At 35.5% G+C, this 60,948-nt stretch overlaps 1 protein-coding gene across 1 annotated transcript; it reads right to left on the bottom strand.

Moving 5' to 3' along the window:
* Positions 1-254: 254 nt before the first annotated feature.
* Positions 255-51,512, bottom strand: LOC120636952 (calcium/calmodulin-dependent 3',5'-cyclic nucleotide phosphodiesterase 1). The gene is made up of 14 exons (XM_039908530.1): positions 51,509-51,512; positions 50,972-51,058; positions 46,208-46,361; positions 29,432-29,545; positions 23,064-23,174; positions 22,101-22,145; positions 19,804-20,053; positions 14,990-15,106; positions 8,821-8,961; positions 6,112-6,281; positions 4,384-4,609; positions 3,525-3,801; positions 2,881-2,973; positions 255-578 (listed from the first exon to the last, which is right to left on the bottom strand). Exons 1-14 carry the CDS (start codon positions 51,510-51,512, stop codon positions 511-513), a joined length of 1,857 nt encoding a protein of 618 aa, XP_039764464.1. The 3' UTR covers positions 255-510.
* Positions 51,513-60,948: the final 9,436 nt, after the last annotated feature.

Below are 60,948 nucleotides of genomic sequence, written 5' to 3'. Positions count from 1 at the left end.
TTTGAGTATCGAAATACAGCAACGTCAAAGCAAACTGCACCTAATATTACTTGTTTTAGAGTAACAAACTCTGTATTTCAGATTTAACAGAATATTTCTAAATTCCATTTTATTTGACGTTGCCGAGTTTCGTGCTGTGTGGTGACGTCAGATCAAAATACATTTGTCACCATCTATTTTATTTTTTTATTCCTTTTTACTGCTATTGGGAGAACCCTTTAGTCCAGCAGTGGACTGTTACAGGTTATTGAGACTATCGAGCATATAGTCGAAACCTACCTACTACACTACACTTTGTCTACTTTATGACACCTATAAACTAATAGATACCTAGGTACTTTGATGAGACGCATGTAGAAAGAAAAAACATTCTTTCGGCCTCAATTTGTGCAAACAACACAATGCCAGCGTTAAGCGACTACGACATTGAATTGCTTAGCTTTTCTTTAAAAACGACTGAAACATGTTGTAACAACTAGTCTTCACGCTATTTACAAATGTGGCTAAATATTATTCTTCTGTTGGAGGTGAGGTACCGTTCGTGTCCTCCTCTTCCAATCTGGCCCTCGCTTCGGCGTCTGAAATTAGAAAAAAAGACATTATCATCGATATTAGGGAAATGCGGTTTATTGGGCTTAATGATTAATTAATATCTACTTCCGATGGTAGAGTCACTATATATATGTCAGAGATTAAAATTAAAGTGATTGTTTAGAACGCCATCTGTTATAAAATAGTTGTACTACACAAAATTGTGAAGCGCCGTCTATGAGCGAAGGTAAGTAATGTTTGTTCTAGTTTATTCCATCGCTCAATTGACTTCGACATTCAAATTAAATCACTCAATTGTCTTGGACATTCGAGGTCAATCGTTCGGTTGAGTTCGACATTCAAACCTGGGTGGGGTCGGTGTGGCGGGGGTTGACGATTCGTTTAGAGTAGGGCTGGTGCCCGGTGGAAAGTGATTGTTGAGAGCTTAGTGGAGCATGGTCTCTAGTCACACCGCCGCTTCAAACCCATCGTTCGCTACATAGTGCTATTTACCTAGTTATTTACAAATTGTTTAAAAGTGATATCTGTAGGAACTACAGTGTGTTAATTATTATGCTAAGTGTAAATATTGTTTACAATAAATCATGTGATTAGCTTCTCGCGTTTATTTGCCCGAGTACCCACAAGTATGCAATCGGATCAAGAAGAAGAACTCGCCCACGATAATGAGGTGCCACCTCGGCCTCCGTTATGTATGTACTCTTAGTGCAGCGGCGTGCACTTCATACATGCACAAAAGCACTGCCTAACCTAAAATTTATAAATATTATAAGACAGGATTTTTGCCGTTTTATGCAATTTTCTTGATGTGTGCTTAGATACCCTGGTAAGAAACCCAGTGCACGCCACTGTCTCCGTGGCAAGGTTTAGTAAAAGTCGGGATTTTTAATAATAATATAGTTGACGGCCGACTGGCGCAGTGGGCAGCGACCCTGCTTTCTGAGTACAAGGCCATGGGTTCGATTCCCACAACTGGAAAATGTTTGTGCAATGACCATGAATGATATTCAGTGTCTGGGTGTTGATATGTATATTATAAGTATTTATGTATATTATTCATTAAAATATTCATCATTCATCTTAGTACCCATAACACAAGCTACGCTTACTTGGGGTTAGATGGATGTGCGTTTTGTCGCAGTATATTTATACTAACAATAATAATTCTTTATTTGGTAATTACCCATCTAGATTCTACACTTTTATATAACAGAATAATATATTATGTTTAATAAAACAGAGCTGTTCATTGCTGTACTGGGATCGAAAGATTATCGTATATGTATTGAAATCGATATAGTGGGTTGGACTTCGATTTCACTTTCGGGAGGCCGAGTTCGAATCCAAGCACGCGCTTCTAACTTTCTTAAGCAATTAAGATATCACTAGCTTCAACGGTGAAGGAAAACATCGTGAGGAAACCTGCATACATAATGTTCTAAAAGGTGTGTGGAGTTAACCGGACCAGGCCAACGTGGTGGAGTTCGGCCTTAACCCCTTCTTCAAAAATTTCAAAAAATTCAAAATTCAAAATTCATTTATTTCAAGTAGGCCTAATATAAGCACTTTTGAAACGTCAAGTATGCATGTTTGTGTGTCTCTACCACCGGTTCGGAAAGCAGATTCTACCGAGAAGAGCCGGCAAGAAACTCAGTAGTTGCTCTTTTCCAACATCAACATTTACAATCATTTTGCTATCTTGCGGGCGATGAGAGCGAGGCTGGCTGCTTCCATTCTACCTTGTCATTGAGGAATTCATCAAATGTATAGTAACCTCGCTGTACTAGATGCGTTTTTACACATTTTTTAAATGTATGCATTGGTAGGTCAAGAATTTCCTTAGGAATCATGTTGTAAAAGCGTATACTCAACCCCACAAAGGAGTTCTGCACCTTTCGCAGACGATATGCAGATATCACTAATTTATGACCGTTTCTGGTAAGTCGATTGTTAATTTTAGCTTTTGATTTATAAAGAGTAATATTTTGCCTCACAAAGACTATATTATTATAAATGTATTGCGAAGCTACTGTAAGAATACCTATTTCTTTAAATTTTTCACGAAGCGATTCGCGTGATCCAAGTTCTTGTGGGAGACCCGTGCCCTGTATGATGACGATTACTATTTCTTCAGGACTGTGTCCATCTCTTTTTTGGCGATGTGACCGAAGTACTCGAGAACCCTCGGAAGACAGAACGTTGATAGTCTTTAGTAATTGTAAGCTGTCTCAATATCGATGCGTTAGTCCTATGTGCCGTCCACGGGATTCGATGCATTCTCTTTGGGCGCCACGGAAAAGGTCAAAAGCTAGATTTATATAAAGTTACCTTTTGTAGCTTGCTCCTTCCATATCTTCTTGTTATCCATCAGGCAAGCCACCCAGGGTTTCTTAATTTTGAATTTCTTGTGCGTTTCTGCACCTGGAAAATGCAAACGAGTCGCTTGAAATATAAAAGTTCACGTTCTATGACTACCGTATGGTGTCAAACCCTGTGTCTCGGATAGCACATTAAGCCGTCGGTCCCGGCTATTATCACTAACATGTAATAAAGATCGTTGGGAAAATTTAACGAAAAGTATACAATTTGGCGGCCTTATCGCTACAAAGCTCGATCTCTTCCAGGCAACCAAAGGCGTAAAACACAGCTCAAGAAGAGAGGTAGGTGGTGCATATAAATAAACATAAATATTTGCATATACACCCATATATACATAAATACTATATAGATATATATATGTAGACATGCAAGGGAGGCCTTATTGCTGCAATCCACAGGCAACCTTTGTTTGAAGACAAAAGTATAATAAGTGGAGACGGAAATCGATGGTTTTCCACTTACCATCAGGTGAGCCATCTGTTTGTTACTTTAACTATAGACACACCTTACGTCAAAAGAAACAGCAACATACAGTATCTGTTTACGAGCTACTATGCCAAAGACACACAGATGTACAAGTTAAGAACAGTTACCTGTGCCCTCTTCATTAATGGGTTCTTGACCAGAAGTGCTTGTAGAATTCTTCGAGCTAGAGTGCAATGGTCCCAGTATACACTCCAGCATATCAGCGCAAACCCCCATGCTAGGTTCCACGATGAAATCTATGAAGCCGATCTGAGATTCCGCCACCAAGGTATTATTTCTGTCACAGAGTGGACTGAACGGTAGTCCTAGCTCTCTTTCTTTGTCGCCTTGGAGGAAGAATTCATCTAGCAAACTCATTGTCCACCTGTGATGGAGGTCCCATCTCTGAAATGTGGAGAACTCTGGTTAAAGTAGCTTTGAAAAGAGCAGAGCCTGGAACCAGGCATTTCATCTAAATTTTTTGACTTGTCGTGTCAAAAATATAATATCCATACTTCTATAGGTACTAATAATATAAATGCGAAAGTGTTTTTGTTTGTTCGTTTATTCATTACCAATGTTCAGCTAAACTACTGCAACGATCTTCATAAAATTTGCCACGAACATTGTTACTTTTTTTTCCGGAAAGCACCTGAAAAACGTTTCCACTATATAACCAAAATGCCTTTGTTACTGCTCACCAATATTTTTTTTGTGTTTTGCATACCTAGATAGGTAAAGCTTGGTATGGATACAAACATGGTATATTTATAATCCCGGGAAAACAAATGGTTTACGCGGAAATTAGGTTGTGAGGTATAAAAATATACAAGCGGACTTTCCCGGAAAAGTGTGTCACACAGTACAGTCATTAAAGCACAGTTATTTTTGTATAAATATATTATAATGGTTTGTTAGGTTATTATTATTTTATAAGAATATACCTCACGAGTTCACAGCCGCAACTTTTTAAGTTGTAAAGCTTACCTTAGCTGGATGAGAGATATCACAGCAATGCAGCACCAAAGACACGGCTTTTGACTTGTCAACACCTGGCTCTGCTAGTGACAGCAGTGATCTCATGTTCTTCAGCTGCTGGAAGTGGAAGGACATGTCCGTAGCCAACACCATGTCAATGACAAGGGTTCGAAATTCACGGAACTCATCGCGGGAGAGGTTCTGGAGTATATTGCAGTCTTCATCACGAATTAATCTGCAATTTTTATCACAGGAATAAGTAAATATTTTGCTTAAACTTTATATTGCTACTGGGAAAGGTATGGTTTTGAAATTATGGAAAAAGTATCATTAGTACTTATTGTAAAGAAATTTCAAAAAAGGCTTTTGTTAACAGTAATAATTGACGGACGCATCTGAACTTCGTTGGCAGTATATTGCATAATATGAAAATAAAATCATCCAGAGACGAAGCCCGTTTCAAAAATATATTATCATCACTCAAAGAAAACGTCTACTAGTAGGAACCTACAATAACATTTGGTCCCGTCGCAATACAGCTTGCTGAAAGTGTACTCTGTTTGCTTATAAATATTGTACGAAGATATTCTTTATTAATAACGCGAGAGAGATGTTATGATATTTCGAAAGGGCGTGAGAAATTCTGAGGGGATATATAATTAAAGGTTAATCTTGTAAGTTAGGTGCTCATAGCTTTATTTGGTTCTGGTGTGTTACATGAATGTGATAAATTAAATCGCAAGTTGGTTTATTATTTTATAACAGTTTAGTTCGAGGTTATATTAAACCCTTTGTCCCATGATTATCATATTATTAACGTCTCAAGCTGTGCCAACCAAAGCAGAATCACCAATAGCCTATAACACTCCACTGCTGCTCTAAAAGAAAACGAAAGAGTGGATGGTAGTAGTAGCACAAAGGACGCTGCCACTCGTTATACTAAATTAGAATACCAGTCATAAAGGAGGAACAAGATTTCCCTTTGAAACACCATACTCATCCTATTGACGCTCTGGTTTAAGTATATCTATTTCGTGTTATTTTTATGTACCTCTTTATTGTATTTTTAGTACCCAATATAAGTGCTAAAAACTTTGCTGAATCAAGTAGTCAGTAGCCGGTAGTTGGTATTATTTTAACCTATAAAATTCTTCAATATATTTCAGTAACTTTTTGTGACCTTGAAACATGAAAAGGATCAAAAAATTTGAATAAACGAGTTTATTCGAGCAATCGTCGTTCCCGGCGTGTGAGATGTCGAAACGTCTCTTGGGAAATTATTTTGCAACGCGTTATAAAAGATATACTGGATATACACCGAGGCTTTGTTGAGTTCCGAATTCCGATTGGATCAAATTTTTTTCGGGAGATTTTCTCATTCTTCACATTCATTTATTTCAAGTAAGCTTATTTAATAGCCAATTTAACAGTTTTCTTCTAGTGACTACGACCGAACTACGGTGAAGGCAGATCGTTAGTAAATTTTTATTAGGTTTTGGTTATGTTTTTGAGGCCAAAACTTTGTTATATGTTGGGGTTTTCTATCTGATAGTCCAAAGTTCGAAAGCGTAGAGCACTTTTGTGGCTCGTAGAGCAGTTTATTGTCACACGGCACAGAATGCCAAATGTCGGCACACTCGCAGATTTCTTAGCCATCTGTCAATCCTATCTACAGTATTAAAATAACATGGCCTCTATATTGCCTATTGTATATACATAAGAATGATGCAGACTTACCGAAAGGCAGCGCTTATATGATGATTCTCGAGCACTGCTCTATCGTTGTAGAGCAGAGCGGTGTCGGAGCCTGACATCACGTGGAAGTTGTTGGTGGTGCCTGTATGCTCGAAGTCATGTACCACGGCTGCTACTAGTGTTGCGAATATTTCGAGATCGGAGAGCCAGTTCTGGAAATTAGAATTGCTGCTTAGTTAGGATATTATAAGTAAATAACTGTTATGTCATGATAGCCCAGTAGTTTGACCTTGGCTTTCTTTTCGATGAAGGGATTTCATTCCCCACCGAATTTTTTGGACTTTTGTGCGTTCTGGGCAGTTAGTAAATAATACTTGCTTTAACGGTGAAGGCAAACATTGTGAGAAAACTTGCATGCCTGAGAGTTTCTACAATGTACTTAATGGCGTGTGAAGTCTTGTTATCCACACTTGGCCAACGTTTTGGACGAAGGCCTAATAAATCCTTCATATTCTGAGTAGGCGAGCGTTGAGATGATAAAGATTTTATCATCTTTAAGTTGAATGGGAAGTTTGGTTTATATTTGAAAACACTAGTGTCCGTACAAATAAACGTGGCATGGCTATTGAAATCATATCAAACGGGTCCCTAACCAGTTCCACGTGGTACGAGAACGCTCAAACGCTTGGCAGCACGTCTATGTCAGTAGAGTGGTAACTATTCACGACCCAAGGCTCTCATCAGACTAGATTAGAGAAATTTCTGGAATTATAACTTCCCTATTTAGACCTGCCTGGGTTCGAATTCAGGACCCACTACCTCCCCCCCTACTACAGCCCCTTTTTTAATATGAATACTATTTTACATATACAAATATTCATACCAAATTCTACTGTTTTGTAATTGCATAAGTAAGATGCAAATTGCATGTTACTTAGGTAGACTATAATAAACACGAAATATTTTTCAGGACACTAAGACATTTAAGGTAAATGTCTTTAAAGTCGATCTCTTCGGAAGTATCAATAATGGATGAATGCTAAACATGTCATGCCAGTTTATACGAACGTTGGATCATAAATTGTAAGAATTTAATACGCGTAGAGGGTACGCTTTTGATGACCTACATGGTGCAGCGGTAGGTTTTGATGTAAGGTCAGTCCATAACTTTTATTTCTTACCTATTCTTTAGATGCAGTTTTAAATACAAATTCAGATTTCGCTATGGTATAAAAAAAACTTTGATATTGACGTCTTCAGCTAAAGACAGGAAGTGTCAAAAGCAGCAAAAAAACAGAAAACTTTTTGGAAATGCTCTTCATTATTACCGACCCATACTTAACACTTTTTTTTTTCGACATAGGAATAAAACCGAGGACGTCGCTATCCGGAGTTGAACATGACGATCATTAAACCAAAGAGTTAGATTGTGGCACGAGTTTTATTCCCGCCCTTTAGTGGTAATAACAGAGGCCAGTGGGTTTAATAAACGGCATACCTATTCTCAGCCGTTAACAGATTTTTTTATTCCAGGACAACTTAGTCCTCGACTGAAAAACCATTGGTGGCTAGATGAGATAGGATGGATGCAGAAAGAAGAAAATATAAATTCCTAAATTGCCTCCGCCGATTATCCAGCCTTACCTACCCACGAATTTAAATTCAAATTCAAAATTTACTTTTCTTTTTCTTGTAGGCCTATCACAGGCACTTGTTCATTCAAATATGTTTAAATACTTAAAACTTAAACCTAAAGCTACGAGGGTTCCAAACGCGTTCTGGTCTAAGAAGATCCCACAACATACTTATCCGGGTATTTTTTTTATCACCATCTTACAGTCAATAAATATTAAGCTATGTTATGCTTTTTTATCACTTAAGTAATCCTTAATAATATAATAGATCATGGCGCTCTCAACTGTGCTAGGTTGACAAAAAAATGGTCAAGTAAAAGAGAACTGTTAGTATTAGACAAATTCTGTATTACTTTTAATAATGATATCATAAAAGATTTTGTTGAAAGTCAGACGAACAAATTGGTACTTCGTGCTCGCTTTGCACTGACGAGATCTCATTTAAATAAACTATACAAAGTCTCATCGTGGCCAATGTTTTATATTTGCATTGCAAGTTTTCTTAGGTCATTCACCATCCCACAATACCTATTTCGATAATAATTAAAATTGGCTGAACAAAGAAGTTACGTGCAAAGAAATACAAAATAAAAATAAAATAAATTGCGAGTTTTTAATTTATGCAATTATTTACTTTTTAAATTTTAAAGGAAAACCTCGTGAAGAAACCTGAAAGTTTAAGAGTTCTCCATAATGTTATCAAAGCGAAACCGCACTTGGTGGACTAAGGCTTACACCCTTCTTCAGAGACACCCCCTTAGTCGTTTTTGTTATCACCATCTCACATTGTCATTTAAAACAATTAAGCAACCTGGTTAGAGCAATAATTTACACCCATGCATTTTTATCGTTGACGTAGTCCTTAATATAGATAATATAAATATCTATTAATAGATATTTTTTTTGTTATCGAGAAACTTTTACAGCATAAAGCAGTGAACCATTTAATCAGATATATAGTCAAACATAACTGTAATTATCATTTTCGCTGCGAAGAACTACACAGATTACCAAAATGTCAACGTAATTTAGCAGCACTGAGCACTTTAAGGGAATAAATAGGTCAGATCTACTCCTTACGCAGTCAAAAGAAGTAATGAGAAAGAATAGCCCTTACCATGAGTCCAGTTTGGCACAGCATGTAATGTACGGTTTGCGCCACGTCTGCCGCGTGAAGGTTATTATGGTAGGGGTTGTGGAACTTGCAGTAGCCCTCTTCTATTCGACTCAGAAAGTTCTCGAGGATCGTAGACGGCACCTGTGAACGAATGTTATTGCACTTTCAAATTGAATTGAGAACTTACGGGCTAGGGGGTTAGTATTACAAGTTTTTGCGGCTTTTGTGTTGTACACTTGAATAGATTTTTATACTTAGTACCACTTATTATTTCAAAAGCATATTTGTAATTACTTTTTATCACATCATAATAATATATCTTCATAATCGATCTTCATTTTAAACAGGCGTCTTTTCTCATAATGATTAGTTTGTGTGTTTGAGTGTGTATGTGTGTGCGTGTGTGTGTGTGTGTGTGTGTGTGTGTTTGTGTGTGTGTGTGTGTGTGTGTGTGTAAAAAATCGATCCAAAATGGCAGATTACATATTTACATATTTCAAAACTACCTCAATATGGCTATCAAATGAAGCGCTACTAAACATTATGACTAATTTAAAAAACAAGACGGCCGCCACCACAAAATGGCGAATCATTATATATTTTTTTTCACATATCCCTCAATGTGGGTATCAAATGTCTTGACTAGTAGAATAATGTACACTATATTGAAAGCTAGGCGCTGTTTAGGTTTTATAAATATAAAATTTCTATATCATCTGTCCAACACTGCACGCGTTCTGGATCACGACCCCAGCCAGCACTTTTGGGATCCCAACGTCTATACTGCCCACTACTCTATCTCGTTTATCTATGTCCAAAACTCTGGTTTTAGAAGAATCAATCAATCGGATTTCCTAGTTACTGATGGTTTGCTCATGCATGTAGCGATACTCTGAGCATAGCTCTCTACATAGCCCACTATATGACTGAGCTTTCTTATGAGGCCCTTAGATAGCGACTTTGACTGATAATATCATTTATTTCACACTTTCTATTCATACAATGTGAGTATATTAGTAACATAATATATAGTAACATATATAGTAACACTAAGGTAGTATTGATTAGTTTAAATCCCTACTCATCCCTCTTAACTTATCTATATATAAGTATAAAAGAGAAGGTATGTTCCGTGGCTCCGAAATGGCTGGACCGCTTTCAATGAAACTTTCAGGGAATCTCCGGATTGACCTGGCGAGAAATCCTGTAAAGTTTGGTGACGATCGGAGCACTCCTATTTTTGAACTGTCAAACTGTCAGATACAGCTTTTATTTACTATGATGATATTCTATTGTTGGGTGTACATGGGTGTAGATAATGATCTTCACCCGCTCGAGAGGAGAATAGAAGAGAATGAATGCGGAGAGAAATAAATGATTTAATATATTATGAGTCTTAAATTAAAAATTTAATGATGTAAGTTTATTGTTTAGATAAAATAAAGCAAAATCTAGCCCGGCGAAGCAGGCTGGGTATACTCGCGCACCGGCGGTTTCGTACCTTGGAAGAAAACGAAAGGTAGTTATTTAGTTAACTATAATTGGTAAGGGGTTATCACTGCGATGGTTGTTACTGCGTATTTTATGACAACTTTGTACTGTGATTTCTTTATTTGTATTTATGTCAGACAAAAGTTAGTGAGCATAAGATTTTACTATATATAGTATCTACCCCCTTTTATAAGCCTTGTTTGTATGTTTTGTTTAGCAATACATATATATTGATTTAATTTAATGTATTTTGGTTAATAGGTAGCTGCTATAGCTTATTATTATGAAGTATTTATTCATAATTTACTTTCAGTAAAACAGAAATGATTCGAAAGAAAGAGTAGCCTTCCATAAGTAATTTACACAACTTTTCAGTTTTTCTGAAAATGGCCTAAATTCAGAGCCTACGAGGTTTTACACGGATTAGGTAACTTTAGTAATTTTTCTTGCTAAGGCGGTTACCGATGCTAATAAGAAATGTCATGGTAGGTATACATTCTTGCTACAAGTCTTGATAGGTACGGAATGAAAATATTTTGTAGAAATAAATTTTTCCTTAGGTAATTTGGTAATAATTTACAATTATTTTTCTTTAAATCACTAAAAGTTAGCCATTGACTGCAAACTCACCTAATGGTTAGTGATCATGAAGTCTAAGGTGATATTAAACACATACAATCCACTACGGTTTCTAAAAGGCTAAATTATTTGGCGCGTCTTTGACTAGCGGTACTAGCCATAACCAAACAGGCTAGACCAGACAAAATACAGAAATAATAAATTCCCAAAATCCCTGCTAAGGATTGAAACCGGGACCTACGGCTTAAAAATCGCCACGCTCTCCACTGGGCCACTGAGGTTGTTAAAAAAATCTTTCTGAGACGCAGCTTTTTTACTGGTTATAGGATAGAACGGTCTTATTTCTCTTCGTAATTTTTAAGAAAATTCGCTTTATTTTCCTCGCGAATTTCTTAAACTTCGTTAAAGCTATAAAAATAACGTATCTTTCACGCGCAGAATATCCGAGAGACTGAGATAATAAGAAAAGGACGAGTTTTATCGATCGTAGAACCGATCGTTGTTGTCTTTAGGATATAAATATAGGGTCTCTAAGTTGCATCACATTTTTATATTAAGTGACTTCACGTATATTTGACGGCCGACTGGCGCAGTGGGCAGTGACCCTTTCTGAGTCCAAGGCCGTGGGTTTGATTCCCAAAACTGGAAAATATTTATGTGATGAACATAAATGATTTTCAGTGTCTGGGTGTTTATCTGTATATTATAAGTATTTATGTATATTATCTATAGAAATATTCATCAGTCATCTTAGTACCCATAACACAGGCTACGCTTACTTTGGGGCTAGATGGCGATGTGTGTATTGTCTTTGTATACATATAGTAGTAGTATATATATATATAAGTCAACCGTAAAAGATAGACATATGCTGTCGTGGACTTTTTTTAGAACTTTTAAAGGGGAGCAACTTTGTCATACATGATTTTATCGAAACTTTAACCTTTAAAAAGCGGAAGCTCTCAATAGGAGAAAAAAACCCCCGATTTGGATTATTCTTCATTGTTGCTATGCTTCTATCAGTCTGAACGTGACGATGTTTTTTTTTTTTTATTTATCAAACAAAACAATAACAATAAAATCGTTAGTATAAAAGCACCGAAAAAACCGCAGAGGTTTGTCCTCGGTGCCTATCTGCAACAATTACCTAAGGTGTTAATTAAAAGAATAAAACCAGCTGTGGGAAAAACATACTGCTACATTGTAGAACGATAGGAAATAAGTAAGCCTGTAAATTTTAATAGGAGTAAGTACCAAAATAAATGAATATACAAAAGAGTCAGCCAACTAACTTGACTAAAAAGTATTCTTTGAGTTTACGCTTAATGTTTTTAATTTACATTTTGGATCAAGGTTGAAGTTAGTTCGTTCATTAATCGCGGAACCAAAAAGGCGGTCGTTCGCGCACCGTATGTATTGTTAGCCTCCCTCGATATGTGGACTATACAATACTTAAATATTTTTCCAAATCGGACGAGAAGTTCCTGAGATAACCGCGTTTAAGTAAACAAACATACAATATCTACAGCTTTATATATCAGTATAAGATTTACAGCATAAACATCCACACTGCGTCAATGAGTTTTCGGGTTTTACTGATCCTTTTCTCATTTTAGATATAATAACCGGAATAGTAGCGATGATAGCGCAGTGGGGTAGGAGCTCGACGTCGTGGTGGACTACGGCCTTAACCCCTTCTCGTTGTGGGAGGAGACCCGTGCTCCGTAGTGGGCCGGTAATGGGTTGATGTGATATTTTTTTAAATTAATACGCGGTAGTATTTAATACACCTTAATTCTGAGAACCCCTAATAGAAAAAAAAGTGGTAAGAACTCATATATCGTAGCTTTCGTCGTTTACGACAGTTGGTAATTAATCATACAGTGAGATTTCAGTAAACAAACTCGAAAACTCTCGAGACGCCCGTTAAAAGATTTCCTCAACAAAATTTTAAAAGTTTTAACGTAATCACACTTAGTTATTCAATTCGACTCAACTTGGAAGAGAGACAGCGAAAAGTTGTAAGCGAAAGTTTTCCATAGATTGTTTAAATTTCTTTATTTGTGTAGCTTGAATATGATATCGTTGAAGTATTTAATAGTCCTTAAATTATTCGAGTAGAGAAGTTTAAGTTGTTTGAATATTTTAGTATGGACCCCAGCTAACTACTGTCCATTTTTTTTCTAATAGGTACTATTTTTATCAGTAGCTGCCATCTATACAAATAAGTAATAGATATAATATGGTACATAATCTTTAAAGCAAGATAAAATTTAAATTATAATAAATGATATTGATTTTATATAAATAGAATAAAACGTACGAATTGACTCGTGATATTTTTAAAAATCTAGATCAACAAAGTCAATCTATTTGGTATTTTCAGGTGTTTTTTTCGTTTTGGTGTAAGTCTTTCTCTCAACGCTTCTAGGCTTTTAAGGTTATTCTAGACTCACGAAAAATAATACTATAGAGTCAATTTGTACATTAATTTTAGTTTTAAACAAGCGATGATGGCAAATAGTTTATCAGTCAGTTCAGAAGACTGCAATTTTGTCTAGTACAATTTTAGTGTTCAGACCTCTTCCGCCATTTTTTTTAATGCTTCAATATTTTTGTATTGCTCAAATGTGTTGCTCTTAGATTTTATTTCCTTATTTGTGGCTAATCTTTAGAACCTATGAACTGGTTTTAATTGATCTTTCACAGATAGGTTTAGCATTAGATAGATATACCTGAAGAGATAATCCTAGAACTTATCGGATTGCCCTCAAATTAGATATAAACAAAAGGTGGTTTAGACATTACCTTTACGTAGATCTAATTTTAACTTCTATAAAAAACGTTTAAAGTATTAAATAATTTTATGTGTGTATATTTGTGTGTGTGAGTGTTGTGTGTAAAAGTTTTTGTTTTATTTCTATTTCTCTAACGTTTATATCTAACTTTAACGAAACACGAGATTGTAAAAGGGTTTACCGCGTTTTATTTAACGAGCTAATTACATATCCTATTGTATAAACTAACTGCATAGCAAAATGTAATGAAAGTTTAACATACGGATACAAGAGGTAGCTAACGTGCAACTGCTGTTAATGTAATTTCAAAATACGCCGTACTGATTTATGTCAGTGTTTTGTCATGTTGGCGTTTACAAGCTCCGCCCTATACAGATGTATGTGGCTCAGGAAGATTATTACATGAAGTAACGGTCGAAATTTGACCATCACTAATTTAAATTATAAGTTTAGTCATACTTAAGGTCTTATTGCCAAATAAACTTCTTTAAAAACAGATTTCGCCAAGGCTACAGTGTCAATTTTCTTTTTACAAACAATAATACAAACTAGCGAACTAGGTAAACGTGCGTATATATGTATCAAATATTTTGTGTTTGTGCAATATTTTTTTATGGATTTAATGTACATAATGCGTTATTTAACAATAATATTAGTATTCTTCACTCCTTCTCTATACAAGTGTGGGAAATTTCATACTTTTCGAAGAGTTGCTCGGTTTTAGACGATGGGTTTCAAAATACCATCAGGTTGGCCCTCTGCTTTCTTTCTTCGTCAATTATTACTATAGAAAAATACTAATTTAATGCGTAGGTGTGTCTTTTGCTCCGATGTTGATGACATTTGGCATAAATTGAGATATTTCATTCAGTCTTCAAAGTACGCTAAAATACAATTTATAGAAAAAGATCTGTTTACAACATTATAAGATTTCATAACCGATAAAATAACTTGGGAATAGATAAAGAAATATAACAGTAATAATCAGTTTTATGTTAGAACGAGAGATGATGGAATACACTCTAATATCAGTATTTGAACGTTTAAAACAAACTTGTTACAGAGAGGTCTTAATGACAATGTTGCTTGGAAGCTCCGTTCTCATCTCCCGCAAGATAAAAGATGATTATAAAATATTAATGTTGGAAAAGAGCAACTATTGAGTGTCTTGTCGGCTCTTCTCGGGGCCTTCCAAACCAGACGTAGAGCCACTACAAACAGACAGACTTGAAGTTTCAAAAGTGCTTATAAGGTAGGCCTACTTGAAAAAAATCTTTTTTTTAAATTAATTATTTACCAACCTTAAATTTGTGTATCATTCCATATCTGTTGAGGAGTTCGTATCCCAAATATTTGACTGGCTGCCCTGCCGCTGCCTCGTGCAAAGCAAACACGTCGAATGACCATTCGTCTAATGTCTGCAAGAAAATAATTTCAATTACATAATTGAATAATATAAGTAACTTCGAGGTTAGGAAAGATCTTTCCTAATTAATAATTTAAGTTAACTGAATAAAGTTAAGTATAGAGCATGAGCCCGCAATGTTTTAACGTATCTCACGACAGGCATGGCATAGGCGTAAGTCTTGCGATCTTTGCTGTCAAATGACACTTTGGCATGAAAATATAACGCCTGTCGTGAGATACGTTGTCACCCTGCCGTACTTGTAAGACCTGAGTGCAAATCGCTGCGTCATGAGGCCATTGGAACCGTGTAAGTTAATAACATACAAGTCAAGTAACTACAAGTTAAACTTTAATACTTGATTGTCTTACGTCCCTGGGTAATTTGGCTGACTACGACTTTGTGGGTCTTGGCAAACGTTTGGGACGTAATTGCCTTACATGGTTATACTGTGGGATTGTTTAGCTCGGGACTTCTATTATATTTTGGCGTCCATCTAGTATATCTCTAGTGAATTTATATGTAGTATGTAGTAGTAGTTGTATGTAAATACATTTTTATTGTTTTATTTTGTATAATGATTAATTGATGGACCAAGCTGATAGCTCGATGACGTAGAGTAGTAGTACACTGAGCACATTTATAATATTTTAAAACTCACTTCATGTTGGGTTGTGTGACTGGGCATTTGTTTTTATAATAGCTAGCAAAAGCTAAAGATCGTACCAGTACGCTAAATAGCTTGGCGGTAACCAGGCCAGTTAACCATATCGGTACGATCGACTATCGTACCGATATGGTTAGGTTAGGCCGTATATAAACTGATTGGAAGTGTGGGTTCAATAAGCTACATCATTTTACACTCAGTTGCAGAAAATATATACTACTGAACGATTGCATTGAAAAAAAGGTGAGATTTTAAAATTAATGAAACGTTGACACAGATTTTGCATCTCAATTTAAAGGTGAATCAAACTTGGCCGAGGACATTACTTAATTTATTTTCAGACAATATGAACACAATATTGTTCATGATCAAAATGTATAAAATGTGTTCGTTATATAAACTTTAGGCCAGTGGGTAGGACTTCGACTTCACAGTTCGAATGAACTCGGCCCGCCGAAAGTAAAGTCCTGACGCACGCACCTCTAACTTATCTAAGTTATGTGCGTTTTAGGCAATTCACTTGCTTCAACGCTGAAGGAAAAAATCGTGAGGAAACCTGCATGCCTGAGAGTTCCACATAATGTTCTCCAGCAATTCGCACTGGGCCAGCGTGTTGGACAACGACCTTAACACCTTGTCATTGCCCTGTAGTGACCTGGTAATGGGTTGATATGATGAATTATGATTGTATAAACTTTAATGTCCATTTCGTAATATCAATACCTAAGAAGATTGAAACCTATTCCAAAAATATTGCAGAAAGACGTTTTACAAAAATAGCTTACATAGAGAATGAACTGATTTCATATTATTGGAATAAATAAAAATTTTAAAACGAAATTCCAGTGAATTATGAAATCAATTATTGTGTTTGGACTTTTACATATTATATTATTGCATAATATTAATTGAAGCGTACGTTAAAAATAAATGAGCTCGTGTATAACTTACAGTGTAAAATATTAAATTTAAACTTGTTATAATTGAGCATAATTGCGTGTAGAAAATGTACCCATACATTTCAGAAAATATTGCATACAATGTTTATTAACCTTTACAAAAATACTTCGTTTGAAACAATTCCCAGTTGTCCAATATACAGTTTCGTTTCTCTTACTCTAGAATATTGTAGAACTTGCAATATCCTAAGTTTGAAATGAAGACTAATGTAAGGTCTTAAGGGAGAGGGTAAAGCTTGAGTTATGTAGGTCCCTAAGTTAATTGAATTCTCAAGTTGTTCCATTGCTTGCTTCAAACAAACAGATGTATTAAAAAACAAATTGTTAGATATCTCATGGAAGCCTCTTGAGGTGTTTTCGTCTGCAACATGCATGAAACATATACAACGTGTAAATGAAAACAGAAATAATACTTCACAGGCTTCAGAGGTACATTATGTACTGTTTGTGAGACTTATCTTTGAAACCGAATACCTACCAGATTTTGAGTAAACCACTGCCATAGTTTTTACTGAAATAAAACAAATACAGCCCTAACATCGCATGCAAGATTAAAATCTTGTGACTCCTGTCACTTTATTAGGCACGAGTCGCGTAGCGTAGGTACTATACGGGTGTCGGTCTTTTATCTAAAATAGGGTTGTCATAAGGAAACACTTTTGAATTTATATTTTTACAGGGTGTTTCCTTAAATGAAATATACTTATGCATCTTTCAATATTAGATGGTAATTTTGTTACACGTTGTTGTTTTTTATATATTTTATTTTATCGATCAACTTATAGTAAGACCATTAACGACAACTAGGTAACTCAGCTCATCTTAAACAACATAGGTGACTAGGCAAAATGATATTTTTTTTTAAATATTTATTTGTTAAACGTCTGGGTACATCTGCAAAGGCATACGCCATCCGTGGAATATGGAAAAGCTGAAGCCACTCGTGACTTTCATATCTATTTACAGTTTTAGTCCGACGACTGAACGTTTCCTTAGTACCCTTCTAAGGATACATTTTTACTTTATGTATCATGTTATTTTTTATAGCTATATGCTTTTATTTGTGCCTTACTGTCTAGGACAAACAATTAAAAAAAAAATTAAGCGAGCTATATACTGTATGTTATTTTATATATTATAAACTCTGTAATATTTTTGGCATTAAACAGAGGTGTAGTTTTTCGAAACGATTCGCTTCCTCGTTTCTACCCAATACAAAGATCTGGAACGCTCTCCCGGTTTCTTTCCTTTCCGTAACATATAATAATGTAGGTTCCTTCAAATTTTAAGTGAATCAGCATCATCTAGGCAAGTATGCTAACTGAGCCTTCTAAATAAATCCTTTTTAAAATTTCTTATTTCTTATCTTGCAAAGAAATTTCTTATTTTATTCGAACGGGAATAAGAAATGGAAAATTCCCGTTGACGTGAGGAATGTTAAAATTATCCCTAAGCGATTTTTTAAATATTTTTATACTGAATGTAAAATTTAGCGCACGTATCGAGCCAGTTAACTAGATGGGAAGTTCTCTAGAACTTTCCATCGAGATCGCAATTTACAATTCATCGCACGCTTGTTGTTAGTACAAAACGTGGAGGATATCTGGGACGAATTACCCAAATAGGTAAACCTAGTTTAGTGGGTTTCAAAGCGACAATAATAGGGATAATATCTTACAGCCGATTTGATTAACCGTTTTTCCAACTTCAAAAGAATATTACTAAAATCTATAACAATAATACTTAGTTGATTTAAATTTAAAAAGAAGATTTCCATTATTTTTGTTGATGATCTTTATTTAATGCAAAGTTTATTAGATATATTTAAAATCTCTCGTCATTATCTTAAACCCAGAACAGCTTGTTACAGGGTACGGGTCTCCCCTCAGAATTGGAGTTTAGGCCGTACACCAAACTGGCCAAGTGCGTATTGAAAGAGTTACCAACCTTTTTTAAAAATAATTAGGAGAACTCACAGGTTTCCTCGTGACGTTTTCGTCACCGTTAAAGCAAGTTTAAGTTTTAGAATTTAACTGACTTAGTCATGATATTTAAAACGCACTTAAATTCTAAAACTTAAAGGGGTTAAAATCAGTCTTGGCTGTCGCTGTATTTTTAAACTCTATTCATGTTGAAATCTATATATTTAACAAATGTAAACAAGCGAATATTAAGGTATACTACATAAGCTAAGATACTAAGTGAGTTAATTTATTGTAGCAACTTGAAATCTTGAAAAAAACCACTATTAATAATTATCCAATATTTGTTATCTAGCCTTACCTAACTAACTTAAGAATATCATTGGCACTAAGTTTTTCTTTTTGGGACACATTATGTATCGCTTCGGATTTCATAATAGCTGACTTATAAAATTCGCCCACTCAGTATTTATGCATTAGTTCAGTTAATTTTTCGCAAAAATCATATAATGCTAATTTGGCTTAGATTAGCAGTATCTAATTGGAGCACGCCATGTAAGACGTTTTATTCGATGGCTTTATAATACGCTTTCAAGATATATTAATTTCCAACTCCATTAGCGAATATTGAGTCCCTACTGTGTAATTTGTACGTCTGTGAGACGCATAATAGTCCATAGTAATTGGTCGTTGCAGTTGAGTAGTACATGAATAGAAATGCTTCCAGATCAATAATGCTTTGACAGTAATTCATTATTGTATACCTCAAAGCGTTCAGCCTTATCAGCTATTAATACCAAATTAATTATAACCGAGCGAATTGTATTAGTAATATGCGACGATCTAAGTTGGTTAATAATGTGCTATGTATACTACATCTAACTGGATGTCGTTCGTAATAAAGTTTCGATTTTAAGTTCAGGCGGGTGTGAATGACAAAGGTGTTATACGCATTATTCCTGTCTGACAACTTAATTGGATCTTTAACTGAGCGAAAGTGCATTGAGGAGGTGCGATGTTACACTCACTAGTCATGAGTACTAACAGAGTTAAATGCATGCATGACTTTTTTGCCTATGAATATATAGCAAGTTTGGGGTGGTTTAACTCTAAGTGCACGATTTTATTGCTGTGAAAATTTAATTTAATATATTCCACTTACTTTGAGAACTCTGACCACATCTTGAGGAAATTGCATAAGCGCAGTATTAGTGACCCTCCTGTAGATCCTATCCACAAATATCCCAGCCCTGATCGCATGAGCCACTGATCTGAACTTTGGTTTCTCATCCGACTTCCGTTTTGCTGTCGCCAACTGCCTTGTGAAGGTCGACGCCAACCATTCCCGTACTTCTGGAGGCACTGCGTCTGGTTGTACTTCTGATAACTCGTCGTCCTCATCTGCCAGTCTCCTGTACACACAATGACCTGGATTAGTATTATTTACTTCACAAACTTCAAAGCCCGACGTTTTAAGCAGACCGTACAAACTAAGTCTATTAGCGTTCTATGGTTTTGACCCATAAAGTTTCCTTAAGATGTTTAAGACACAAATTTAAAGCAAAGCGATCCTAAATTAATATAGACATCCGAATGCTATTTCTTTTGTTAGACTAAATTAGTTATCTCAGCAATGATTTGGATAGGCGTAGCATTACGGCATTTTGAATAATTTCCAGTTTATTTATTGAATATTACGTTACACTCGTATTACGTGTACACTCTGAAATCTTGAAAGGAGACTGATGATGATGAAGCTTTAAATATGTTTGCATTATTTACAATAAAATGTGAATAATGCAATTGTGTTAAGTGCCGTGCGTCTTATACATTATACAGGTCTATAATTGGGTCGACAGTGACAAATTGCGGATATTAAACCGAACTAGTATACAATCTATCACTAGAATTGAATTGAACTAATCGAAAAACTTTCGCTACCTACTAAAAGTAATTTTTAATTTCTTATATTAACTTCTAAAACTATTTGTGTACGGTAATCTCGAAACTAATTCACTCTGAAAATTAAACTTAAATAAACTAATTAAGATGAAGTTCGACGTGTTCTCTGAAAACTGGATAAAATTAGTTTACACTGGTTTCTGAAAGTCCCAACTACTTAGTAACAAAGTAACCAAGTCGTTATTGAACATTTATCGAAGGAACTAGATAACTTAAAGTTCAATTTCAACTGTAGTTGAGACTTAGCAAAACAATCTGTTACACTTGATTTGGCTCACATAGCTACTTCTTTGTGGACGGTTTCTCTTGATGTTCGTGAGTATTTCGCTCAGAATACGTCGTCAGTCTTCTTCTCATTAATAATTTTCTTGATCTTTGTAGAATGAAGACGAAATAAGGAAACTTCAAATATTAAGTTCATGCTCCTTAATATTTGCTAAAGGATTTAAGGTTTCTAGAGATCGTAACATGCAGCGTGCTTGGAAATTGTTTTAACATTGCTTTCCATTTGCTTCTGGCATTCTTAAATATTTTTTATTTAACATAAAATTGATAAATATCTATCTCAAGAATCAATTTTCGGTCTAAATATTGTAATAAAAGCAAACGTAGAACAAAAGAAGCCTACGCCTTACAGATACAATATCATTGTGTTTGTTTTATCACAAATTTTAGATTGCAACGCTGAGCAGAAGCTGACAAATGTTCGCCTTTTTGCAGCTCGAATTTCTGTTTGCATTAATATACTGAAAGCTGCAAGCGAAATGTTTTGTTCAAATTTATCGTGTGTCAACGTCTAAATCAGCGGAATGTTAAACGAGTTTTGAATAAATACAAGCATAATATTTAAAGTATTGAATTTTGTATTTACGTTGTTAGATACTAAAATATTAACAGACATTGGTCTACGCTTTTATATTTATATATTTTTACATTTTGATACGTAAATAAAAACTCTAAGATTCTCAAAAATATTGGCACCTCTAAATTAAAACTAATCATGGTCCTCACAAATCTAAATCTTTATAACTAGTATGATGGTACACTAAATGGAAATCAACGTGAAAATGAAATGAGACACGAATCACATAAAGCAGTTTCAGTTAGGTGAATCAAGGTTAATTACAAGGGCATCTTATTACCACTTGAATATTTAAACTCTTAAAAAACTAAGAGTTAAACTGTTTACGAATTGAACGCACATACTAACGTAACCATAGTTAACTCCGCTATTTAAATCAAAAGTTTTGATATTTTAGTATAAAACTAGATAGATTTTAAAAAAGAAAAAAAATCCAAGAATTGCATTGGAGATAGACATTGTAGACAGTGAAAAAGTGGTTGATAGCCATTTTGCAAAATGTAAGTTTAGCGGTAATTGTTTTAGCTATGAAAAAACAAACAAAGTACCAGCTAAAGTGCACAAGTACCGTAAATAGCACAAAAGTATAATTCAAGTGGTAATATTTTTTTAAATACGTGGTAACATCGACACACCTAAACACCAGGGTCGGCGCAGATTGCTGTCGCGCCACGGCCGGTCTAAAATAAAACACCACGTCATTGTCCACACTCAGGGAATAAAGGAATTGGGTTCAACTAACGTTTACAATCATTCCACTATCACTGATAGTGTGAACGTTGCCTCATTTAATATGAAAAGTAATCGTGATTGATGAAGGTTCAAACAATTCTGTTGCACCATTAAACGAAGCAACGTTAAACAAGGAAAACAAAGTATTGTTATATCAAATTGGTATGCATATATAAGATAACCATAAAAACACAAGAAATAGTCATAATAATAAGGTTATAAGTTTTACAATAGTTTATATCGCGATAAATAAAAAGATTGTAATCAACTGTATATATTCCTAAATAAATAAAAGCAAAAAGTATGAACATTATTTAATATAAAAGATATTAAAATAAGTACAGAAACTGTGAGAAACATATGAATATATAATTTGAATAGAAGGTACAAAAAGGTATTAAAATATGAGAAGATAAAATAATGGTAAATAAGCCGGCAAAGGGACGCTTATTTCATGCATATGAACATACAAAGGGTTAATTGAAGTAGTGTAGGTACAGACATATCACACAGGTTCCAGGACGTCGTAAAGGGGACTAAATTTCAGACTAAGAATCTCTATACTACGAGAACAAGTGAAGCATAACCGAAATCAGCACATTCATATTTGATTTGCCCTCATTCTCCAATGAGTTAACTGAAACAAAACAGGGTAAATACCAGTATGGAGAAAGCAATATAGTATATATTTATAATCTCCAGACTGGTGTGAAGTTCATAACAGGTGATCTAAACTAACAGGAGGACAGGAAACTGAAGTTGTTTACTGAAGCGTCAAACAGAACAGAAAGACCTAATCGCACAGAGTGGGCGGAAGGGAGGCGCGACTACTTGGCCATTGCCGGCGTTGTTGTAACGGTATTAACTTTGCTTCGTTTGGTTTCTCTACTGAACATCTCGCCCAGCATGGAGTGCGTAGACGCCTCATGTGAAGTGTCGCTGGCTGCACACGTGGCTGCTCGGCATCTCTCCTATCCCTGTACACAGACTGGTATGGAAGAGCTAGACAAGAATTGCGGGCACACAAGTATTCAAAAACTTAAACTCCTCATGATCCTGCGTCATCAACTATTTTGTTATAAAAATAATAGTTTCTTTTCTGCGGATGTGTTTAAATTTTTGACAGCCCATTTTCTGTCTATCTTTTTCGCTTAGTCTGTGTCCCTGTATCACAAATTATAACCCTCAAATGGCGGCGTCACTTGATTCTATTAATAACATAATGACAAGAGCATTTTGCCTTATTTTCCAATAAACAAATGAAATCAAAAGATGAAATGAAAGTTCAAAGATGGAAAACCTTTTTAAATATTCAATGGCGGAGCATTTTGTGTAAGCCTTTCAAGTGGCTCGAACAAAAGAAAAAAAAATAGGATTAACTACGATTTATGGAGCCTTTTATCTGTTAGTTTTATGAGATTTAATAGTAGCGTTTGAATAAAATAAAAACCCTTTGGCTATTTTTTTAATACTGAAAATGTCAAATTTATAAAGTAAATAATTAAAGTCATGTTTAGATGATGGATAGAAACTGGAAACAAAAAATATAAAATGAAGCAGACAAAACCAAATTAAAAGTCAAATGAAAGTCTTTCAATGACTTCAACCATTTATACTTTTGTTCAAAACATTTATAATTTTATTAAAAATTTCACACTAGATGATATTCTGTATGGCTACTTTCGTAACGACAACTTTGAATATGAGAAAACTGTGAGGGAAAGCGTAGAAAACCTTCTTTCATTAAATCCTAATGAATGCTCTCAACTCTCGAGCTATTTTAGCTCTAAGTTAATTTAATTTTAGTAGCGGAATTTTCATATTTTAATACAAAGCCAAAGTTAATCCGGATCAACTTTCTTGTGCTTTGACATAATATTTTACCGAGGTCTTTGTAAGTTTAATTTTCAATTTAATATGACCGGTTAAAAGTGAAACCTTATACACTTAGGCAATGCATGTGTGATCTCTTTGACTGGGTAGTATCATACTACTTGCAGGCACTTGGTCGCGTTAAAAAATTATTGTTCGTAAGATTTTTTATAATGAAGTTACTCAACATGTCCTACTGGAGTTCATCAACATTTTACAAAAGCCTTTTCTCTTATAGTTCCTCCTCCTTCAGCTTCAGATATACTCCTCATGTCTGAGGGCCGTCACTACCTCCATCCTTTTCTTTTCCTCCATCTTTTTACTCCATCAAGTTTCCTTTTCACGATGGTACGCCATCTAATCCAATCTCCTGCTAGTTGGCATCGTAGATGGTGGTACTGGTCAGACCAATCTCAATGCGGCCTTGCAATCTATTGCATTCCACTTTGCCATTACAAGTTTTTCGAAATTGTCTTCGTCTTTTCATGCAGTGTCTCCGAAGTACATTAGAATGAACTTAAGACTGATGGTAGAGAGCCTTTTTTAGATTTTTAGCTTGGCAAGTACATATGTACTTATAGTTAAGAGAGGTTTGGACGCTACGCACTGCTTCAATCCGGGTTGCTTTGCTTTAACGATATTGAAACCTTTTTTTAGTGATAATAACCATGGGCAACGATGGTACTCTCCGAGGCACGGGGGTCAACTACGTCAATTTATAAATAGCTTTAGCCCAGACACTAAGAATTACTTCACAGAATAATTTCAGGCTCGATTCAGGAACCTTCTCAGCCTCGAATCTATGATTTGTTCGAATCGGGCAGAAATTAATAGTGGCGCCCTTCTTTCGCTTGGAAAACCCTCGCTTTTAAAAACCCTTTGATATATTAGGTCTCTTTTTTTATTTGTTTGAGCAAATTTTTTATTCTTAGTCACTGGCACCCCCTGATACTTCCGCTCGCGGCGGGTTCCCCCGTTTGGCCCACCGTCGATCTGGTGCTGACCCTCCCACGTCTTCTGATGCTACTCCGACAACATGTTTACTTGGCCACTTAGCTTCACTTCAAGCCTCACTGTTCATGTTAAGTAATGCATTTAAATTTATAGGTACACTTTAGCTTTTGGAAAGTAAATGGCTTTTCAAGTATACTCAAAGTCAAAGCCAAAGTCAAATATTTCTTTTTCAAATAGGCACATAGATGGCACTTTTGATGCGTACATTACATGTGAAATATGACATAGGAGTGAGTTGATGGCGATAACTAAATTCGTCAACTTAAAACTAAAGCTACGAGGGTTCCAAACGCGCCCTGGTCTAAGAAGAAGCTCACAACAAACATAGCCGGTTGTTATTTTTTTTGTTATCACCAACTCACGTTGTCTTCTAAAACTATTAAAAAAGTATTGAACTATTGGTTAGAGCAACGATTTACACCCAAGCATTTTTATCGTTGACGTAGTCCTTAATACTATAATAGGACTACTCTATAAGCTTACGTTTAATACAACTTTTTCAGAGACATCTCCAAGATATCAACTGGTAGTTGTAGTGGTTGTAAAATCGTATACAATTTCCTTAAATGAATTTCGTATTATATGTAGTCTAGTATATTGCAGTGCAAGTTTATTTTTGCTTCTAATGTTCAAATCATTGCAGTTACATTTTCTCTTAAATTAAAACTAAAAACTTTAGTGCTATATGACACTAAGCTCTCAAAAATTAAGCCGATTCGATAAAAGCTTAAATACAAGGCTAATAAATGTCAGGTCTTAAAGTAAATCCATCTGAGTCACAATGCTTTTTGAAGAAAAGAAAATTATTTCTTTACTATCTGTGGTTTTAGTTTAACCTTTTCAATTGCAACGTACATTTTGTATTTGTATGCTTGAGTCGGAATCTGTGGTGAGAATTAAGGATTAAGCATAACTCAGATCCTAAACTACCAAGGCCTTGTTTGTGTCGTCATCGTCTTTATATTTATTTCCCACCGCTAGGCTTCTCTCGGATTTAGAGCAAAGACCCACCACGCTTCTTCGCTGCTCGGACGCAAGTTGGCTTGCTTGAGGCCCATTATATTCCACATCTAATCTAGTATCAGCCAATAAGAAAGCGTTGCGACTGCCACATGGATAGGTATGATTATTCTACATCAATAAATTGAGTTGAGTAAACATTTGAGATAAAATCGTTATTTTATAAACTCGAAGCATCACTGGCTCGTCCTTGGCCACTGTAAGTTAGAAGTCGGAAGTTGGAATGCATTTGCATTTGAATTCGCTTTGCATACATTCCGCTCTCATGCAGATAGGTACACTTCAGCATTGAGGAAGGTAAATGTTTATTAAGCTTAATATTATGATCAAAACTTTAGTGGATAAATTATGTTATTGCATGCTAACAGATTCACAATATCTAGGCTTGGCGAAATTGTTAGATCCTGTTAGGTAATGCCATTTCACCCATTCACAATGTTCTCTGCAGTAAAGTACGGTACTTCTTTATGTACAAAGTAAACCATACAAAATACTTTTTTAACTAAGTAAGTTCGCCTAAAGTTTACAAATCTATTTTAATAACTACGGTTATTGATGGAAGGTAAATGTAATGAGGTTGATAAAATCGGTAAGTTTGTTATTCTATTGAATAAATGAATGTTATCTAAAAGTATACATTTAAAAAATCCAAATTTATAGTATAAAAATGAAAGGGAACCAATTAGGTTAGTAAGCTTTTACGCCTCAACTTAACTGAACATTATAAAATTTTGTTTATACGATGTGTCGAGGGTTTCTGGCAGAAATCTCTTTAGATGTCTCTAAAGAGCCCCAGTTCTCTTTGTGCTGTTTTTTTTTCATGTTAATTTTAATATTTGGTACTAAATAGATAAATTGTCACAATCAGGGCTCCCCTCTCTCTGATTTAGACCTACAACGCTGCTTCGATGCGGGTTAGTATACTTGGTTGCCCATTATATTCTACAACTGGTCTAGTGTCAGCCAATCAAAAAACGTTCTCATTATCACATCGATTGGTACACATTCTACAACAATCCACCTACTTGTAGTAATAAATTAAAAGCTTCGACCAACATCTTAAGAAGCTTTAGCTTGGTTGTTGGATCAAGGGTCGGATACAGAAGGCAGTAGTCTTTGAAACTGCGCGTATTGTGAGGAGGTTCATCACTCTGGAGCCCTGACCGCTGTGCCGGTTCCTTGGGCATTCAAAAGCCCCGCAAGCGGAGGGTGGATGTTTTTTTTTTAATAAATTTTTAATAGTGTTTTTAATTTTATTTTAAGCATTGTTAAGAATTAAAAAACAAAAAAAAAATGAAAAAGAATCTCAGATATAAACATTATTTTCCATAGATTCACTTGAAGCTCCACTGGCTTGTGTTTGGCACCCACTGTAAGTTAGAAGTCGGAAGTTAGAATGCATTTGCGTTTGAATTCCCTTTGCATACATTCCGCTTGCATGCAGATTACAGATACGTAAACTTTAGCATTGGGGAAGGTAAATGTTTACTCAGCCTAACATGCTGAAAACGTTTGGGTTTGTATGCTATTTGATTGCCGCTTTAAATTAAACAGAATATCTTAATTTGGCGAAATTGTAAGGTTGCAAAGTAACGGTATCTCACCAACTCACAATGCGGAAAAGTAGGGCACTTATTTACGTACAAAATAAACCATACAAAATACTTTCTTAAGTGCATATTTGTCTAAAGTATACTAACCTATTTGATTAACTACGTGTGTTGATGGTAGGTTAATGTAGTAGGTGGGTTAAATCAGTACTTTTTTTTTTTCAAAGAATGTTATCTAAAAGCATACATTGTTGAGTAGAGTAGTTTAGAGAACGGAGAGTAACATGAGCTATTTTTGGTCATACAAAAACATCTAATTCCCATAAGGTTTAATGGTGGTTGGTGGTTGGTTAATTAAAAGAAACCTGAAAAATCGTCCTTCATTCGAGTCTTAACAAAGTAACCAAACGACTATATTTTTGGCATAGAAATAGTTGAAAGGACGCAGAATAAAAGAGACACAGGCGTCCTGAAATAGTGCACTGTTCTGTATTCATGATCCGTGTCCTATTCCTCCTGATTTTTTTTTCAAATTACCATACGAGCGAAGCTGTGGGTAAAAGCTAGTTTATAGAATGAAAGAGAAAGTGAGCCTGTTAGTTTGTTAAGCTTTTACGCCTGAACTACTTAACTGAACATTATAATATTTGTGTTGTTGAATTGTCAGAATGTTTGAACAATGTAAATAAATAGACATAATGAATCTAGAATAAAAATACTGATCCCAAAGGATGGAGAAATAACTTTTAGAAAAAGATAACCCTACTTGTTTGATATAATCTTACTACATTAAATGAGCGAAGCCGCGTACAAAAGCTGGTAAAAAATAGATAAGGGTCTATATTCCAATAGCCAATTGTTGAATGAATGAAAAAAGTTGTTTAAGTAATCTGTAAAATGTATTTCTCGAACTCTAAATAAATTGACCAATAGAAATACAATCATAGAAATTAATTGGATTCAGCTATATAAAAAAAACAACAGAAATTCTATTAACTGTGAAAAATATAATAAGAAATGAAAGAAAAGAACGATAAATACGGTTGAATATTCGATTTCATTTTCAGAAGTAAGTACCTACTGTTTATTTAAAAAATGCTCCGACATTGAGACACAATGGAAGATAAAGAACGTGGAATAAGCGATAGCCTTTACAAAAGAGCTTGCTGGGAAATAAATCAATGGCGGTCCAAAACATTTCTACGAGTAATAATAGCCTACGAATATTATCCCCGTTCCGACGGCAAATCTGAAACATAAAAATAATGAAATTTCGCTCGATAATAAACTGTATATGCAGCATTTACGATATCTTACGCGTAACGAAATACTTCATAAGTACGCCCACAGAGCACAATAAAGTAAAATTTAAAATTATTTTTAATTAAAGTTTCACTAAGGTTCGTAAATGTTGCAATCGAAATTATATTTCGTGTACGCTTCAAAAAGTTTGATTATATAGTCTGGACTTCCGCAATTAAAAGTTTGTATTCAGCGAATTTTATAGGTATATTTAGTTCATCATCGGTAGTTTAAATATTTATTTGAATTTGAAAGCGTATGCAGACATACGCTTTCGATGCTCATTTTGTATTAACTGCAAATAGTATAAATGGATTGAAGCAAAAAAGGAATGTAATGATACAATCCCGCTTTTTATTTTGCATTTTCAATTGCGCAGTTTTAAAAACATTTTTGATGCGTACTTTATAGCAATGAAGTTACTTTGTTTTAATTTTTAGTGTTTGAATAACGTTCGTAAAGCAATAGATACATACTTGGTTTCATCGATGTATACAGCTTCAAGTACTTTGGCTGCATATTGAAGGTTCTTTTGTAGTGTCTCCGCTGGAATTTCACCTCTGTTTAATTGTCTAAGGAGATAGCGTAATCTGTGAACAAGGAAAAAGAAAAAAATTAGTATCAAACCTTTTAACACGTGGTTAACTTTGCGAGACCCGCAATCAGTGTAATAGGTTTGTTTTATAAATCGTGGCTGTATTCGTTTCATCATGATTCCAGATTCAACTTCAAGGAATATGTAAGTGTTTAGAAAGTAAAATCTAGTTGTTCATTGTATTCGAGAGATTGTTGTACTTTTGTGGAAAGTTTCCAGAGCATGACATTTTAAGTGTTACAAATGCTTATTTTATTTGTTTATTTATTGAATTAAACTCTCTATTTGTACACCACAACACAGTTAGGAAAATAAAGGACGCATAGAAAGAAACACAAAGACTGGAGTAGAATAAAAAAGGCGACCTTATCGCTTAAAAGCGATGTCTGCCAGCAACCTTGGGATTAGGACAACAAGAGCGAGAGCAAATACATCTTCTACTTCTACTTATAATTATACTCATTACCTTAAGGTTTCGACGGGAATATCTGAGTGAGCCAAAGCGAAGCGTTGTCAAGTGCAACCATTTATTTGTATTTACTGATACGTTTAGAGGAAGTCACAAAATATGGTTTCTGCGCTGTATTCAACGGGCCTTTTACGTGACTTAATAAAATCTCTGTTTTAATTCACAGCTGTGTAACTACCTCAAATATTTAAACGAAATACATTTTGCGTCAAGCACGATAAAAAAGTACCACCTCCCTACCCACATAAAATCTGTTTGAGCACCGATTATATTACTCGGATTCCTCCCTTTATTCCGCTCTTGTTATAATATCCTCAGTATTAAAATTTTCAGGATTACTTTCGGGTATTTTTTTGGTAAGGATTTTTATTTTTTGCTTATTATCCGTGTCCGTTGAAGCGAAGATGAGAAAATAAATCACTTTATTGGGACAATTTGTTTATTTTCCAGAAAAGAGAAGCACAAAGAATACAGTATAGACATTATTTATTTTGTCGTTCTGTATTTTTTTTTAAACGGATCTAATATATTATTATAGTATCTGTATATATATTATTAAAGTATCTGTCTTGTGGTAATGGCGAACCTTGATGTTTCAACAGTGCTCGAAACAAATGAGTGAGTATTATTGAGTTTGAATTTGACTTAAGATCAAAAACACTCGCGAGGGGCCTTCGGGGCGACTAACAGAATTAAACGGAGAGCAGGTAGCAGCGTCCTCTTGCTACTACTACCATGTGCTGTGATCAACAATACGTCGGCCTATCGTAAGAGACAGCAGTGGACTGTTATAGGCTTCATGATTGCATCTATTTGTTATTGGTTGTTAAAGTGTCACGGAGGTGTGCGAAAGCGTTCCTGGTGGCCCAGCGACCAGGCGACTGGTTGGAATACTGTGTTTTAGTCAGCACGAGTCTGACATCGATGAGAATTTTCCAACGAAAAAAAGGAAGGCATGCAAAAGATAGCTTATTTTGCTCTCTGAGGCTAGGTAATGGATACCACAAAATTCCTACCTCCGAGCTGGTATTGAGATTTTTGGTCAGTCGTAGTGCATTATCGTATTTAATTTATTGCAGGCCCAATAAGGGGCACGGGTCTCCACTCAGAATTAGGGTTTAGGTCAGAGTTCACGGCAAAGTTAGGATTGGTAGACTTCACAGAACTCTTTTGTGTACATAATGAAGAATTCACAGGTAAGCAGGTTTCCTCACCATGTTTTGTTTTGCCGTTAAAGACAGTGTTCTTGAAATGCTTAAAACGCACATATCCTTAAAAAGAGGTGAATGCCGAGGATCAAATTTGGCACCCCTTAAAGATATGCCAGTCATAAGGACTAGGCTGTCACCGCCTTAATAAAATTAGGTGGACTATTGTATGCCTTTGGTTATTTACCATTGAATGTGTACTCCAATAAAGCCTTAGCAATAATGGCCCTCGTAAACCGAGAGGCAATAAAAAAGGAAGTAGGTTGTTACCTACATATTATAATGGCACTACGAGCGATGGTTACATTCCTACTCTCCATTATTACATATTTTATACACTATGATAAAAGTGTACATATAAGTAATTTTTTTCTTAATACGCGTGCAATGAATTTTATTAAATACTATTAGAATAATTGGTTTAGTTAAAACATCACAACTGCTCTATTTAGTTTATGTACTTTTCCTCTACTTCGACGAGTTTATCGAAGCGGATACGTATACCAAGATTCTCAGCCATCATGGCCTCTGACAATGATCTGATTGGTCGCTCACATTCGAGTAGCATAGTACTATTACAAATGCCACAGTACCATTCATTTGTTGGAACGTTTGTCACGCTGTAACATTTTAATAGGTTGATCTAGATTGGTGCATTGGTGTTATCCAAAATAGGTAATAAACAAACAAACAGACACACTTTTGCACTTGTAGAGTTTTCGTAGTCGAGGTCTCGTTATGCAAGGGTAGCCAAGTTTTGAGGAATTTACTCAGCTTTTAAGATACAGTTCCTGACATGACTTGTTTACTTTCACTATTGGAAAACGAGGCAATTAAAACCGAATTAGTTACTTCCCCGGACTAACTCTGTCACAAAAAGATCTACTACAACTGAAATTTAATACGTAGTTTTTATTAGATTTGTTCTTATCCAGAGTTAGGTACACTTCATTGCACACAAATTCATTAAAAACAATACACAGTGAAATCATATTTTGACAAAGATTGCTATGCAAAGGCGGTCTTATTACTATTTTTATAGAGTTCTTATATTGTATGTTATTTTGTATAGTATTGTATGTGTTTCTATTGCTGTTGCCTAAATCCATAAATAATAACAATCAAAATAATAATAGTCAAATACAATATGGCGGGTTAGTAACCAGTTATATTTAATATGAAAAGTTAAATTTAATATTTGTCACTAGGTAGGTGTAAACAATCTTCAAGTTTTGAATATTGTAAGTAAAAATCACAAAATTAAAAAAAATTAAGCATCAGTTTAGTCACTCCATTCCATTTAGCAGTTGACAGTAATTATTTTACCTCTAATTTTCCTAACGTTTACCATACAATGGGGAAAAGAGAAAACTTTGAGAGCTAACAACATTCCGCGGGTGGGAATTAGTATTTTTAGATTTATTTGGCGGCTGTATCAGTAATAATGTTTCATCAAACTATATTATTCACGTTCATTTCTGGTATAGATTTCGGTGCAGAAAAATTAATCAGACTGCATCAACAGTATCGGACGATATTATAACAATGCTATGATTTAAATGTTTTAAATTGAACTTGCTCAGGATATCCACCGCAGAATTGGCAACTTCTATTGAACGTTCAAAAAGTGGCGAGTAGAAGAAAAAAAATTAACAAGTGTAAATTAGTATAAATTATCTGTGGGCAATATTAAAAAATGTATTAATTTCACAATACACTAGTGTTGGCAGCCTAGTCGGTTTTTACTTTTGCGTTTTCATTTTGGGAGAGCCCAATTCGACACCCAACATCTAACTTTTCAGAGCTATGAGTTTTTTTTTCAAACAATTAAATAAATAAATCTATGAATGAATGAATGAAAACACTTTTATTGTACACCAAAGAAAAAAGTAGTACGTAAACAAGAGACAAGAAGAGAGGACAATTTGGTGGCCTTATCGCTACATAGCGATTTCTTCCAGGCAACCAAAGGCGTAAAAGGAAAAAACATAGAAAAGAGAGTAGATGGTGCAATCAATAAGATCTGATGATTTTTTTCTGACGGAAGTAACGCTTACGTTAGACGTCTGAGTAGTTTCCGCTATTTAAAAATAATAATTTGGATTGGTCGTTAATATATGTCATATACTAAACGCTTCTCGACTTATATTATTAATTTTCTGACGATTGCGACCTTCTATAATATTCTACGACAAGGTTTCTACTCTCAATTATTCTATTTACCAAATGAAAATATTTATAAAATGTGACAGTGATATTAATGAATTTTAAATATAATATAAAATGAAATAGTGAATATTAAATGAAATGGCGGAGCCCCAGGAATATTTTACTCTTTCATCAATAAGTAATAATAAAAGTTTTACTTCTATCGCGCGACTACAGTTTACACGCACACACTTTTTTTCTGTAGAGTACAGTGGTACTGTGTTGGAAAACGCCGTCACACAACTCTCGTCTCGTCTTTTATTTTTTATTTATTTATATTCGTACTAGTGGACCCGCGCGACTTCGTCCGCGAATGAGCCGACTTCAAAAAATAGTCGTATGTTGTCGCGGACTGTTTTATAGAACTTCAAAGAAACAACAATTCCGACAATTCCAATATACTTACTACATAGGTACTTCCAAAATAATATATTCGTATCTGTATAACATACGCAAATAAAATGCACGTTACTCAAAGCACAATACACACGCTTATTAAATTCGAAAAAGAAATAACTTCTTATTTATGGAAAAAACGGGAAAACTTCATTAAAATCTACAGGACTCATAAAAAACGACTCAAAGTGTAGTGACACTCTGCAACTGTTTGTATCAATCTAAATTGCAGTTTGAAATCGAGTTGAGATAAAAAAAAATGGCGGCGCTTTGATTTGAAAAGTGCGAACGGTCCTGCAAAAACGAATAAATAAAGCCAGGGTGACATTGGATTGCCCTTTGTAAGAGGTTTTAGTTTCCATATTGCACTGCCAGAGAAATTTTTCGATTCATTGCAATTGCAAATGTATTGAACTAATGACCACTTTATCATTCTCGGCCTATTAATGTCCCGTGCTCGCCGAGGCTTGGAAGTTGACAACGCCTATTAGCTTACTCCGGGATGGGAATCCGATTCTTTGGATATAAAACCTTGTATCTAAATCCCTTATCGTTTGAGTCCGAATTATGTAGGTTAAACAACTACTAAAAGCATATGCAGTTTAAATATTGGATAGAAGCAGGCGTAACTTTGCGGAAATCCATGATATATTATGAAAAATTTGTTTGCTTTACTCCGCGAAAAACAGGAGAATCTGTATGGTGTAATTTATAATTTCTTCAATACCAAACAGATCTTCGGCAATGTACCCTCAACTGGTATATTGCCGAACATCTGTTTGGTGTCTCCACACCAAGGATAAGGATTAAAGAAATTATAAATTACACCATACAGGTAATCCTGCTTTTCGTGGAGTATAGCAAATTTTCAAGTTTAATTTTCATAATATGCTATTCAGAATAAAAGTTCCTACTAAAAGTAAAAATCTGTGCATAAACTAGCTGTGCTTCATGGGTTTTTTATAGTAATAATTGTCAGACCTTGGACCAGCTAATGGTTTTTTGATCGCTGCCTCGGACAGATTCTGGAAGAAGGTTGTCAAAATAATGCTCCAATTTCAAACAATTTTCTATTTTGCTGCAGCACTACCCGCACTTTTATTTAAAACTATGAATCTTAACCGCGATCATTTATTGCGCTCATTTTTGTCATACGGTATACCTAAGAAGCGGTGATAGCCTAGTCATAAAGGCTTCGGTTTCACTTTCGGGGTGCGAAGTTCAAAACCCCGCACCCACCTAAATTTTTTTTACGTTATGTGCGTTTTAAGTAATTAAAGTATCACTTGCTTCAACGGTTAAGGAAAACATGCATGCCTGAGAGTTCTCCATAATGTTCTCAAAGGCGTATGGAGTCCATCAATCTGCACTGGGCTAGCGTGGTAAACTACGGCCTAAACCCTTTTCATTGTAGGAAAAACCCGTGCCCTGTAGTCGACCGGTAATGGTTTGATATGAAAAAACGTACAGAAGAAACGAATAAATGAAGCCCGGATGTAATTGAAGCGATCTTTGTTAGATATTTTAGTTCTCACGCTGCTGGAATACTGCCGGCAAAAAATTTTACTTAAAAATCGGAAAGAAGTCCACCTGAATATTTGATGACGCATTCTTGTGATTTCTTTGAAAATAATATTTTTGGAACACAGAAAGCCTTGACGGAGGGACTTTCACTAAATACTTACTCATCTTTCCGACGTAAGTAATGATAAGATAAAAAAGTCTATGACTCGTCTCAAGTATTCAAAAGCACTTATGTCTTAAAACTAGAGTTAGTGCTTTAACAGTAAAAGATTCTTTGTAGCGCTTGGAATAAGAGTGTAAAGTATTCACGAGTATCAGCGATAATTATTTAAAGCCCGTGCGCTGTTCCAGAAACAATGTTCATTATGGGTGATAATTCTGAGGAACTTAGCTAACAATGTTGGTATCATGGCGGTATCGCTTGTTAGCGGAAAATGCAAATACTCTAAGAATATTATAGGGGAACATTAGGCCTGACAAAAGGTCTCTATAGAGCGCCTTGTTGTACAGGGCAAGGTGAAAGGCACTAGATGGCACGCGGAATGTCACCTATGCGATTGATCAGTCAAGTTAAATCCGCTATGAGCGGCTCTTTGCATTAATGCACCAGGGCGTCAGCCATACGTAGGTAGCCAAAAAAGCGCAAAAGTTAACGGATGCGTTGCATAGACTTATGCAACGCATCCGTTAACTTACAAAGGGTGGTCCCAGAGCAAGCCAAAGAAGAGTTCTGGCATCAGCGGCTCACTCCGTCATCCTTAACGCTGCGCCAATTTTTGAGGGTGCAATGTAGATATAACTTTACCGAAAAAAACTTGAAGCGATCCAGAGACGAATGGCGATAGGTATCTGTGGAGCAATCTCCACAGATGCTGTGCTTGTGATTGCAGGCTTATTCCCATAGATAAAATGGTAAGAAAACGTGCCCAGTTGTACAGGGATAGAGAATTGACGCCACGAGAAGTATGGGGCAATGTCCTTACGGAATGGGATAAAGAGTGGTCTGGAGCGGGAAAAGGTACGTGGACGAGGGAGTTAATTGGGGACCTTAAGAAATGGCGTAAGAAAAAGCACGGAGTGGTGGACATATGGATCACTCAGGCGCTCAGTAGCCACGGGGTGTTCAACACCTACCTATTCGCAATTGGGAAAGCTCCAAGACAGGAATTCAACTTTTGTGGAGAGGAAGACACCTAAAGACATGCGATTTTTGAATGTCCTGTTTGCACAGACTTGAGATCTGAAGCACAGAGAGCGAGCAGTAATGTAGACTCCCAGAGTCTGATAGCGCGCGTGCTCTCCAGTGAAAAGGAATGGCAAAAATATGCACGAATGCTAAGAAGCATTATGGTGAGGAGAGAGGAACGAGCAAGAGAGAAAACGCTTGAATAAGGTCGGAATGCAGTAATGCCCAGCGGTTCCATGCAGACCTGGCAGAGATGCCAGCAGAAATCCGAAGGGATTTTTTTCCTCCTCTATTAAAAAAAAAAGGGTGTCAGCCACTAGGGAGAAGTTCCGAAACCTCGCTAAGTAAGGCTCCAAACAGCATCACTTTATTATGATCATGAAAACCCTGACAAAAGTGTAACGACAAAGAAGATTAAGCATGGGAGTTCTCTATACTGTCGTCAAGGACGTGTAAAGTCTACCAATCGATGTTTTTATTATTATCTTGTTTACAACGGCTTTACAAACATATCTGTCTGACAGGTAGGTGGTCGCTTATTGTATTCAGAACAAATACTGATAGTTTTTGGCTAACTTCTGTTCAGCTGGACAATACCTTATTACCTCTGTGGTAATAAGGTATGGCGCTCTTTTAATGCTAAGCACAAATGAGTCGGTATCATTAAGTTTAATAACTCTGTCTATCTGCAGTATTATTGTAATTCTGCGGATAAGCTTGGTTATATTTATATGTTGATTTATGCAAACAAAAGAAGAAAAAAGAAGAAACACTTTATGGCACGTAAAACATACAGGAAAAAAACAGTAAGGAGTATACAGTGTAGACATGCAAAGGCGGCCTTATTGCTAGAAGCAATCTCTTACAGGCGCCAACAGTGATAGACATACATAAATGCCAAGATGTAAAGATGCAAATACATAGATAATTTAAATAAAGATACGTTATATGAAATATATATAATATACTAGCTCTTACCCGCGACTTCGTCTGCGTTTGATTTTTTAAAGTATTCAGTATCGCTAAGCCTTAAATGAGTATAGTAGTATATATATAAAACATGTGACTGTAAATTAATTATAGACAAATAATTTGCAATAAAATAAAATTACGACTATAATTAAAGATCTATGCTGTCCTATCTCTTAAGTTGGACCAGATTGCTCATGGTGTGCCAATTTAATTTAAAATCGGTTAAGTAGTTTAGGAGTCCATCGCGGACAAACATCGTGACAGGAGATTTATATATATTAAGATATAAATATATAACAAACATAATGAATATAAGTAGATTAGATTAGATTATTATGAGATTAAGATTATTAATACATAATTTAAATAGAGAAAAGAAATATAAAGAATCTACTTCAAATTCTATCACAAAAAAGAGAGGTAGTAGTCCTTCAGACGACTCTTAAATATCGGAAGGGAACTACTTCCACGGATTTCAGCAGGCAGATCGTTCCAGAGCATAATTGCCTTAAAAAGGTGTACTTTTTACGGATGCTCCACGAAAATTCCTTCACCTTAATTTTACAAACACTTTTAAAATAGAGTTGGGCACTATTTTACAGTTTTATTAAGGTTCACTCCTGTTCAGTCGCTAGCATCTGTAATTCTGTGACAATCGTTCTGTCATGTAGAAGTTCTGCATGATAAATCGTGTAATCGCGTCCGTGTGAAAATATATTCTGCAGTAAAATATTCATATATCCTTTTCAACACATTGGCGAAAAAACGGAACTTTTTGCATGCTTGTCTAACTAGCAAAATATTTGGATGTTAGTTTGTGAAGGTCAATCATTGCAACAGAATTTTAAAACAGTTATTCCCGATTGAGCTACATACAGGTGTGGTTTGGATAACAATTAATGGTAGCTGGACCATATAAATCATTGGATAGCTAAGCGGCATTATCGTCTTAATCCGTTGGATATGGTGAACTCCCGAAATAGGGGTCTAATTTTGTTTTACGCACTCTCACGATATGGGTACCAAATTAATATTATTTAGAGATAACATCGCGCTAGTATCCAGTTATTTTTTTTATTTGTCAAGTCCAAATTATTTCAAAACATTACTGGCGTCCTAGTTAACAGAAACATATACAAAATCCAATGCAAAGTTCATTAAATTTATTATGTTAATTTTTAAATCGTTGAGGAGTTGAATCAAAATCCTTATGAGGTTATTAGTATGCGAGGGCTTGCCAAGTTTAAAATGATTTACTTCTTTCACTCCCTCGCCATTCAAACACCTTGGGACCACAACGCCCAGCGGTTCTCCTAACTACGAGTATGTACCCCACCGACTCTCTGAGCTATTTCAGTAACTCCGTCGGTAACTATGGATCTTTTATTCCTGGTTTGATCACCTAGAGATATTCCAAGCATTTTTCTCTCCACTGAGTGACCTTGAGCCTTCTTATGAGACCCATAGTTAGCGACCATGTATGGATGAACAATGAGATTGTTTACATGGCTATAGCAGATTTGTGCATAAACATACGGTACAGACACCACTTAGTTCCATTTGTCATAGTGCAAAACCCTAACAATAGATATTCGAAACATTTCTGAGTATTTACCCTACCAATGTTTGTAAAGCGATTTCTGCCGTGCTCTACGAACCAGAACAACTGTCGTGTTTCGATTTTTTATTGTTATACGCATATGGGATTTTTTTTATGTCCCTAATGGATAGTGCTCTTGGAATTTCATTTAGAACTCCCTTTTGGAATTTGAATGGTTTTATTTTTTATTTTTTTATTTTATATTCCATTAAAGTGTCAAAGTTTATTCACAACTGAACATTTTACTTTAATGACCAGCGCAATTATTTTTGTAATTGTCGGTTGTAAGAAATATTTTAATTACCATTTAGACGTCACATAAACGTAAATTGGGTTTTTTTGGTATATACAGTAAAAGTTCTTATATTCCCAATTACTATAGTGCTTTTTGATCAAAAAAGTATAAAATACTTCTTTGATCAAAAAGCTAATTTACCTCTTACTAAGGTGAGGTAAATTCAAAATAGTTTTAAGGTAGTGTTGATACTATAATTTGTAATAGTAGCTCATTGTAATATTAGCGAATATATCGCCTCTGTAGGATGTGTCTAAAAGAACTATATTAACACTAATATGGCAGTGTTTTTTTTATTATTTAAAACGTTACAATAAATATTTTTAATTTAACTAATTACGAAAGAATGTTGCACTATGTCACTGAGGAGCATTTAGAAAGTTTTCAACGTGGGTTTTTTGAAAACTTTTATTACTGAGTTGTAGCTATTGAACACATTTGGGCCACGGTTATAGTCGTACGTCGCAAAAAAGTAGTTGTGTGTACATAATCGTTACGGATAGGCATCGCTTGAAAACCAATTACTTAACAATCATCTTCGATCCGTAGTCTCATCACGTTAAGTGGGCTATGTACATGATATGTCTACTTCACTAATTACGCTAGCAAACAGAGACGTGTATCATAACATAAAAAAAAATAACGAGTAAGAGTAACGAGTCTCATGAATCTCAGATTCAAACTTCTGAATCTTGACAGATTTGATTTGATTTTAGAGATTACACACTGTACTAACAAGCCTAAAAATTTTTTGAATATAATCCTCTATTTCCATGGGATCCCTTCTATAAATCTTGATTGAGTGTTAATTGGAAAAACCCTTTGCAACAATAGAAGAATGGAAGAAATTTTGAAATAACATAAAAAATACATATAGTCGTACATATAACCTCTTATTGAAGTCTATATAAATAAAAATGTTATGTTGGTTTGTGTACGCTTCAAAAACTCAAAAAGTTCTGCACCGATCAAGCTGAAATTTTAGCATGATATATAATAAAAATAACGCATCAAGGATTGTTTTTATCTATTTTTCTCAACCATTCAATTTCAATGTGCCACAGCGAAGCGTGGCAGGGTACAGCTAGTTGTTTATAAATGTATAAAAAGCATCCGCCATTTTGTCGACCTCCCTGACGTAACAGTGAGCGCTTTGAATTTAAGTAGGAGGTTGGGAATTCATTATTTTTGAATTTTCTATGAGCTGGTCAGGCTTTGGCTGTGGCTAGATACCACCCTTCCGACAAAGACGAGCCGCTAAGCGATTTAGTGGTCCGGTGCGATGTCGTGTAGAAACCGATTAGGGGGTATGACTACTATACTCCCTAACAGGTTGGCCCGCTACCATCTTAGACTGCAACATCACTTACCACCAGGTGAGATTGCAGTCAAGGGCTAACTTGTAGTGGAATGAAAAAAACTTTTTTTTTAAAACGCTTTCGGCACAGCTTAGTCGTTTTAGAATGGAATGTTGTTTGTTAATAAAAATTAAATATAATATGTATGAGTTTGGGGGTTTTTATGTTTAGTCTTTGTTATAAATAAAGCTTAAATGAGAAGGGGTCATTGTAAGAGGAGATCTGTGCTCTGTAGCTGGTAATGGATTGATGTGAAGATGATGATGATTAAACATGAATATATAAAAACTGATGGTTATCGAAGGACAATCATCCGATTAAAGTAGACTAGCAACGGTCTTTTGGTATGAATTTATTATGTAAAACCGTATATTAGCTACTTTTTACCTTAACCATCAATCCCTATCCCTACTAATATTATAAATGTCAATGTAAGTTTGTTTGTTACGCTTTGAGCCTCAGAAACTTTGTACACATATTTTTGGAAGTGTTAGAAGTAATATAGGATACTTTTTATCCCGACATTAAGCTCGGTTAATTTGGGAGAGGGGATGAAATTGTTTGACGATTTTACACAATAACTCCGACAAATTATAACCGATTTAAATAATTATTTTTGTACTTCTATAGTACAGGTTATAATATGTGTTTAATTTTGCCCAAACTTTGTGTAGATCTAATGAATGTGGTTGGAGATAGCAGACAGCAGTAAACCCCCCATTTAAGGCTTAGCGATACTAAATACTTTAAACTTTTTTAGAACTACAACTAAATTGAAAAATTCCACTGGTGGTAGGTCCGCCAGTGGACTGTGGAGGCTGGTAATCGTAATATTTTGAGCGTTTTTTATACAAATCTATAGTGTGTGTGTGTGTGTGTGATATAATAAATAAATATAAAAAAGTAATCGTAGCCAATACGTTACGTCCACACGGTACGGTACAAATATTACGGTTTATCTATTAGTTAGGACCTTTGACAATAGGGATCAAGCCAGTAGGCTATATATTAAGAAAGAAAAATGGTAAATCACACGATGAAACGCTTTGCCGTTAGCGTAGTTGGTAACTAGCCGCTGGCGAAAACTCCCACCATAAGCATGTTTTTGGCATGTTTTCAGGTTTTCAAATGAAATTAGTGAACAACAACCCACTACGGTTGACATTTCACGTTCATTTCGGCACCAATTGTTTCCAAGCTATTGTTATGCATATGCTATTTTTACTTTTAAAAATGCCTCGTACTTTTCGCTAAAGCTGCAACATTCAATTTCTGGCAGTTTCGGCAGTTATTTTTTTATGATGAGAGTTTCTTGTTACTGCTTCACTATTACTTTAGATATAGCGTAATCAGTAAAAGTTCATAGTTTTTAATTTCCCTTGGGAAAACCGTTTTATCGGTGTAGCATATCATGCTGACTATCCATAGGTACATTTTTGAATTCTTTTAGAATGTTGGCGGCCGATTGGCGCAGTGGGCAGCGACACTTCTTTATGAATTTAAGGCCGTGGGTTCGATTCCCACAACTGGAACATGTTTCTGTGATGAACTTGAATGTTTTTCAGTGTCTGGGTGTTTATCTGTATGTTATAAGTATTTATGTATTATTCATATAAAATATTCATCACTTGTCTTAGTACCCATAGCACCAATCTGAGCATACTTTGGGGCTAGATGGCGATGTGTGTATTGTCGCAGTATATTTATATATTTTATAAGGTGTCTTTTTGCATATATATGATAAATCGAAGAGATTTACTAAACTATATTTTGCCGGGACTACCATACAGTTACAGTATTGTATTGCATATAGAGGTTACGTGTTATATAAACAAATGACTTTATTAATTTATTTATTTATACTCTTTATTTGCACACAAATAAAAATACAAAAAAAGAATAAAAGAAAACACAGACAGAAGAAGTATACAAAAGGCGGCCTTATCGCTTTGTAGCGATCTCTTCCAGGCAACCTTAGGATAAGAAAAACAAAAGGATAACATACTGCAGGTTGTGCATATTAAAAAAAATTCATACTAATAACTACATACTAATACTTAAACTAGATTACACAAATAAAATAATACATAATAAATTCAATATTAAAAAATAAAAAATAATAATAAACTAATATATACTATAACATATCATAAATACATTAACAACAGTAAATACTATTACAAGTCGTCTTCAATGCAAACTATAGTGGTTTTTGACAGCTTTCTTAAAAATACAAAGTGTCTTAGATTGCCTTATGTCTATTGGGAGCGCATTCCATAGCGCTATGGCTTGCACTGTAAACGAGTGCTCATAGAACTTAGTTCTATGAAAAGGCATACTCAGAGTCAGCGCGCGACACGATCTTAAATCAGATTGCACTCCCAGAAAAGTAAACTTCTCCTTAAGATAAGAAGGAGTTTTTAAATGAAATAAAACACAGTACAGAAGCGAAAGTACATGCAAATCCCGGCGACGGCGAATAGGGAGCCACTTGAGTTTTTGTCGAAATTCGGAAACGTGGTCATATTTGCGTAGGCCAAATATGAACCGAATAGCAAGATTTTGGAGACGCTCAAGTTTGTTAATCTGGTCTTCAGTCAAATTAAGAAAGCTTGCATCCGCATAATCGAGAATTGAGAGAAGGAGAGAATGTGCTATCATAACTTTGGTTGGGATTGGCAGAACAGCACGTAGGCATCGCAATAAATGCATTTTCGCAAAAGTTTTCTTACTCAGCTCCTTAATATGCGTTGACCATGATAAATCCTGATCTATTTGAATACCAAGATCTTTAACGGTGGCACTAAAAGGAATAGCGACACCATTATAAACAATAGAAGGGATGTTCTGCCAATCAACTTTTGAAATCATTCCCGGACTGCCAATAATTATTGATTGCGATTTTGCGGGGTTCACCTTCAGCCCATACTGCTTGCTCCATTCACAGATCAGTGAAAGATCAACATTAACAGCAGTAATAGCAGAGCCAAGATTTTCAAAAGTTGAGTGGCGATAAATCTGTACATCATCTGCATACATGTGATAGAGAGAAGCTATTTTTTGAGTGATAGAATTAATGAATATGGCAAATAGTAAAGGAGATAACACGCCACCCTGAGGTACCCCGGCCGTAACATCACACCAAGATGAAACGGACTCATCAGTCCGGACTTTCCGTAGTAAGCGTTGTGATCTTAAACTCGTAGCTGTGAAGTATCATTTTCTAAATTTTCTCTGGTCTGATCTAGTGGGAGTCTTCGGTCGTGACCAATTGCTCAACTGAAAAATCCCTGCCACCAATCGATTTAGCGTTCCGGTACTATTTCGAACACTGGTTTTCGCGGTCAGGTATGAAACATGCTGAGAACGAAACTAAAGTGGCCCTTTCTTGAGCCAGCACGAGTTTTATGCCAACGTTTAGATAATAATATTAACAGCTTTAATAAAAAACAAACTGATACTCCAATTTTATTAAATTATTAACAAGACCAGTTAAAAAGCCTTATACCTCATAAATGGTATATTAAAGTATAAATAATACCTTTTCCTAAGATCATTAACTGTAAAAATTTGACATAAAAAGGTTTACGCAGTGTCAACCGAAATATCAACCATATTTTCATTTTACAAATAAGTTGTACTTAGATAGTTACAACAATAACTCATGATTTTCTTAATAACCTTTTGACCCTCATTTTCTTAGAACTATATCTTATTCCAAATATAAATCAAGTCAGATACTACGCTATAGAAATACCATAATTCTGGTGTATCAGATATCAAGTAACGTGAACAATCGAATCAATTATTTTACGTTATAAGATGTTTTTATGTTTCTATAGTGACTGGTAATCACCTTTATTGTAATCGCTATGTCTGCAAATGATTGAGGTTATATTACACGTATGAATTATCCACGCGTTATGGTTATTTGATTATTATTAATTTTCAAGTTTTCCAGTAGTATTGGGATCCCAAAGTGCTGGAATGGCGTAACCGCAAAGGAAAACGCAGCGTTGCTTGGTTCCCAACGAGTTGCTTGTAGCCGCTGTAAACAAGCGGCCGATATGGGTACCTACAAAGACCTATGTCTAGCAGTGGACGTCAATCAGTTGAAGGAATGATGACGATGATGATGAATTTAATCATCATCATCATCATATCAATCCATTACCGGCCCACTGGCACGGGTATCCTCTCAAAATGAGAAGGGGTTAAGAACGTAGTTCACTACGCTGCCCCAGTGCGGATAACTGGACTTCACACACCTTTGAGAACATTATGGAGAACTCTCCGGTATGCAGGTTTCCTCACGATGTTTTCCTTCGCCGTTGAAGCGAGTGATATTTTTTATTGGTTAAAACGCACATAACTTAGAAAAGATAGAGGTGCGTGCTGGGATTTGAACTTGGCCGCCGAAAGTGAAGTCGAAGTGGAACCTACTGGGCTGTCACCGCATCGATGAATGTCATATCCATCCCTAAAATACATAATGTGTAACCACTGTAAAATTCATAGTTAAAACGTTGTAAGAGTTTTACAATAAAAAAGTTAATGAACTTACGTATCGAATATCTGAAGCATTGGATTTGCTAATTAATAAATAAGGACTTTTTTGAGGAAGTTTTTTATCGCTGTATTGACAAAACTTGGCCAAAACTATCATGACGAAAGTATTTGAACATAAAATTCTCAATAGAAGTGTTTATGCGCCCGGCTATTGGATGCAGACCAAGGTAGCCTAATATTATTAAATTGAATGTAGTTTAATTTAATGATCACCTAGAAGCACTCAATTTAACAAGAAAGACGCAATTTAAGCTAGGTCGAGGTTATTTTACTTTCGTGTTATTGTGTGTACGAAGAAATAAAATCATGAGTAGCTAATGTCGCAAATTTTTCTTTTATTGCATTACATTTTAGGTTCGGTTTGTAATCAACATCGTACCAGAATGCTTAACCGCTTGGCGACACGTCGGTAGGGTGGTAACTAGTAACCAGACCAGACAAGATAAAACTCGGAAATAATAAATTCCCATATTGTTCTTCCTGGAGATCACACCAAGAACCTCCCACTTATAAGACCCCAGCGCTAACCAATGCGCCAGGGAGGATTATCGGACGACTAGCAACAGCGTTTAAGAATCCTCCTCCTTAGTCGTTCACTCTTGACAGAGGTCGTGGTTGACGATGGTACACTTTCTTTGGCTACAGCAGCCCCCGCGATGCGCCTCCACTTGTTACGATCTTCAGCGTTTCTGAAACCTTGGACTACGGAGGTTTGTGTTGTAGCTTTAATTATGTCTGTCCAACGTGTGGGTGATCGACCGCGTGATCGTTTGCCTTCCATTTTCCCCTGTGACGTTTAAGAATACTTATTGCAAAAGTTCGATAATTAACCCTGTGTAGGTAAAAAGAGGTTTATACAAAGTTGTAGGTACCTGAGTGCGGCCTTATCGCAGGCGTCGGGCGTGTCGACGGCGGGCAAGTGCTCTGTTTCCAGATCGAGCTGGTCGAGTTGCTCGTCCGTTGGAGGCGACGTTTCTGATTTGCCGCGACTGGACGAGCGACGGACTATTGTGAGGGCGCCTTGTTCTGTGGACAAAATAAAAAGGATTAGGTTTTTTTTATTACCGATAAGCCAGCGTTTAACGAGTCATGCCTGCAACTAACGAAAGAGTCTTGTCCGCTGTATAATAGAATAAATAATATTATTTATCCACTCAAACTGCACGACTGTAAAAAACCGTAACAAATTGGATAAAATCATTAACGTACGTCGAGACAGAATTTCTCTTCCTGATTATAAAATAAAAGCACACACATAAACACACACACCCACTTACATACTTGCATGCTTGCATGATTGATTTTGAAATTTCTAAAAATTAAACAAAAAAGTAAAAAATTATAAAATGTAATATAATGTGTGTAGTTATATACTTTGTATGGGAAAGAGCGAGGCCTCCAAATACAGGTTTTTTCAAACTTAAATTGAGGTTTTAGCCTATTGTAATGAAATAGATACAAAATAAATAATTTTTATATTTCATATTTCAAATAAATGATGATGTCTAGATTGGAGCACGCTTGTCTAGAAAATGCTTTTTAATAAAAAGCCTAGTTGCCTTTACTCTGCAGGATTTTTAAGAAACCGAACAAAAGTCGCTAGCAATAGCCAGTTTTCTTAAGAGCATTTTTCCATTATTCATATATGCCTAATTATTACTGATGAGCCTAACCTAACCTGACCTAAGCTAAACTATACTAACTAATGTTACTTACTTTATTTTGGTGAAAAAAGATTTAAAACCGGTTAAGCAGCTTTTAAGTTGATCAATAACATAAGAACATGCAAGAAAATCTCTTTTTCAATCTCGGTACAAAAAAAATGTTTACGGGACATAACACCGCGTTCGATTGCCTCATCTGGTGACAGAAGGGCTGTATTATTTTTTGCGCAAAGAATCAGCCTGGCTGCTCTGCGCGGAAATGCAGCTAGGAATTAGCATTACACTAATTGCAACCTTGACACTAATTATTTTAATTATAATTTTGGTAGTAACATCAATTTAAGAAAGTATGAATTTATAATAAAGCAAAAAAAAATTGCCTTTTAACATAGACACTGGAGTTCTGGGTTGGCTCTGATAAACTCAGCCTCGGTAGACCCCCGATGAGGTAAACAGTTGATATCAAACGAGACGCAGGAATTCGAAGACCGTGGTATTTAGAACTACCTAAAAAGACTGATGTCCAGCAGTGAGCCCATTGGTTGTTATAAGATATATCTACCAATGGAATAAATAGATATAAGATAGTTTAGATGATAACTATAAAGTACTACATACACCGTCGTTACAACAACGAGGTACGCCAACACAATTCTCAGCACTCGCAAATAGACTAAGCTTACTTATTAAAATAATTTTGCCCGTAAATATTACACCCCTGCCTTCACGTTGACTGAGATTATGCCCCTTGGCATTCGAGTAACACAAATAACGATATCTACGCAGCTTTATTGAGTTTGCTTCAAAATTAATATTGAATATTGCACAGAGTCACACAAAGTCGTTTTAGGTATTTTACATATTTCTTATATTTTATAATTAGTAAAACCTCCTCAGGATATTGTTATTTTCTGGTCCAAAGTACACTGAGCGCTGAAATTTGACATATAGTAGGTGTACCTAATAGCACGGGTGTTTCATCGTCATGTCACCCAACTCCCTTTTGTAGGGAGATTTTATATCCACGGTTTCGTTTCGCTTGTGTCCAGTAGCTCCTTGCAGTTCGTTCTATGTTGCATATCTACCTACTCAGGGGTCTGCAAATGCAGTGTTTACCGGTGCAAGATCACTATTCCAGCACCTTGGCACTCAAACTTTTACTGATTCTTCCAGCTATGCTGTTATGGGCCATGTCCCACCTATTGCCACTTTACGAATTGTTTTGTAGCACTATATCGGTCATTATGTTTAGACTTGATCGATGGGTTTTATGGCAATTCTATGGTGTTGGAACGGTAATCCCATTCTAAAAAGTATTGGATCGATAACATACGAATCCCTGGACCTTTATCCATACAAGTTGGTGACGATCGGCGATTCCTTATCCAGATTCTGCCCGTGACATCCAACTTTACATCTCGTTCCTGCGCAGTCCCGTCGTGACCATGCTCCATGCAACTGGGTCGAAATATCGACACATCCAAAAATATTATCTTGTTACAAGAGTCTGACAAATCCAAAAATATTACCGTGTATGTACCGTTGAACTATATTTAAGAAATATTACGATACAGTACAGTAGACGATCATTGTTTGGGACAATGCAAACGCCGACAACTATAGATGGCTACCATAATTATAAGGAAATATCATAAATATATTGTCTGGTGGGCTAGCTTCAGCCACCCATCTTATAGTATGCTGTACTCACAAGCCTAAGATCGTTTCGGTACGATGCTGCGTAGAAACCCATCAGGGTTATAGGTCAAAAGAACTGTCCTTTTTTAGTGCAGTGCGCTTCTATTTTAGACTACATCTGTAAGGATATAGGAAAAAAGCCAATTTTAAAAATATGGTCTTAGCTCGATGTCGATTGTCAAGCTTTAAGTTATATTCGATTTAAAAATAATATATTAGTTGCTATGGATATTTATCCATACCTAAAAAAGCGATTTTCCACTTCTATACCAGACACCACATAGAATATATACTGTGACCGCAAATTAGATTGAAACACTTTTTGTAGTCATTGCAATCCCTTGAGGATGGAATTGAATAGGTACTATTTTTGTGGGAGAACACAACGTAGCCTTGTCCCAAATAAATAATGGATTCCATTTAATAGAAGAAATTGTAACCATATAACAAACACGCCGACACGTATTCTTTATTATCTGATTAAGAGCTTATTTTTCAATACGCTGGGGGTTTTCAATTCCGTTATAGTATTTTTTTCTTCAACGTCGTCATACTGTTTTAATTTATTTAATATAAATCAAATGTATCGCCGATATGTTTGATTCTATATTATTATTTATCTTCTGTGGTTTGCAATTATAGTGTACTCATTCATTTTATTCACCCGTAAGTTATTTCAGTTTAGTTTTAAACTAGGAAATACTAAAGCATACATCTTACATTTCCTTCGCTTACTTTCAATACTTTGATAAATCGAACAAACTAATTAAAGATATCTGCTAAATAGAGACGTGTAGTTTGTTCTTTTAAACCAATCGTTCAATTTGTCAAGCCAAACAAAATAACCGATGTTTGCATATTAGGTACGAAAATTATCGTTATTCGAACAGGAGCTTTAAATCATTCTTGGCCGGAGTCTATCAAGAAAAGTATATTTTATGTTTTTATTATCGCCTTATAAAAAAACATAAAATATACAGTATGCAATCCCGTCTCAGATGTCGTAAAAATTCCTCGAAGATTGGTGCGAAAAATTCTGGGATATGAGAAATTTCAGTATATCTAGCAAAAACTACGTTGGACAAGTTGGGTCCAGATTCCATAAGCAAGTTACGTTGCAAGTTTTTAAAAGTAAGTTGACATCATAAATACCATGCTACTTATACCTAACATGCTTCAGAACACCTTAAAAAATGAGAAATAAAATATCAGAGAAAGAAAAAAGATACGTAAGTACCTAAATCAAGTTGATGATACAAAAGTTCCCTTTCTTTAGACCGGAGACTTGTATTAAAGAATTACTCAAAAACGACACGAAAAAGATATCAAAGGAATGTAAGGGACAATTACCAGAGATGTTGAAGGGAAGATGTTCTTAATTTAATTACAAGCGCTACGCTTTTATCAAAATAACAAATTTTGCATCATACTTTTTACATTTTTCAAATTAATCTATTTTTATGCACTACAATGGATTTATATAATGACTTGAATTATGCAGCTTTATTTCAGAGCATGATTATTGTAATAATGAATACACGATATTATGTTATCAAGCGCGAATGAATCGATAAACAAAGTGTCACAGTGGTTCCTATGGCATCATTTATTACAAACAACCAAACAAAAAATCTTTCATCTTTAAAGTATTAGTTTAGAAAACTGTGCTGTGAAATTCGAGAAACGTAACATCATACGTCTCTCGAATTTGCTAACTGCGAGAGCCATAGGACGAGACAAATAAGATGAAATTAAAATTTGCACAGCCACTGATTTCAACAATTTGAGTTGTAAATTGTTAGGAGAAATTCAAAAAGATTTTGAATATCATGCATACTGGTAGAACTGCAAAAGTTAAATATGATTAAAACGGGAGTAAGAGAGAACTATGATCTTACTAGGCGAGTCATCATCATCAATGTTGAATTTTGAAATAAAATAGAATAACATTAAGCGACAATAATTCATCTATTTACGTATAAAACAAAAACAAAAAAAAAAACAAAACGTTTTTCTACAGCAGCAATTGCTGTGAGCAAATGAATATCGAAGTCAAAAGAAAAAAAACAATGAACAGTTAAAACAATGAAGTCAAAAACACAAAAATTCTAAAAAATACTTCAAAATAGCCATTTTTATACACTGTGCCATGAAAGTCATATGTCAAAAATAGAAATGAAAATGAAGAGAGTACTATGAGGAGACAATAACTTTGTAGAGATTAAAAAACAAAAATTAAAACTTTAAGCAGCCACTGTTGAAAACCGTGCTTACTGGGAGAGCCGTTGCGCGGGGCGGGGGGCGGCGGCGGGCGGGGCACCTCCTCTCGTGGTGCGCCCGGGCCACCCGGTGGACTCGCCACTGCAAATACACCGTATTTTTATAACTGACACTTAATAATGCCCGAAAGGGCTTCGAAAATCAGTGCTTAAAAAACAAATTTTTCTTATAGGTGTTTTACGGTTATATTGATAAGTTGGGATCGGTATCACGGGATGATTCAATCAGTGGTTTCCTCAAATGAGCGTTAACTGGGATTATTGACCGCTCGTCTTAGCATTTATAATTACAAGTGCTGCAGGGAGCACCCATAGCTTTGTAAGGTATAGCAAGCTGTACCTTCTATATTATGTATTATGTTTAATAATATAGGTTCGAATGTAGATGGAACGAACGTATATGGAACGAATAGGCCTATATGAACAAAAAGTATAAACGGGAATAAATTAGTGGCATCTGTATATAACTTAAATTTTGTCGTATTGAATATTATATAATTTCATAATGTGTTTCCCAAGGCTTTCAATATACCCATGTATAAGTTTAGCAATGTGTTAAAACTTTTACACTTTTTGTACTAAGTTGACATACAAAAAGTGTTAAATTTTTAACACATTGCTAAACTTATACATGGAACGAACGAACATATTACACAATTGACGAATTTCTTAATAAAAGGTTGCTTGGAAGATGTCCGCTTCGGTCTCATCTATCATAACATAGGATAGCAACTTTGTTGTTTCTGCTTTTCGCTCAAATTAAGCTTTATTTTCATAATATATCATAGAATTTCGCAAAGTAATGCTTCTATCCAATATATGAACAGTTTCTCTCATTCACGTACATCGAATAAATATACATCAGCGAGTATATAAATTAATGAGGATGCAATAAAATTTCTCATAACACTATACATAAAGTAGAAATAAGATCTATTTGAAACGTGACTCGGTCCAAAAAGAACGTTTCACTGCAATTGCTTTATAAGCGGCGAACAAAGGTTTTCATAAATGGAGAAGGAACCTAGTTATTGTTTGAAATTACTCTGCGAAATTAATTTTCAAATAAACAATGTGATGCTAAAAGTTGTTGGGAAATTTAATGTTACGGAATTTTAACTGTATGATTATGTTTGTTATTTTTTTTTTTATAATACGACAGCGAAATATCTATCACTCACTGAATGAATTGTCAAGAACTTTTAAATCAGATACAGTAAAATAAAAATCACATAAACATGGAATTTAGTAGATGTGTTTAGAAATCCTCTCAGAAAGTATTTCAGGATAATTCCTTTCATTCAAAAGTAAGATGCTAATTTTTTATATAATTACTAAATTATATATATTTTTTAGATTATTCCACAACAAGTTAGCCTTTGACTGCAATCTCACTTGCTAGTAAGTGATAATGAATTTTAAGATGGTAATGATGAACCTATTAAAGTTATGGCAGTTACATTAAAACAATACCCCACCCCTAATCGGCACGTATTTACTGACGTAGAGTGGTAACTAGCCACGGCCGAAGCTTCACACCAGACCAGATCAGAGAAAATTAAGATATATATTTAAGATATAGATATAGATAAGATATAAAATTAAGATTATATTATAAATTCCCAAATTGTCCCTGCTCCCCCCCCAAATCGTAACCGGGACCTCGCTCGTTGCGCCAAGGAGGTCGTCTAAACCGTAATAACCTATAAGGAAAAGTACTACTTATATAGCTGGTTTAACTTTATATGGTTTATTTGTTGCCAAGAGACAAACACGCATAGGTATTTTTATAAAGAGAAAAAATAAATTCTTAGTAGATGAAGATATGGACTAAAATAGTTTCATTTTACTTTTACTTACACACTAGAAAAATAGAACACCAAATCTCGTACCCACCTTTTATTTATCCTAATGTCAACAAAACACAACTAAAATAATATTACTAGGTATGCTGTATTACTAAAAAAACAAAGCCACTAAAATGCTCATCATTGTATGTGTAGAGCGGAAAATACCTAATGGAAATTCCACGTTCACGTCATTTTGCGATGCAATAAAAGCCTTTCTCCAGCGCGGTGCAGGCGTCCGGAATATGAATAGATTGACATCGGAAGTGCATCCGTGAAAAATCTATTTACAGATATTTGGCTTACCGATGCCTTTTTTTTTATTCCACTACAAGTCAACTTCTGGTACTTCCACTACGTCGCGTAGAAACCGATTAGGAGTGTAATCGGTTTCTACGTGACGTCGTACCGGGACGCTAAATCGCTTAGCGGCACGTCTTTGTCCGTAGGGTGGTAACTATCCACGACTGAAGCCTTCCGCCGGACCAGATCAGAGAAAATTTAGAAATTATAAATTCCCAATATAAAAAAATGAGGAGATCCGTAGAAGAACTAGAGTTACCGACATAGCTCAGCGAGTTGCGAAGCTGAAGTGGCAATGGGCGGGGCACATAGCTCGGAGAACCGATGGACGTTGGGGTTTTAAGGTGCTGGAATGGCGACCCCGCACCGGTAAACGCAGCGTAAGTCGGCCCCAAACGAGGTGGACAGATGACATCAGGCGAGTAGCTGGGAGCCGTTGGAGGCAAGCGGCCCAGGACCGTGCATTGTGGAACTCCCTACAAAAGACCTATGTCCAGCAGTGGACGTCAATTGGTTGAGATGATGATGATGATGAAATTCCCAAATTGCCCCTGACTGGAATCGAACCCAGGAAATCTGACTTGAAATTACAGCGCTCACCGATGCGCCAGGGAGTTCGTCAAATATTTTTTATTCAAATTGTACGTTTATTTTTACTTCTTATTTGAACAACAGAAGTAAGAATAAACTTACAGTGAAATATACTAGGCTACGTAGCTATGTAGATTTTAATTCATAATTTACAAACAATAATAAAGCAATCGATTCAAATACCATCACCCAAAGAGAGAGAGTATTCCTACAGACGACTCTTAAATATAGGAAGGGAATTACTTCTACGGATTTTAACAGGCAGATTGTTCCAGAGCATAATTGCCTTAAAGGTAAAAGAATTACCGAAGAATTTCGTTTACAGAATGGGAGTACAAGTCTGTTATCAAGGTGTGATCGAAGGTTAGAATGAGAAGAAGAGTCCGAAATAAAGCGAAAACGATCCATTAAATAAGAGTGAGATAATTGACTATAAAGTATTGTTTAAAGGAAGGATGAAGTTCACGACGAAGGTAATCTAATTTCAAAATCAATATGCTGAGTTATTTCATAACCTCGAAAGTTGCACTCGCTTAAGTATTCGGTGTTTGAACTTCCGAAACTCGTACGGATTGACTTCTATTTGCCGAGATATCTAGAACCATCCATTATTTCGTATCCGATAGTAGCCCGCACATACCAATTGAATCTACGTAGATACTTCGGTGAGAGTCGACTGACACAAAACCTATTGAATGTAGACATCGAAGGCAGGTTTAGAACGAAAATTCCAAAGCCTCTTCTGGATTGTTCAGTTTTGAACAGTTTAATTTTCACCTTAATATAATACCATAAAAGCGGTGATAGCTCATAGGTAGGATAGGTAAGGTCTCGGCTTCACTAGTTTGAAGACCAGCACGTACCTCTAACTTGTCTAAGTTATGTGCGTTTTAAGCAATTGAAATATCAATTGCTTTAACGGTGAAGGCAGAAATCGTGAGGAAATCTGCATGCCTGAGATTTCTCCATAATGTTCTCAAAGGTGTGTGGAGTCCACCAAACCGCACTGGGCCAGCGTGGTGGACTGCGGCCTGAACCCTTTTCATTGTGGTAGGAAATCCATGGCCTGTTGTGGTCTACAGGCCACGGATTTCCTATCACAAAAGGGACTAACCTTAATGGGTTGAACTGTGTTCCAACCGGAAGGCTTGTTGCCCGTGTAATAACGGGCACATGAGGCTTAAAACCTTCGCCTCAGATTGCTAGACACAGGGCGGCCATTTGCAGAACGTGTCCCTTAGATGCTCTGTGAGGTGTAGCTCTGATGTCTGTTGATGATCAATGGGTTTCCAATTACCATCAAGTAGGCCATCTGCTTTAATTATCAATATAAAAACGCATGCATTAGAGCAGCGTAAATAGACTGCAATTGGATAAAAACATCATATAATGCTTCTGACTATATTATAACCTTTTAAATGAAAATGAGGTAAATAATATCATCCCAGAGTGAGCCCAATATGAAACCTTCTCATTACAACGCTATCAGTTACAAATAACCGATATATTTCGAACTCGCAACACGATATTCCAATATTTTATACTTCAGGAGAAATAACGGATGAAATAAAAGGATAATAAAATTCTTTACAAAGAACGTGAGCATGAAACTCATTCTTTGTTTACCTTAGCCTAGACTGCAAGCTTTACAGCGAAACCTCAGTTTAGACGTTTTTTATCTATAAAAATTGTATGAACCTTCATCGTCTAGTAATGTATGGAGTACTGCAGTCATCTTTATGATGGCTCAGCCAATCATCCAATTGGACGCTTTGGATGCTGTGGATCGCAGAGCCAAGAGACTTATAAGCAAGAATTCACCACTTTTGGCTAAACTTCAAAGTCTCGATCGTCGTTGCAATGTAGCCAGTTTGTCGGTGTTTTATAGGATATGTTATATTCTATCTCATCCCCTCTTCACCATTCTACCAGCACACTGTAAGACACCTGACAGGTTTTCCTCCCTATGTTGTTAATATCCCAAAAACTCGCACGAAGATATTTGTATTTTTTTTCTTATACGCACGGCTGGGGTTTGGAACACCCTTCCGAGTTCTATGTTTCCTAATTCTTACAACCTGAGTATCTTTTAAACAAGTGTGAATAGGCATTTTCTAAGCAAGCGCATCCCATCTTAGGCCATATCTGCATTTTCCATATTGTAAGATTGTCGTCAAGAGCTACTGTTACCAAAAAAGATCCTATTATTCTCCTATCGTATTAGTATTATGTCCCACTGCTGGGCATAAGGTTACTCAAAGAAAAGAAGATGTAAGAGTATAGTAAGCGGGCTTTAACGATTGTTATGGGTAAAAAAGCGTGCTGTCTGAGACAAGGGGGTGGACAACGCCAACTTTTTTACTCTGGGCTTATGCCTACTGTGATATTTTACAGGAAATCTTTCACCTTATAATATTTGGCCGAACCTGGGAATCGTTCTGCATTGGTAACAGACCAAAGAACACTTTTGGAGTTTACTCCTTAAGAATCGATTTTCATGTATAAGCCCGGTATGAGAAAAATGTGAGGAGTAAAATCTACTGATGAATGACCTCGTTACGTTTTCGCTTTGCAACGTTGCATGCCCGGCAACTGTGATGCGCAAACATGCAACGTCGCTTTCGTTTAATTAACTTATTTTTCCTATTTAAGTTACCAAAGAAACCGAATATTATCTAGGCAAAGTGACAAACACATAAATACATGGGACAGAGTGAGATAGAAAACATTATACAATTTTTTTTTCCTATTCTTGTTACCATGGAAACTAAATAATAAACATTACATTTATCCTAATAGTTCTGATACCCTACATCCACCTCAATCTCCGGTAGGCTACTTTTTTTTAAAAATTAAAATGCACAGGATTTTTAATTTACCCTTTCATATGGTATTAATCTTTATTTAGCTAAATAAACTCTTTTTATGTATGTTTCGACAATCGTACTGTAGGAGTAAACTCCATTCGTGCGTCGGAGCTGACACACACTTTTTATTATATCTTTAATATTAGTATTAAGTATGATAAAGGCCACTAAATAATGTTAACAATCTTAAAATTAATTTATTAAGGGAGGCCATCCAGCCACCCTCTGAAACCTGCCGCCCCGAGTTCTTGTCCCCTTTGCCCTTAGATAAATACGGCCCAGGATTAGCGCAAACTCCAGTGATGAGAGTTTGTAATGACAAAGATGTTTGAAAGCAAAGGGCATCACTTTCATCTGGCAAATGTTAATATTTGAAAAGATCAACTTTCAGTATTTCTTGCTAGTTTTCTCTGGGTTCAATCTGCTTTCCAGAGTAAATGACATGTCAAGTAAGAGTACGTGGAATGAGTTTACTTATTCAGCACCACTATAAAAATGTGTTCGGTAAAGTATAGTAATATCTGTTTTGGTTGAATCCATATAAAAATTACTGAGTCTAGTCGTTATTTGATGCCACATCACACATACACATGCCTTACAGGCTGAGCAAGATAAAAAGTGTCTCAAAGGCTTAATACTAAACAAACCTTATGAAAAGCTCCATATTAAATAACCACAAAACTATATAATTTAACTACCAGTTGTATGTATTACGATCAACAGTAAATTGTATTAATGAGGAGAAGATACAAACCAGGTATGCACTGCGATGCAATTCTAACGAATGCAACTTCATGTAAGAGACTGAGGATTGAAGAATAGATGTTCCCGAGATGCTGGAGAAGAGTTTTAGCAGTGACCTGGAACATGTTCTGAACAAACAAATCAATTATCTACGAACTTAACATCAAGCAGCTTAGCAGAAATCAACTTTCACAGTTCAGGGTCGTATTTGCAGTTTTTCGTTCACGATCCGAGGCATAAACATTTTTCCATTTAAAGGCCTGTGGCGTTAGCGGAACACATGAAGAGATGGATGGACCAAATTAAGGCTGAATGAGTCCACTATAAAAGGGAACTCCAGGGTCCACTGTGCCGGAGGAGTGGAAACTAATTGCTAACCACAATGCCAAAATGATGAGCACGACCACGACTTGACTCTAGCGACTAAGAAGATGTAGTAAATTGTTGCTTAAACCCTACAACGGAAAAGTCGCTTTTGAGACACTAGCACTTAAAAGCACTAACAGCTTATGCAAACGGATGCGTGCGTTTACTGGCTACGGTGAACTTCACAGGCATATGTTTAAGGCGAATACGCCGATGTATGTAACCTTTTTCTGACCCGCTCTGATACAATAAATATAAGTATCTAGCAGTTTTCTTCAAAATACATAACACTACCTTAGGTTACCAAATTCGTCTTGCGTAGAAAGTGCTTCTGTTTCCGGCGTTTAGCAATATTTGCTGGGAGTTTAGAGCGATGGCGTCACAATAAGTTGTGACCGGTGATCACGTGGTCCGGTAACAGTTTATTGGGACTTTATATACAAAAAACAATCGAAATCGAAACAAAATTTTCTGAGATTAGCGCGTTCAACCATATAAACTCAAAAGCTTGATAATAATTTCTACTATGCTATCTTAAAAAAACCACGTCAATCTAAAACTCCGTTGCGCGGATTTTGAAAGACAAATGCGGAAAAAATAGCGATGCTATCTTGTAGGAGCTGTTTGCTTTTCCGGGATAAAAAGAAGCTTATGAGCTATTCTAGGATGGTACAACGATCGAAGGCATGTGTTAGCAGCACTTTATCTATGATAAACCCGATGATTATATTAAATATATCAACAAATCATAGTTTGTATACTCATTGATAATGTATTGAAAATAGAATAATGGACTTTAGTAGACTGTCAAATAAAAGTATAGGATCTATGGGGGGAGACGCGAGTTTGACAAGTTAGATTGGCGGCAAAGAAAAGTGAGGACGGATTTAAATTAATGAATTGAGAATAGAAGATTAAGTAAAGTATTGTGGATAGAACGTTACAAATTGGGAATAGATGATTTATAATGGAAACGACATACTTAACGAAATATTGTTGTGGCAAAACAAGAGTCGTATATACTGGTGATGGAGTTGAGATAAGTTGTTAAAAGTTGTTGGTACTATGGTTGTACCTGATGTAGCATCAGATAAGTATATCTGTTATATCCTTTGGGTTATTCAGGTATCATATATGGAGCCCTAGCATTATTTCATACAGATAGCTTATGTAGCATAGGTTGCTCTATACAAACAATTTGTTTCAAAAGTCCTGATGTTATAAGTGATCCTAGTAGTTATGTTTGACCTGTCTTATATGTCTTGTATCAAAGGGCCTAGCGTTATAACATATGATAATGTTGTAATTGTGTTTATAAGTCTTGTTTTAATTGATTGAATAAAAGAGCAACGGTAGAGTTTCTTGCCAGTGGGAGTCATGAGAATAAATGATTACTGCTAAGAAACTAGGTATTTAGCTTCAATAATACTGTTAATTAATGAAAGATCTAAGTGCCATCCTGAACATTGTGGGTATTGCAGTGAATATCTGAATACCTGGGCCTTCCATTTTCTATATTTTTTTAGCACATGCATTCGATCGTTGTACTGTTGTTGTTGTTCCATATGCCTTGCGACGTGCTGTTATCTGTGAAGAGTTATGTCCTTTATCTACGACAATATTTATCAGATCTTCATTAATATTAGACAATACATGCTTACTAGTATACACTTTCAAACTTAAGGGAGGTACGAAGTAAAGTTGATAAAAAATTTCATCCCATTTCCCGGAGGAAACTTACTGTTTATCGGGATAAAAAGTATCCTATATGTTGACCCGGAATATCAGCTACAACTATACCAAATTTTATTTAAATCCGTTCTGTAGTTTTCACGTGATGCCCGGACAGACAGACAGACAGACAGATAGACAGACAGAAAGACAGACAAAAATTCAAAAATAACCTGTTTTGGACTCAGTATCGATTATAAAGCATCCCCCGGTCAAAATTTCCAAAATATATGTAATGTACAGATATTTCCCAGTTACAGACTTATTATAAGTATAGAATAGCTGATGTGAATTTACACTCCAATTACAGCTACATTTCGAAATATATAAATGTCAATCAGTTATGTTATAGAGAAAAAAATGGCTGTATATTTACAGCCATTTCTTTCTGATGTACAAGTCAATTTTGTATCTGGAGCATTCTTATTGCTGGGGCTTCATTGTTTCAATATTTTTCCAATTCTAATTCAAGACAGTGGCAGGATGTATTGGATCATTATTTTCTGTCCGCGCTGTCAACATGCCACAGTTCGTTAGAGCACCTCGTTACAGCTGGGCTTGATAGATTCTATCTGGCGTACAAATATCACCTGATTTTGTTCAACTAGGAAGTGTGTTTATACGCCGCAATTTCTAGCGCAGCCGCGTACTTTGTTATGAGGCGGATTTCTGGGGTTTAATTTCTAGCTTGGATAACTTAATTTCTCAATTTGTTCACTTGTGGTCTGTTAAGATCTTAATAAATTATTTATCAAATTTTAAGTACTTACAGATTTATGTTTATAACAATGAACTATATTTATAAAACGTTTTCACTAGAATCAGTAGTGTGCGTTGTTATGTTAAAGAGAAATCCAGGTTTCGGTTTTCGGCTGGTTTAATTTATAGATAAATTTCAGTTGTGGTCGGGGGAGATCTTAATCTGAAGTTTAACCCATTTAAACGGTTGTAAATGAAACATAAAAAGCAGCCCATTATTCATTTGTATTCGTTTGGAACTGGACTTATAAGTTTCTGCTAATTCAGATTCTATGCCTATAAGATCCAATATTATTAGTATTTGAGATAAGACCCCTGTACCTGCGTGTTCTATGTGTTATTGTTGTTATAATTGCGCTGTGTTTAGTGTACTGTTTTCATTTTATTATATTTCTCGTGAATGTTTATAGATACAATACAAAATGTTTCCAAATATATTCTTGATTTTATTGTTACAATATTTTTCCTATTTAATTCAGCACTGCTGATATGTGAATAAAGATCGATACAGGATGAAATGGGATCATTATTTGTTCCGCGCTGTCAATATTTCATAGTTTCTTAGATCACCTAGCATAGGGCTCTATAGATTCTACAGGCCTACCAACATTATGAAAATTAAGCTTAACTTGCTGTAGTACGCGAAAAGCAGGAGAATCTTAATGGTGTAATTTATAATGCAGATCCTCCTTTTCGCGGACTATAGAAAATTAAGCTTCATTTTCATAATATATCATCGATTTCCGCAAAGTAACGCAAAGTTT

The sequence above is a fragment of the Pararge aegeria genome, chromosome 3, assembly GCF_905163445.1.
Source record: "Pararge aegeria chromosome 3, ilParAegt1.1, whole genome shotgun sequence".
Taxonomy (NCBI): domain Eukaryota; kingdom Metazoa; phylum Arthropoda; class Insecta; order Lepidoptera; family Nymphalidae; genus Pararge; species Pararge aegeria.
The sequence above is the reverse complement of the archived record's forward strand: the minus strand, read 5'-3'. Positions and strand labels throughout refer to the sequence as shown.

Coding starts and splice junctions, on each gene's coding strand:
- LOC120636952 (XM_039908530.1), bottom strand. Junction 46,362..50,971: donor CCCGCGCAACGGCTCTCCCA/GTAAGCACGGTT, acceptor TTTTGTCCACAG/AACAAGGCGCCCTCACAATA. Junction 2,974..3,524: donor CATTAATGAAGAGGGCACAG/GTAACTGTTCTT, acceptor TGCATTTTCCAG/GTGCAGAAACGCACAAGAAA.